The sequence below is a fragment of the Cajanus cajan genome, chromosome 9 (assembly GCF_000230855.2).
Source record: "Cajanus cajan strain Asha chromosome 9, NIPB_CcT2T_4, whole genome shotgun sequence".
NCBI lineage: Eukaryota > Viridiplantae > Streptophyta > Magnoliopsida > Fabales > Fabaceae > Cajanus > Cajanus cajan.
Window position 1 is genome coordinate 4873347 of NC_138525.1, and position 60675 is coordinate 4934021.

The 60675-nt window shown below is 29.5% G+C and overlaps 5 protein-coding genes and 1 long non-coding RNA gene across 9 annotated transcripts; all 6 read right to left on the reverse strand.

The window, feature by feature from the left end:
• Positions 1-4829: 4829 nt before the first annotated feature.
• LOC109795678 (hyperosmolality-gated Ca2+ permeable channel 1.5) lies at positions 4830-14300 on the reverse strand. Of its 2 annotated transcripts, XM_020355168.3 has the most exons (12): positions 13918-14300; positions 12950-13298; positions 11637-11783; positions 11291-11426; positions 10655-10756; positions 10010-10129; positions 9774-9854; positions 8166-8506; positions 7644-7889; positions 6733-7057; positions 5822-6055; positions 4830-5321 (listed from the first exon to the last, which is right to left on the reverse strand). In XM_020355168.3, exons 2-12 carry the CDS (start codon positions 13267-13269, stop codon positions 5091-5093), a joined length of 2283 nt encoding a protein of 760 aa, XP_020210757.1. In that variant the 5' UTR covers positions 13270-13298; positions 13918-14300; the 3' UTR covers positions 4830-5090. The 2 variants fall into 2 exon arrangements, with proteins under 2 accessions (XP_020210757.1, XP_082919560.1); XM_083063434.1 differs by lacking the exon at positions 13918-14300 and having other exon boundaries at positions 11637-11788; positions 12950-13084.
• Positions 14301-23843: 9543 nt separating this feature from the next.
• Positions 23844-27347, reverse strand: LOC109796405 (receptor-like protein 7). Of its 2 annotated transcripts, XM_029271223.2 has the most exons (2): positions 26527-27340; positions 23845-25335 (listed from the first exon to the last, which is right to left on the reverse strand). In XM_029271223.2, exons 1-2 carry the CDS (start codon positions 26816-26818, stop codon positions 23981-23983), a joined length of 1647 nt encoding a protein of 548 aa, XP_029127056.1. In that variant the 5' UTR covers positions 26819-27340; the 3' UTR covers positions 23845-23980. The 2 variants fall into 2 exon arrangements, with proteins under 2 accessions (XP_020211667.1, XP_029127056.1); XM_020356078.3 differs by having other exon boundaries at positions 23844-27347.
• Positions 27348-32245: 4898 nt separating this feature from the next.
• On the reverse strand, positions 32246-36474 carry LOC109797505 (Ubiquitin fusion degradation UFD1 family protein). Its single transcript, XM_020357560.3, has 3 exons — positions 36150-36474; positions 33668-34969; positions 32246-32709 (listed from the first exon to the last, which is right to left on the reverse strand). The coding sequence occupies exons 1-3, from the start codon at positions 36330-36332 to the stop codon at positions 32482-32484; spliced, it is 1713 nt and encodes a 570-aa protein (XP_020213149.1). The 5' UTR covers positions 36333-36474; the 3' UTR covers positions 32246-32481.
• Positions 36475-37129: 655 nt separating this feature from the next.
• On the reverse strand, positions 37130-38756 carry LOC109796402 (UPF0481 protein At3g47200). Its single transcript, XM_020356076.3, has 2 exons — positions 38112-38756; positions 37130-37936 (listed from the first exon to the last, which is right to left on the reverse strand). Exons 1-2 carry the CDS (start codon positions 38694-38696, stop codon positions 37139-37141), a joined length of 1383 nt encoding a protein of 460 aa, XP_020211665.3. The 5' UTR covers positions 38697-38756; the 3' UTR covers positions 37130-37138.
• A 271-nt stretch (positions 38757-39027) lies between these two features.
• On the reverse strand, positions 39028-44614 carry LOC109797937 (lysM domain receptor-like kinase 3). 2 transcript variants are annotated; one of them, XM_083063958.1, is made up of 11 exons: positions 43430-44614; positions 43096-43145; positions 42744-42888; positions 42140-42342; positions 41647-41736; positions 41165-41258; positions 40925-41076; positions 40737-40828; positions 40147-40285; positions 39907-40005; positions 39028-39802 (listed from the first exon to the last, which is right to left on the reverse strand). In XM_083063958.1, exons 1-11 carry the CDS (start codon positions 44070-44072, stop codon positions 39638-39640), a joined length of 1872 nt encoding a protein of 623 aa, XP_082920084.1. In that variant the 5' UTR covers positions 44073-44614; the 3' UTR covers positions 39028-39637. The 2 variants fall into 2 exon arrangements, with proteins under 2 accessions (XP_082920084.1, XP_020213700.3); XM_020358111.3 differs by lacking the exons at positions 43096-43145; positions 43430-44614 and having other exon boundaries at positions 39029-39802; positions 42738-42948.
• A 2097-nt stretch (positions 44615-46711) lies between these two features.
• On the reverse strand, positions 46712-49772 carry LOC109798111 (uncharacterized). Its single transcript, XR_002239766.3, has 3 exons — positions 48257-49772; positions 47553-47717; positions 46712-47206 (listed from the first exon to the last, which is right to left on the reverse strand). It is a non-coding gene; the product is annotated as an uncharacterized LOC109798111 (long non-coding RNA).
• Between the last annotated feature and the right edge of the window lie 10903 nt (positions 49773-60675).

Genomic DNA, 60675 nt, shown 5'->3' on the forward strand with positions numbered 1-60675 from the left:
AAGGAGAAGTTAGGTCAAACGTTCAAATATATTCAGAGAAAAATTCTTTTAAAAAATTAAGAAACATATTTTTTATAAAAGAAAAGGAGGGAAAAGTAGTTCTTAAAAAAGATACTAATTGGAGTAGTTTTTAGAAATAAGTTGCATACCTTTGTCAATGCGGAACAAAGCTCTTAATTTTAAATTCCAAATAACTTGTATTTTGTTTTTAAAGTACTTGTTTTAGTTTTAGTCTTTCAAAATTTTTAGGAGTTTAATATACATTTACTATTATTGTAAATCTTTTTTATATTATCAATCAACCAGATAATATCATCAATATAATTTATATAGTAATTATTATAAAAATAAATAAATTCATTATATATTATATTTTGTTATTAGATGACAATAAAAAAAAAATAAAGCTTTACACTATGAGTACACGTATAGTGCTCATACTGTTGCAAAAATTATTCTTATCACAACATATTGATGAAATGATTGCATTTACTTATTTTTAATTAATCATTTTAAGTTGACATGTATTTAGACTGTGGCTATATTTTGATAAATTTTTCTAAAAGAACTTTAGGGGAAAAATATGAAGAAAAATAAAATAAATTTTTTATTAGCTTAAATTAATTTATACAAAAATTAATTTATAAAAGTTTTTTCACATTAGTTTTTCAAAAAATCATTTTTAATTTATACATAAATTATTTTATTTTATTTTCTCTTAAAAGTGTTTATGAGAAAGTTTATTTAAATAATTTTTATATTTTATTTTGTAAAAATAGTTGAAAAACTAGTTGGTAGTAGAAAGTTGAGGTTATAGGTTTGGAGTACTCTTTTCAACCCCATGCTCTTGGGTTCAGCACTGCACATGTGGAGTGAATATGGGTCTTAGAATTTAAGCTCGAGTTTAATTCAACTCCAAAGCTCTTATTAGGCATTATAAAAAGAATGGTAAAATCATAATTTTTTATTATTGGTTAAAATTTATGGAAACTTACAAAATCATGAGATAGATTCATTAATAAAATCATGAGATAGATTCATTAAATAAAATGAGTCATACAAAATTTTGTGATTTTTTGTTGTTGATAAATTTCATTCAATAATAGAATGAGTTCAAAATAATACGGTTGTTGACATTATTTTATAATCAATGTGCTGCTTGAGATTTTGTTTCCTAATTATTAAGCAGTGACAAGTACTAAAATTGTTGAGCAATCGTGTTTGTTGCTCCAACCATAAACCAAGTTGAGCATGGTTCCTTAACCTTTTATTTTATTTATTCATTTATTTTATTTTTAAATTTCATGATTCCTTAACTTTAAGAAACCTAGACAAGGAATGATGTTGGAGTCTTGGAGATACTCTTAAATAAGGTAATTACGGTTTAGATAAGTTTAATTATTTACAAGTTGAAAATGAAGAGAAAGAGTATCAGACATAAGATACCATCTTTTTTGTTTTTGGTTTTTTTTTGGAATAGTAATAGAAGAGAAAGAGACTCGAGTACTATGTAAAGAAAATATATAATAATGAGATACATACAAGATGAGAACCACTCATATGATCCAACCACTCATATGGACACTGATAATTTTCAAATTGAAAGGATCTGCTATCCTAAAATGCTTACTCACTATTTTATAGTCCTAGAGCAGCAAATTCCCACAAATCAATGCTACGGATGGTTTTAAAGAAATTTTAATTTAATTAAAATAGTTTAATTTTTTCCAACTTTTAAAAATTAAATAATTAATTTGAAGTTATTATTATTATTTGACAATGACGTGTACTAAAAACCATTTATTGAGTTTGATTATTTTCGTATCAAATTAGGAGGGATGCTAAGTATGATGAATAAGTTTTAATTATTTGAAAATGACACTTACTAAAAACCATTCATTGAATTTGGTTATTTGGGAAAGGCTGATTATTTTAAACAAAATACTAATTCATTCTTATTTTTTATGTGTTAATTGAAATATTTATTTCATTTTATATACATATTTTTACTTTTTATATTTTACAAAATCAAATAAGAAGAAAAATAATTTAATTTCATTTTTTTTCCTAATAAACTTGCTTCAAAATTATCTCACCGTCTATTCATTCTTTTCTCCTTTTTTCTTTTCTTTTTTCCTTCTTAAACAGAACATATCTAGACTATTATTATATACTTTCATTCTAATTTTGAGATTGTGCATCGGTTACTTTATTTTTATTTTTATTCTCTGTTTTCTCGGTTACTTTAATTATTGACTTTACAAAATTCATACTTTAATTCTTGACTTTACAAACAAGTGATTTATTTGTCTTTACTTTATTTTTTTTTACTATCGATTTACACATACTTTGTCTTTACTTTATTTTTTTACTATTGATTTACACATACCAAAGTGAATGTCATTTTGTAAAAGAGGAGTGCTATATCCTTCCAAAACTATACCAAACAACGGCCGAAAATTTAAAATATTAATTCTTTTCAATAATTTTATTATTAAATAATTATTTAATTTAATATTTTATAATTTAAATTAATTTTTTAATCATTCGGAATATATTCGAAGGTTGTAGAATTTTTCTTTGTAAAATTATATATTAAAATGAAAATATTATGAAATCAAGGATTAAAGTGAATCCCAAGCGTGTGGTTCAGCAGTAGGAGTTGATCTATGCTTAAGTAAGGTCAGGGATTCGAATCCTGCCTTGTGTATGCAGTCGCGTTAAATCTTGGGACCAACTATCCCACCCTTTGAGATACCTCCAACGTAGCGAGGAGATTAGTCACTGCTATCTGCGATCATTCAGAACTATATAGAGGATCCCATTTCCCAAATAATGTGAGAAACGTATCCATTTAGGAAATTTAGGGGGGTGTATTGGATTAGGATTTTAAAGGACTTTTTTAGTTAAAAAAAATCCTGCGGATTTTAAAAGACTTTGCAGGATTTTCATGACTTTTAAGATTTTGCAAGATTCTACAAGACTTAAAATCAGGATTTTAATGGATTCTGCAAGACTTTTAAATTAGGATTTTAATGGATTCTGTGGGATTTTGTGGAATTTTGACATTTGATAAGATTTAAAAAAAATTATACATTCAAATTTAAAAAGAGTCAAAGATAAAAATAATAAATAAAAAAAATAATGTCTAGATAAATAATAATAATAATTCTCTATAATATTCTATCCTCTTTTTATAGCATCCACTATCAATTGTAACAATTCATCGGAATCATCCTTAATCCAAGCTTCATAGTTTTCTTCCTCTTTTCATTTTTCTTTATTATTTCCTTGTGAATCTCCCATTTGAATTACTAAAACAATATATGTTAAAAAATAGTTATATAAATAATTACGGATAATAGACAAAATCAATAAAATTATATTATTATTTTTAGAAGCACACCATCATACAGGATCGAATATATTTTTGCTATCCAAATGGATCAAATACCTCAGTTATTATAAAAAAAATGTAAAAACGAAAATATAGAAACATAAAATAATTTTTTATATAAAAAAATTAGTATATTCGATACTGAAAAAATATTTAGATATATAATTTTTTTTATATAAACAGAAGTATTTAGATATAGAGAATATATATATATATATATATATATATATATATATGATAATTTTTAACAATATTTATAAATATAAATTATTCTAACAAATATTTTAACAATATTTTCTTTTTTAAAAAATAAGTTAATGAAGACATAAATCCTAAACCCTAAAAAATTAGATATTGCAATGTCTTATGTTAATTTTCTTTTTTTAAAATATAAAAAATCTTAATTTCATAATATAAAAATAAAAAAGAAAAATTCATAGTAAAAAAAATAAAATAATTGTTGAGTCATAAAAGGAGGAAGGATAAGAGTAACAAATTCAAGGGAAAGAGAGAATTCGCAATTTTTATGCTAAGAGGGTTCTTCCCCCTACTAAGATCCATTTTTATCTCATTCTACTCACAAAAACCCTAACAAATTCATCTTTTATATATATATATATATATGTATATATATATATATATACATATATATATATATATATTGTTGAGATTATGATATCAATTTCATCTTTCACCTTTTTCTTTTCTTAACGTGTGTCATAAAAAAAATTACCACTTAAAAGTTAAAATTTCAAGTATTTTTTTGTGTTATATAAAGGAACAAATTCAACTACATAGAATAAAATAAAGTAAGTCAATTAAAGAGAACGAACAGAAAAATAAAACAAGTCAATGACACTATCATTTACATATTAGAGTTTCACAAAATAGGAGAATGGTATGAGAATAGTATTATATATGAGTAATGAACAATAGTGTAGTATTATTAGTAGAGAAAAAATGGAGAAGACAGGAGCATAGAAAAAAAAGATGAAAAACTCACTTGAAAATTCTTAAAACACTTGAAAAATCATTTCAAACAATCCTTCAAAATCCGATGGGTTTGGATGGGATTGTTTTATGAATCTGGTATTTATAAATAACACTAGAAAGTCTTTCAAAATCCCTCTCACACAACAATCCTTTAAAATCCTTAAATTTTTGAATACCAATGGATTGTTTTTAAGTTGTAAAAAATCTCAAATGAATACCAGTGGATTTTAATGGACTCTTTAAAAAATCCTGAAAATCCAGATTGAATACTACTGGATTGTTTTTAAGTGACATAAAATCCTGATTGAATACTAATGGACTTTTTTACTCAAAAAAAGTCTTTTAAAATCCTACGAAATCCTAAACCAATACACCCCCCTTAATCTTTTAGGCCATTTGTCCCATCTATCTAGGAGATATCACCACCATCAACAGCAAGAAGAAAAAAAACGCTAGTAAATTTAACAGAATAGACTGTTAAATTTTGACCTCAACATTTCTGTTATATACTTCATTGCAAAATTCTCTTGCTTTTGATTTATATACAGGAAAAAAGTAGAGTTGGAATATCATACAGCAATGCCACCAATTGTGAACTTCAAACTACCTAACTCTAGTATTATGATCATTGATCACTTACTTGGTTATTTACCTCAAAAATCCAACTCTGGTGGCCATTAATGCTCATGACAAGTGCCACTCAGGATGATAATGAACCGCTATGTTTGCTGGGCAATGGTGTGTTTTTCCGGGACTGGCGTTTTGTTTGTACAAGTACAGGCTCTTGCTCCTCCCACTTTTCACTCATTACTTCACTGTCACTGTCTTCATCACCCTTGAACACTGGATGGATATATGCATTCTGAAGGAACTCTTTCAAATTGTACTTTGGCTCCCTTGCACGCTCCAACGTGTCCTTCATCATTGCTTCCTGAAGTTCAACACAACGGAAAAGATTAACACGTATTAAGACGTCATTTGGGCTGTTCATGCTTTGAATTTTCAAAAAACTAAACTGAGCCATCTATTTTACAAAAACGATTTAATTAATCAAACTACTTTTATAAAGTGGATCAGTTTGTTTGTTTTTTTAAACAGATAGGATTTTTTGAAAAATGGATTGATTTGGTGCATATTGATTATCTGCTTTTTATTCATACATGGATCCATTTTTTTTATAAAAAAAACTGAATTTCTTTATAAAGGTGATTCAATTATTTGAGCCGGTTTTACAATAGTGGTCCAATTCAATTTTTTTTCCTCTCAAAACGAATTAGCTTTTATAATTTGATTTGGTTCGATTTTGGATCAGGTTAGTTCATTTCAGTTCTTTTTGCACCTCTCTATATGTCAAGAGAAGGGGTGTCCTAAAACAGTGTTTTTTTGAATGCTCAAAGTAAAAAGACTGTCAATTGCAATATCAAGACTAACCTGCAATGGATGCTTAACAAAAGCAGGTTCATATCGTCCCTTGCAATACAGATGGAACCATATTGTCAAAACTGGGAGAGTGATGAGCAATGGAGTTGAGTTAGCAGCTTCTTTTGTACTCAATAATCCCATTAACAACAGCTGTGAGATCACTAACGCAAATATAATCCGTCCATGGACATCAGGCCAGAATGCAGCTGCACTCTCATACTCTTGGTTGTAGACATTTATTATCTGCGCCATTCAGATTTCAGGCATTAAAGTGAGATAAAAATTAAGAGCATAAACTCCATTCACATGATAAATAAATAAATAAATAATTACTTAAGTTCTATGCAACAGTTGAAATTTTAATAACCACTCACCAAAAGTTTATTCATACACAAACTATGATAAGCTTGCAATATAGCTATTGGCTAAATCATTTACCCTCTTTTGCCGTTTCAAAGCCAATGCGTGCATTAGTAAAAGCAGTGACTACAAAACTAACAGTGAGCAAAAACTTACACAAACTATGATAAGATTGCATTGTAACTAAATATCAATTACATATTTCTTATCTTTTAAAAGCTAATGTGTGCGTTTGTGCATTACGATCTATTGATGTCAGTATAAAGCCATACACAAATATACAAATACACTATTCAAGAATATTTTATAGAATCAATTTGTATCAATTCAATTATTTATGTTAAACAGCAAATAACTATCTGTACTACATATAAAATTTGAGAAAGCTTGTATGTCAGCCAATAGTAATCAAACAGTTGTTTTCATATAATTGAAAATATATTGGAAGTTAGTTTTAAGATATTCTTATGGTGTAAAAATTATCATTGAATTAAATAAACTAGGAAATGTTGGTATATACTACATCGAACCAGAAGACATTTTCATGATTCAACTCTTACCTGATGACGGTAGACGACATATGCCAAGGCAAAGAACACTAGGATGAATGGAAGTAGAAATGGTGTGACCACAGCATACACAAGGCCAAGTAAGAAATAAAGTTGTATTTGAGGTTCCCCTGTGTTGAAACCAAAAGTCCCTGGATCCATTGCTTCTTCCCGATCCTTTTCGGTCTTCACTAAGAAGAAATTTTTCAAGTGATAAAATATCAATGGCTTCAACCTTAAAATCTCACCAGCACATCCAGCCCACCCATCCACCATTATGTAAGTTATGAAGAAAGTTGCCTTCATTGGAATTGAGACACCAATTGTTTTTGGAATTCTGCATACATGGCATATGTTAACTTTATGTTATGGAAAGCTATTTGTGACATCTATATGGGCAAATCGAGACTTTTTTTACTTTAGGTTATTAAAACTTTAGGGTCAGAAGAGGTTTCCAAAAGCTAGCGAAGAGATCACCATAAGTCAACACTTTTGTGTTAATAATCCAACTAGTTGAGTCAACACTTGTTGACTCTATCCTCAAGACATTTTAGACATAAATAGCCTTGCATGTGACTTAATTTACACTAAAAAAAATGGAAAACCAGAGGAATGTCAATCAAGTTCATACGATATAGTCATAGTAAATGATAATTCAGTTTAAATCACAACTGCCTAATGAAAATATAATGTGCGAGTTATATTAATGATTCAAATAAAAAGAGATTTTCTATGATTTTTTTACAACTACCTAACTAACTGTATTGATCAGTATGAGCAAACGTTAAAGATATAATTTCTTCTAACTTAATCGCAAACATGGGTGAAACTTAAATGCAAAATCATTTTTTTTAAAAATTTATGTCTTATGGTTGAAGATGCTTAATAATTGTAATAGTAGTGAATATACTAGGAAGACTTACTCATTTGCTGATTGATGGATAAATTTATCTAGCTGTTGGAATGCAGTCCCAGTAATTATGCTTCCAAGAAATACATTAATGAACTGGAAGATGTAATATCTTGTGGCTGCTCTCCTTTCTAGAGCAGACACGCTTATAAACCCTTCAAACTTGGACATTATCATCAATATTGTTGGCAGAAATATGAGAAATATCTTCAAAGCAATCCCAGGAAGGAAACCTTGTATAAAGGATTTTATGAAGCTCCTGCAGCAAGAGAGAAGGATATGATTAGTTTCTATATTGGAACCTTTAAGGTATCAAAGAGCTACACAGGGTTATCTATAACATTTTATTTTTTCATCATACTTATGCAAGACATAAAACCTGCAACATATTCTGGGTTGGTTGCAACCATCAAAGTAGTAAAAGGTTTTCATGTTATTCAATAAATTTTGTTTACAGAGTCTACCAGCAAACAGAAATATATATTAATGCAAAAAATGAAAAGAAAATGACATTGAAAAGATAAATAACACTTACATTTCAATAAAAGATTTCAGGAACGGTGCTGCTTTCTCAATGCCTTCAATGTTAGCTAGTGATTGTACAAATGCTATGGGAATCATGAAAAAGAATGTCAGAAAGAAGAAAGCTACAGCAATTATAAGCCTTCTTATTGTGAGTGAAACATATGGTATTGCCATATTATCCCAATACACATCACGAGGTTCTGGTGCCCACTCAGTCAACCATATGGTTGGATTCCTAGATTGTTGAGTTTGTGCACAAACAGCTGCACCCCAACGAGTTCGGAAGGAAACAAAAGCAGCTGGCATTATATATTTAGAATTCTTCATCACCTTTTGTTCCTCCAATTCTATCTGAAAGTGTAGAAGGACATCTAATTCAATCAATTTCAAAAAAAATAAAATTTAATGAACAATTAAATAATCTCCTACTAGTAAAATCATGTGAGAAACATATATAACAAAACTAATTTGGAGAAGTGTGAGTAATGATGATCATAAGCAAAGATTTGAATATCAAACATGAGGACACAAATTCTGTCACACTGATTGAAAACACCACTTATTATTGTTATCGCTGCAAGAAAATCATTTTCAACAAGTATGTAAACACTACTGAAATGCAAGATCTTTTATTCTGGTTTAGGTGTATTAAAATCATGTTGGATATGTATGTAATGTTACCGAACCATAAATATAGCTTACCTCTTTCATTTATTTTTTTTCCTTTCACAATTGAGAGTAGAATAAAATTGCTTTTATTTATCAAGATTGCATTTACAATTTTCTCTTTTAGTCTTGACAGCAAGAAACAAAATGTTAATGAAAGGAAAAGTTCAGGAACTAAAAATGAAAATCGACAAAAGTTTAGAAACTAAAACTAATAAGAAAAGATTGTTCAAGGACTAAAAATGAAAAGCTACAAAAGTTCAAGGACTAAAAATATATTTAATCCTATAATATATTTAAACAATTCTAATATATTTAATCCTCTCTTTTGTTTCCCTTTCATTTTTGAGTTTTAACTCGGTAGAATCTATGTATCCTCTTTTACCCACATGCGAGCAACATGAATCTGCCTTTCTTTTCCTTTTTGTTTTCACGTTTCACTCAATATGATGCATAGATTCTTGTTGTGCAACTTCTATTTAGGATTTCCATATTAGGGGTTGTGTTAAACTATCATAATCAATAAATTGAAGTTTAATCTTTCCAAATCCTTAAATAGTAGAAACTAAAAAGTTATAGAAGACTTAAGGTGAGCCTTGGAGTAATAGTGAGGCTTGTGGCTTTTTGACCTGGAGGTCATGGGTTCAAATCATGGAAACATTCACTTCCCTTGTGGGGAGCAAGGCTGCATACCTTCTCCACAATCTCTAGGTTGGAGCCTCATGCAATGGGTTGCTCCTTTTTGGCAAATTTAATCTAAACAGAGGCCTACAGCAAGTGGTTTATATTCTCTCCAACAGAAGTTACAGTGTATGTTACATACAGCTTTAACTTTAAATATCTTAATCTCCTAAGAAAAGGTCATCCACCAAGTACTTGTATGTAATGTAAAGGAAGCACATTCAATTCTAGTGGTTATTGTTAAATAAGATAGAAAGTACTGCTTACTTACTTCTTCTGATAGTCTCTTGATTTCATCAGTATAAAAATCAATTGCATCAACACTACTACCCCAAAGACCTAGAAAACCAGTCTGCAAGCACAATGGAAGATAATGGAATTACATAGTGCAGGAGAAAAAATATATGGAATACCTATAGAAAAATGGCAAGAGCATATGCTGAAGATTAAAACAAATGGAAGATAATTCATAACTCAATGGAAACAGGTAATTGAAAAATAGAATACCTTTTTAGTTGGCCTTGTGGATTGATTTCTAGAATATTTAAGTTCATAGTAGTCAAGCCAATTCTGCCTTTTCTTCTTCTTAGAAACTAGACTAGAAAGATTCTTTGCATTGTAAACAACCTGCAGAAATATCTTTAAAAGTAAGGAGAAAAAAACAGAAGTACTTGGTAGGATAAAACACAATAAACAGCCTATTAGAATTTATCCTATGTGATTGAAGGGTTAAAACCGGTTGAACTTGATATCCTAGTATCATCATATGAACAAAATCAAATGAAGCTAATTGGCATGGTGTTCTATTTAATAATGAGAGACCATCCTATTGAGTTCAAGGTATTTCCTAGCTAAATTAATTTCAACAGTGTACTTTAACATGATAAATCTGCGCCATTGACTTGATCTTGAAGTAAGCTTCACCTGAAACTTTATGCCCAATATATAATCTAACTTATTGGAAAACAACACATCGCCAGTAGTATCAGATCTATGTTCTCTCAGGAATATCTTTTTGTTTGCTGCTCAGATTAGGTAATAACTATCCATTCAAAACGAATATGAAGTTATAACTGGTAAATGTTATTATTTTGGTAGACTCAAATTACAACATAATTAGGTATGTTTGATAATAACAAAAAAGGATCAGACCTGATGAGTGAGATAGTGATCTGGATGGTTGACCAAAAAGAAATGTTCCACTAGCTCATCGACTGATTCATCAGGATCTGGTGGCACATTCCTAACAAGTACCTGCACAAATGAAAATTACATTAATAGCATGTATGAGGGAACAAAATGTAAAGGCAAGGACATTTAAGAGCACTGCAACTTTGGTATAACAGACAGTTGCCTATCCATAGAGGAAAAAATATTAGGAAGCACTAATGCTTGAAAGTTTAAAATGAAATTAAGACTAATGAATATTTATATTCTCAAATCATGAACCAAGATATTTCATGAGGAGGAGGGGAGGGGGGTATCACAGTTCACCACCTTTAATGTTTGAAAGTTTAAAATGAAATTAAGACTAATGAATATTTATATTCTCAAATCATGAACCAAGATATTTCATGAGGAGGAGGGGAGGGGGGTATCACAGTTCACCACCTTTAATGTTTGTGATAGGCAAGAAAGCGCCAACTGTTCAGGACCAAGTTTATTGTCATAAAGCTTTTCCTCTCTAAGAGGACTTTACCAATCGTAAGATATAAATTCTTATCACAGAAGCAGGGGTAATATGATTATGAACATATCGTATTTCTTAGGGATAAAACTTGATCTTACCGTAAATTGGTCAGGGCGGCGTCGTTCTGATGCAAGAAAATGCAATCTCATTGTTGCAACTATCTGATACTCCCTTTTCAAGATATAGCATGTCCAGAAGGTAAAAGCGTAAGCCATTACCAAATGAGTCCAGAATCTGCAATACATGAACAAGTATTGGAAGATAAACATGCTTGTATGAAAATTTGGAAGTTACTTCAGGAAGGGAATAATAAGGTTCTGTGAAACCAATGAAAGAAACTCATACATCATTAGAAAGTTCATATTAGATCAAAGAATATTTAAACAGCCAAAGAAAGGTAAAAAAATTAAACAAACAGTCCTGCGGGTTGAAAAGTTTGAATACCTATTTGATCCCGTTGGAATATTTGAAATAGAAAGCTTATCAATGCTACTATAAGTCAAATTGGAACGCTCCAAGGTGCTATTTGTCCAATTGACAGGAACCATAACAGAAAATGCTAGGATTGCAATTGGGAAAAATATTTTCAGCCTGCACTTCAATTGGGTCAAGAGGATGCAGTTAGTCAAAAATAAAAATAAAAAAAAATAAGTAACTTTGGAGCTCAAAATTGGGACAATTCTGAAAAACTAACTCATGTCGGAACATAAGCCCTGGGGACAGTATGTACTAGTAAATAAACTAAGCTGCTCAAAAACCAATGCAGATTTCAGGCAAGTTCTTCACAAATTGTTATTGCTTACAAAAGTTGGGACTAAAAAGTAGGGCAAATTGACCATTATTGGTAATTATATTTATGAACTCAATTACTATCTTACAATGAAACAGAGATAATTTACAAAGAAAATGGTATGGAGGCGAGTATGTTGAACAGAATGCATAGGTTTTTGATTATAATATGTGAATTTATGCAGGTAATGTTGATATGACCCCCTGCAAAGATCCACGTATAATCTAATAGTATGGAGACAAGCGTGTAATATTGTGTGCTAAATTAGTTGAGGATTTCCCATTATCAATTGACAGAGCAAGGAAAATTCAAATTATAGTCGAAAGTTGCATAGACTAATAGTTAAACAACATATCCCTGTGATTAAAGTCCTACAACTTATCACCTATGACCATGTCTAGGAATGGAAAAATTACCCATACCCATGATACTCATACCTATGTGTAAAATAAATGGATATATTATCTACTTGGTGTTAATGGACAGGGGTGGGTATTCAGATACTTGCACCTGCATATGCCAATTATCTTAAATTACATAATTGCCCCTACTTATATATTAGCAAATTATCCCAATTTACTTGTTAGCTCTACCTCTAATATAAGTTGATCTAAATTTTTTATTTTTTATTTTTTTATTTTTAAATCAAATAGATATCTATGTATACTCATCATCAATTAAACCTGTTGGATACCTAGACAATGGATACTCATGAAGGTATAGGGAGGTTTTTCATTCATGGGGTGGGTGCCCCATCTTGTGTTTCATAATCATAACAGCACCATCATGTCATGTGCTTCAAAGCCAATAATAGTGATTTCTTAATGCAAAAATAGTATTCATGGACATCAATATCTTTCCAAATTAATGTTTTATGTAATTATGGTGCTAAATGATTCGAAACATATAAACTTAATATTAGATAGACATCCACAGATGCTGCAAAGAATGATTGATCAGAGCATACCCAAGTAAGTAGATCCTTAAGTAAACAGCAGAGTCCAAGCCAGCATGGTCAATTAGTTCAGGTTCTGGCATCTGCAATGCTGCAGGCATCCAGCTCAAGAACTTTATATATGACTTGAAGTCCAAATTGACAAACTTGCTCACAAATACCCCTGCTTGCAATGGACTGCTCCTTAAACCCTTCAAATACCATTTTGGAAAATACACCCTATCATTTATAGGCTGAATTCGAAGTATCGCAAAAGCCAGTAAGAAAGCAAATGCACTAAGGATGTTTATTGCTGCTGCAAGTCCTATATCACCAAGAGAAGCCATATGCATAAGCCAACTTAGAAAGAATAAGCTACTCCCTGCAAAATATACAAATAAGCACGATGTCAAAGTCAATATTATTGTTTATAAGCTTCGAATTTAAAAGCAAAACCTGAATAAACAGATAATAACAAAAAGGTTTAACATCTGTTTGAAATTAAGAACTGAACTGACGTAAAATTACTTTTCCTGTGGTGATGCTATACACAAAAACAGAACCCATAATAGTTAAAAAAAGTTGGGAAGGGGATGGGAGAGGAAAATCATAGTCAAACTGAGTTGTTCTCTTCCCCAAAATTTCACCCAAAGTCACAATCAAGTAAGGAACCAAGTACTAATCAGCACTTCCACCACTATTATCTCTCAGTGGTCAAGCCATAATTTGCTTCTGAAATGCATAACTAACATACAAAGGACATATCTTTCTGTTGGGCATGATGATAATGAATCTGAATTCTCATTTTCACAACAAAACCAAAAAATAAAAGCCAGACTGCATGACATGTTTTGTTCTTCCAATCACCTTAGCTACCAATCAACAGAAAACACAGACAATTCAACACCCAACAAAATTCAGCATTTGGAACCACACCAACTAAAAAAAAATATCCGCGATTATTATCATATCATAGATCCACTCCATTGGGGGTACATTACCTTGTCTACCACAACAATTCTCAGCACAGAAAGAGACACAAGGGAGAGAAAACGAGCTGAAACACAAGGAAAAAACAACGCAACCAGTAGTTCTTCAACCCAAATGAAATGATGACAGTGCCACTGTTAGTTCAACCGACCACAGGGAGAAAACCCAGAAGCCAGAAAGTCAGCAATAACCAAAAGTTACAAACTTTATGGCATTTGTTTTCAAAGGGGGGGCGTTATGAATTTATAATTTGTAGCCGCACGTCTTAATCATGTGAGGTAAGTTTATGCCTACTCATACACACCAAGTCGACCATTCCCTGTTTATAAATCCTTCATGCAAATGAATGAAAGTGACAGAAAACGAAATATTAATGGCAAAAAGAAAACTGGAGTGTCTTTGAATAGCAAATTTGGATGATTTCATGGAAATATTGCTACAAATTACCATTACTTTTTGTAATTCGATGAATATTACGGATGGTCAAAATATATAAAGAATAAAAAAATAGATTTTAAAATTAATAAGTTTCTGACATTGAATTGTTTGGTTGGCAGCACATGCCACGAGGTGGTGGGGTTGGAAAGTGAATAGATCGGAGATACTGTCTTTGACGTTTCCTTTCATTTCCTAACGGCTACAATTTTTATTTATTTTTTTGTCGTTATTCTTAATTAAGGTAGTGTTTGTTTCCGGGAGAGTACTGTATACGAGCAAAGAAAGGTGTGGAAAGTATCCGTTTGTTTTTCCTGATTTGGAACGAAAGAAAGACGAAGAAAGGAGAAGGAAAGTACTGTTGCTCTCCTCGCACAAAAGGGAAGAAAGGAGGTGAAAGACACGTAGGATTTGTGAAAATCTAAAAATACCCCTCTCATGCATGTGCCATGCAGCAGAAGAACGAAGCATAATCAATTATACTGTATATATATACACAACATAAGCGATTATACTGTGTATATATATACAGCATAATCGATTATGTTGTATATATATACAGAGCATAATCGATTATGCTTTGTATATATACACAGCATAATCGATTATGTTGTATATATATACACAGCAAATCATAATCGATTATGCTATATGTTATACATATAACATAATCGATTATGTTATATGTATAACATATAACATAATCGACACATATAACATAATCGTATATATATATATATATATAAAATATTAATATTTAATATATAATATTTTAAATTAATATAATTATTTAATATTAATATTTAATTTATATATATTTTTTAAATATTTAATACATATATATATATATTTAATATTTAATTTATATATATTTTTTAAATATTTAATATATATATTTAATATTTAATATTTAATTTATATATATAAATTAAATATTAATATTTTTATTTTTTCACTTTTATATATATTAAAATTTGTTTATTTATATTATACACTTTTTTTATATTAAAAAATCCTATTATTTAAATATTAATATCAAAAAGTGAAAATATAAAAAAAAATAATACCTGTTTATAAAATTAAAATAATAATATTTTTTATTTTTATTAATATTAATATTATTTATTATAATTAGTATTATTATTATTTATTATGATTTTTATTATTTTTTTAATATTTATTTTTATTCTTATCATTATTTATTATTTTTTTTTAAATTATACTTATTAATATAATTTTATTGTAATTATTATTATTTATAATAAATAATGTTATACTCATTTTTAATTTAAGGGTAAAAGTATATATCATATATTTATTTATTAAATTTTTAATTTTTATCTATCATTAAATTTAAAGTAAATATTTAAATTAAATTATTTTTAATATTTTATAATTTTTTAATTAAAATTTATATATTTATTTTTTAATTATAATAATTATAAATTTTTTTAACTTAAGGGTAAAATAGTAATATTACAAAATTATCAATTAAAAAATTTATTTTTATCTATCACATCAATCAATTCACTCACAAACTTTCTCTACACTTTCTACTCACTTTCCCTTAATCTAAACAACCTCACTTTCCACACTTTCTCTTCAAATCTTTCCTTTTCCACTCCCCCTTTTCCATCTTCAAATCCAAACAAAACCTAAGGGTAGGAGTTTGAAAAGCCATAGCCAGCCAAATGGACTAAGCTCCATTTTATTTGAGACATGTTATAAACACTTCTCCTTACATATTATAACTCAAAATTTACACTATTTGTTAAGTTTTAATTTATTCACATGTTTATTTGTTTCTTTAACACTTTTTACCCACATTTCTTTATTATTATATATATTTTTATAAGTTTTGCATCTTACTTAACAAATTCTCTTTCTAATCTAGTGACGAAACTAAACAAAATATGTGATTTTTAATTAATTTTAACAAATAATAAAGATAATATGTTTTTATTTTGAACTCAAAAAATAAAAAATAAAAATATTATTTATTAAAAATAATAAGAATAAATGAAGTCAAGTCATTATAAAGTTTTAAAATCTATAATAATTATCTTTTAAATATATAATAACTACCTTAAAAGTTATTGATTGACCAAATAAATACTTACATGAATAATGTATAGCTATTAAACTCAAATATTATATGCTTATTAATGTTAAACAATACGCATAAAAAATTATACTTAAACTTCATCCGTGAACGCGTGTTTTAATGCAAGTTGTTAAAGTAACTTTATGTTTAATATATATATATATAGATTTGATTAATTTAAGTTGTGAGATATGTTAATTTATGCATGTATTTTTCCGTTGAGTATAAAGAAGATTATTTGGAAGTTTAAATTGATGAGACTTAACGCAATAAAAGATTGTGCAGTGACATATCCCTTTAGAGTAGGGGCCCACGCAGTATAACGCTCCAAAGCAGTTATTCATATAAGTTAATGAATATGTTTATTGTTTCCATCGTCAAGTGCCTATTAAACAATCGACGTTACATGAACATCAAGATTTTATCTTTTTAATAATTTATGGACACACAATTCAGCAATTAATAATGTAAATGTATATCTGTATCAACTTGGAAAAAATAACAAACAAAGAAGTTATATATTTCTATCCGTAAATTTTTTTTTTTATATATATATATGAAGGTGATGTATTTTTTGAGTTTAATTTTCATTGATTCTCAATGTAAAAATTGAGTTTAATTTTAATATAATAATAGTGGATTTTTTATATATATTTTTAATCAATTAAAAATCATCTTATATATGAATTTTAAAATATTATTATAAAAATAATAATTTTACCATAAACCACGATCCATGATTAGAAGATAGAGTAAAAAATTTGGCATCTTCAACGTGTTTTAATTAAATTCAAAATATTTAAATATATATTTTTTTGTCTTTGCAAGTATGATGTTTTTCAATTTTAGTTTGTGAGAGGAATTTTTTTCCATCTTTGAACTTTTAACCTTTTCGTTTTTTGTCTATATTTTTTTTTTTTTGACAATTTGTTTTAGTCTGTGTTGTTCAACTTTGTGACAAAAAATAGTTGATAATGTCATCAAGTATCATATCATAAAAGAAAAATATATCATGTTATTAATGTCACATTATCAAAAGTGTCACCAAAACTTTAAAGCTTTCACAAATTTTAATAGTTTTTGTCATTATTAAAATTTTGTGAGGCTAAACACGTCATTCGCTTTGGATTTCAACAAGAAAAAAGAAAGGTGAAAATAAACTAAACCAAACCAAAGTTAACTAACTTATGAACTTCATCAATTTAAAAATGACTTCAACATCCACCGCTCAAATCAACAATTTTGTAATTAAATAATAAATAGTCAAAAAATAAAGAGGTTTAGAACTTATAAGTTATAACGATGAAAAAATTACAAAGATTAAAAAATGAAAAATATCATATTTATAAGGATGTAAATCATAAATAAGTCAATTCAAAATGTTTTATAGTTAGAGCATCTTTAATGGGGTTGCTTATAAGCAATCTCACTTGTCACATCAGCCTGAAAAGGAACAAGTGAGTTGCTTAAAATTTACTAAAGTTACTTATATAAGCACTAGTTCTTAAAAAAAAAAGGAAAAAGTGAGGCTGATGTGGTATCCTGTGGCACAATGGTTGCTTATAAGCAACCCCACTGCAGATGTTCTTAGTCGATATGAAATCTATATACAAGTCACGTATATATATTTGACCAGATGACATGTACAAGATTCCCACCTTATTATTGCATTTAAATTAAAATTTGTTTATAGTTTGTGGAAAAAAAATTAGTTTTTATTTTTACAAAAAAATTTATTAAAATTTGACTTGACATTACAATTTAATGTTATGTTTAAAAATATAATACATAAATATCTTAAATAATAATATTTAATAATATATTAATTAATTATTATGAATTTATTAGTTTTATATATTCTACCACTAAAAAAAAGTGATTAGTTAAAATTTAAATGATAATTAATTGTTTTTATTGATATAAGAAATAATTTGTTCCAAAATAGTTCTATTTATCAAGGCACCAAAGTAATTCCTTCCATTTCGATTCTCAACCTTTTTCCCCTATTAACGATATTGATGTGAAATTTAGTAGGTACTTGATAGTGTATTTGGATGACAAATTTTACAAATTCAAGGAATTTTAAATTCTTGATATTTGAATTATTTTGATTTCAATTTTTATCATTTTTAAAATATTTTTGTTTGGATAAGTCAATTCAAATTTCTTAATAGTGTGTTTGGATGGGGAATTTAAATGGAGTAATTCATTTATTTGATGAATTTCAAATTCTTTGAGGTGAAATACCTTGTTTGGATGAAGAATTTACAAGGAATTTGAAATTCAAGCATTTGTGAAATTCTTTGAAATAATATAATTTCAAATTCTTCCAAAAAAGTAAGAATTTGAAATTCCTCGTATTTTTTTCTTCTTATTTCACTTAGATATTTTATCTTATCTTTTATCTCTTCATGTTTTTAATTATTAAATATTCAAAAATATTTTTAAAATTATTAAATATTATCTAATCTTAATTTTTTAAATTATTAAATATTTAAAAATTAGCTAATATTTATTTTTATAAAATTTAATTTAAAAGTCTCAACATATAAATATGTTTTTAAAAATAATTTTACCAAGGTGGAATCAAATTATTATATCGAACTCAACAATTTAAAATTTGAAAATTTTGAATTGACTTATCCAAACAAAATATTTTAAGAATGATATAAATTGCAATCAAAATAATTCAAATACCAAGGATTTAAAATTATTTGAATTTGTAAAATTCCTCATCCAAACACACCAATTTTAAATTATTAGGTTGAATATGATAATTTGATTTCACCATAGTAAAGTTGATTTTAAAAATATATTTATATGTTGAAATTTTTAAATTAAATTTTATAAAAATAAATATTAATTAGTTTTAAATATTTTAAAAATTAATATTAGATAATATTTAATAATTTTAAAAATATTTTTAAATATTCAATAATTAAAAGAATGAAGAGATAAGATAAAATATATAAGTGAAATAAGAAAAACAAATATGAAAAATTTTAAATTTTTACTTTTTTGAGAGAATTTGAAATTCTACTATTTTAAAGAATTTCACAAATGCTTGAATTTCAAATTCTTTGTAAATTTTTCATCTAAACAAAACATTTCTCCTCAATAAATTTGAAACTCTTCAAATAAATAAATTATCCAATTTAAATTTTTCATCTAAACACACCATAAAGCTGTGTTTAACCACCAATGCTCTGGATCATTTTAAAAGATGTCAACATTTAATACCATTAACTAAGTAAATACTAAGGTTTAGATTTTTTTTTTGTTTATCCATCATAATTATTAATAATTTAGAATTTAAATATTAATTTTACACTAATTAGGAGACAGGCTTATACGTAGTTGGGTCTTGAGTAGGCCGAATTTAGTGACAAATGGCCCAAATTGTGGAAGAAATGATTGAATTTAGAAAGGGAAATGAGGAAAGAGAGGCGCAACAAAGAGACAAGAAAAGTGAATGGATGACATAATCAAAACAGTGTTTGTAACCTTTATGATGGAAATGTTGGACCTCCTTTCTCTTTAATTGTTCGTTGTTTGTTACCGATTGAGCCGCGAAAGTGGACCGGCACATGGACTAACCTGGCTCACCTTAAAAACAGTTCGGGCCGGGTAAAAAAAATTAAAATTTTATAATAGGTAGGTATATTTTAACTCGGTCCACTTTGACCTAGTCCACCCGAGTTGGTGGGCTGGGTAGCCTACCAATCCACCAATTTTTTTTTACAATAAAAATTTAAGTATAATTTGTAGTTAATTTTGTATGATGAGATATTAAAAATTTTTATTTTGAACTTTTATCATGATTTGTATTTAATTTTGTATGATGAGTTATGACTTATGACTATTAATGATGCTAATTTTATGACTATTATGTTAATTTATAATTAATTTAAAATTTTGAATTTTGTTAATTTTTTTTTAATTTTTGGTGGGTTGGTGGGTTAGCCCGTATAATTCACCAACTCGTGGTGGGCCGGGCCAGGTCAATTTTTTTTTGAGAAAATAAAAAATAAGTTAAGTTAGGTTAACTCGTTTTTAAAATAGATTAAGGTAGGCCGGTCCACATGGACCAGACTGACCCGTTTTAACAACTCTATTTACCAAGAAGAGGGTAGCATTGAGTCACAAGACACAACTATAGCACATATAGCAACATCACAACCACAAACCAAACTCACATCATTTGCATTTGCATCCATGGATATGAGACACCAAAATGGAGACCGAAAACTCTTCGGTAGTTGTGAAATGCTACCAAGTACTTTTGAGTTTCATAATCTTTATTCATGGAGTCAATTTTATGAGAATTCCATCACTCAAATTTTTTGGTAGAATTCGCATCAAATTTATCCGATGATAAAAACATTGATAAACTAGAGTATATTTTCTAGTGCGTTTTTTATTTGTTGCATCTTTTAACTTTTTAATAGGATCTGGGTTATTTTTCAATTTTTGCACATTGTAAGGGTATATAAATTTCAGAACTGTCTTTTTAAACTACAACGGAGCCACACACATTTGTACCCTATTGACAAGTCTAAAATACAATTATAAATTTGTAAATTTAATTATGTTTGCCTAAATTCTTCCAGAGAACTCAATACTTGAAGGAAGATCGATAAGTTTAACCCCATTGTTAATTTCGTCTACAAATTTAGATGTTTTAGTTTTTTTTATAATTATCTTTACTTAAAAAAAAATCTAATAAATCTAAATTTGAGATTATAATTATTGTTGAATGACATAACATCTCATGAGTTTTTGTGGATAGGACAATCCAAATAGTCACTTTCATGACTAATGATTTGATATCAAATTTTATATATTAAATATGAAGTATTTTTAAGAATTTTTATTTCACGAGAAAGTTTTTTTTAATAAAAATTTTAACTTTTAATATAATTTGATTTTTATTTATCATAGTTATTTAAAATTAAATTTGAATATTTTAAAATAAATTATTAATAAATAAAAATATTATGCAATAATATAAATTATTTATTATAAATTTAAAACATAATTTATTTATATAAATTTTAAATATGATTTATATATTCAAATATAATATTTATATTTGTATATATAATTTTTAAATTTTTTTTTTAGTTATATATAATAAATATTTTATCTGGGTATATGCTAAAATACTAGTTTCAATTAAAATGCAAACAATATTGGTGATTCTTTTTATTTTTATTTCAACAAAAATTCTTTGTATTCATAAAATTATATTATTACATTTAATTATAATAATTAAAATTATTGCAATAATATATACTTTGATAGTATTAATCGATATATATTTTAAATAAATAAGATGATTATAAATAATATATCAGAGATTTTTTTTATTATTATTGGGAGTTATTTGTACGTTTGTGTACAAACAAATCAAAATTAAAAGTATCTCACATGTTTATCTTCTCTCATTTCTTTTTGCGATTCGTTTAGATCTCTCATATATTGCCATCCCTAGCGACATCAAAGCTAAACACTAACCCATGATTAATTTTATTGTTCTTTATTTCATTTTTTATTTTTTATTTTATTTTCCACTTTTGAGATAATCTTTTCACTTTTTCTTATTAAATTTTTTAAACAATATCAAATTGAATTACATGATCATTATTATGTATATATTTATATAATTATTACATGTAGATCCGATCCATCGAAGTTTTGCATAGAATCCGTTTTTAAGCCGAACATAGTTGTCTTCAACTATTTCAAATTTTGTAGTGCTTATATATGAATTTTTTACTAAAATAATATTTTTTTAAAAAAAAATTTACTAAAAAAGCACCTGTACAACTTTATTTACCCAAATAAAATCTTTTACTGTTCATGTTCAGAATTCGGTTCCCTTTTAGCTCAGAATTCGGTTCTAGGAGAACCGAATTCTGAGAAGTGTTTAATTTTTTTTTTCTTTTCTGTTTGTAGTTCGGGTTGTGGGTAAACATTGCAACCGGAACGGGCCGTTCTGCTTGCACGAAAAATCTGTTATTTTTGAAACTGGAACGCACTAGCAGAACGGCCCGTTTTGATGCATTCGTCATGTGTGTATTTTTGCATCCAGAACGGCCCGTTTTGAATGGAGAACGGGCCGTTCTCCATTCAGAACGGGCCGTTCCGGTTCTAGTTTTACACCATTCTCAGGTCCAAAAACGCAAAAAAAAAATAAAAATTTAATAGTTCAGAATCCCGGGGAACCGAATTTTGAACGTGAACAGTAAAAGGTTCTATTTTGGTAAATAAAGTGGTACAGATGCTTTTTTGGTAAATTATTTTTAAAAAAAAATTATTTTAGTAAAAAATTCGCTTATATATAGTAAAGAAAATAAATCCACTTTGTTTTGAAGACGAGGAGGAAGAATCAATGAACCTTCATTGGCAGTGAATTCTAAAACTCCTGAATGATTTGCTTTGGTCTAGGGGATGACAAAAATATCTGCACTCGCAAGTATTTGTGGATAAAATCCGCTAGGAATAATAAATGGGTAGGCTAATTGAGTACCCGCAGATAATGAAGATGAATAATTTTTTATCCGTTTATAAGCCGGGCAGGGCGGGTATGATGGTATCCATACCCGCAAGTACCCGTTTAATAACATTTCTTAAATATCCTAATTATCCTTGTACCACATAATCATAAAACTACACTCTCTTATCTTATTTTTTTTCCATAGCCGCACAACCCACACATTATTCATCAAACATTATGAGATTGAATTATTGTAACTTTGTGATATGAGACTTTCACTTGTGAGATTGATGTATTTTAAGTTATTGATTATCTTGCTTTTTTATTATTATTTCAACAGAATTAATGTTAATTACAAGTTTAAAATTAACATTAAATTTTTATTTTTAATATTTCAATGATATTAAATATAGACTTAAAATTATTTGTAATATAATTTTTTTAATTTCTTAAAAAATTTATAAATATTCATAGATATCCACAGATATTCAAGAAATTCATAGATACCCACTTAACGGATACCCGCATGGATATGAGACGGATATGAGACCAATTTTCATCCAGCAAGGTGGGAACGAGTTTATTATTACTTGCCTCGGTAGACCCTATTGCCATCCCTACTTTGGTCCCTTCTTTTCTAAGTAGTTTTGATACCATTAAAAACATTCCTCATGGACTAACTAGTAACTACATCTGAACTGCTTCAGATGAAAGCAATTCCAACACGTTTTGCAAATCTAAAATACAACTATACTATACATTCAAATGTGAAAACCAAAATTCTTCATAAAACTACGTTAATAAGATGTTAATTTTGAGATTGAAGGTTGAAAGCCTGAATTGTCCATGATGCTTTTGCATGTTAGTACCATACACCTTACGGCTAATCACTTGAAGTGAAAACAAAAGTAATTGAACAGTTATTCTTATTTGCACCACAACTAGAAGTAGATGAGTCCATGGTATTAAGAGAGATAATATTACATTACTTTAGAATTACAGAAAACTATTTACTTGAAAACAAAAGCTTATTAAACTAATTCATTCCTCGATTTACATAATTTGTGTTGTTTGTTCTTTTCACTCTTACATATAGCAAACCTTCAACAAGTCTCGCCAGCCATTGGGGTTTCCCGGTCAAGAACATGAAATAGCCCAAGAGCATTCCAAATAGCATCCCAATTGCATATCCCACAACCACAACTTTCCATCCAAATCCAAATTCTTCATTGTGAAATGTAGAATGTGGCTTCCATTCTCCATCCTCATTGCATGATTTTGACAAAGGGAATCCACATAGCATTGGATTTCCAACATACGAATCATTTTCAAATGTATTAAACTGTCCACCTGTAGGTATGATGCCCTCAAACTGGTTTTGTGAAAGGTTCAAGACTGCCAAGAAATTCAAATTTGTCAAATCCATGGGAATCTCTCCTGTCAATTGGTTGCACGAGAGGTCCAACCATTCCAAATTTCTCAAATAACTCAAAGGTTGAGGAATGGTACCACTGATTGCATTGTGCGAAAGATTAAGCCCTTTAAGAGAATGCAATTCTCCAATGAATTTTGGAATTTCCCCTTCAAACATGTTATTTGATAAATCAATAGTTGTGAAAGTAATTAATATCCTGTCGAGCTCAAAGTCTAGACCTTTCATTACAACCATTATAGACTCATTATATAAACTATCGGTTCCCATATATATCGACCCAGTTTGGTTGTCATTCACATGCATCATTCCTTGAAAGTTCTTGATGTAAGATGTTGGCAAGGGCCCGTGAAAACTATTATTTGAGACATCAAAAATTCTCAAGCTGTGAAATGGTTGTCTGCTACCCAAAGAAGCGATGATACCATGGAATTTATTTGACCGCAAACTGAGTACCTGTAACTGTTGTAGAGTTTCTAGCCAATGGGGAAATGTATCCTCTATGTTGTTGTTTCCAAGGTCTAACACTTGGAGATTTGTGCAATGAGCCAAAGATTGTGGTAGTGGTCCCTTCAAGTGGTTTCCATTCAACTTTATAGTCACAAATGCATTTTCCTTAGAAAATTTCCTAGGTATGTTTCCATAAAGGTTGTTCATTTGCAAATCCAACACAGAAAGATAAGGAAATGCTCCTAGGCATTGTGGAATCTTGCCTGTCAAGTTGTTATGAGCCAAGTTGAGCATATTGAGGGTGCTTGCATTGCACATTGTGGAAGGGATGTCCCCAGTCAACTCATTATTCGAGACCAAAAAGTATTCAATGCCATTGGGTGGAATTGGAAGATTTCCTTGCAACTTGTTGAAACTAAGATCAATAAATTCAATGTACTTCCAAGAGTACAAGAGCTTCTCATGAAATGCTTGGGGAATGCTTCCACGAATTTTGTTATTAGAAAGATCTAATACAGTCAGATTTTGAAGTGAGGCTAAGAGTTTAGGAAAGCTATTAACATTAGTGGAAGATAAATATAAGTATTTAAGACTGGGTAAGATGTTGTCAACACTACCATCAAAATTAATATAGAGAAAACTATTATGAGAAAGATCTAGAGTAATTAGATTTTTAAACTTTGAAAATTGGTGGGAGTCCACAAAACCACTCAAGTTATTTGATGACATACTCAACTCAACAAGATTTTCGAGTTCAAATATTGAATTTGGAAAATCACCTTGGAGTTTGTTATCAGAGAGATACAAATATTCCAAAGAATAAGTTGAGAATTCAGCAATTGACCCTCTAAGTTGGTTGCCATAAAGATTCAAATATGACAAGGAAGGAAGAGAGTAAAACCAACGTGGAATTGTTCCATTCAACTTGTTACCAGCCAAAGCAAGAGTATGTAATTTTGAAAGACTAGTGATTTTACTTGGAATCGGGCCAACTAACTCATTATCTGATAAATCTAAAAGAGAAAGTTGAGTTAAATGAAACAATGATGACGGAATCAATCCCTCAAATGTGCATTTCCCAAGATCTAGATGGCTAAGAGACTTCAAATTCCCTATGGAATTAGAAATTTGTCCCGAGAAAGCAGTGTAAGAGAGATCCAAGTAACTTAGAAGATTGCTCAAGTTAGATTTTGGAAGTTCACCCGTGAGCCATTTATTATATGACAAATCTATTCTTTGAAGATTGGGTAAACAAAGGATGTCACTTGAGAAAATCCCTTGCAATTTAGTGCTTCCAAGACTAAGAAACACCAAAGAGGATGATAAATTGACTAGCAATGACAAAGAACTCTCTGTGATAGAAGACATGTCCACACCATCTAAACGAATCTCTCTTAAATTAGTGGCGTTTTGAATGAGCTTATTCCATGTGTAAGGATCAAATCTCGTTATGTAGTTAGGCATGGGATCATCAACTGATCCCCAGTCGCTACTAAGATCAAGTGACACTAATTTTGACAAGTGAGACATTGTGGAGGGAATATCACCATTAATTACAGAGAATGATAAATTTAGATGCATGAGATTCACAAGATCACCAATTCCAGGAAATATTAAGGACCCAGAAAAATCATTGTAAGCAAGATTGAGATTTTGAAGGTGTCTTAGCCTAAAGATAGTGTTATTGGGATGAAATTTACCTTGAATGTGACTGCAACTAAGGTCGAGACTAATCACATGACCTGACTTGGTGTCACACGTGACCCCTTCCCACTGACAGCAATCTGTTCCGTTTCTCCAAGATTCTATCTTGGGAGAAGAAGAGGAACAAACATCAAGCCATGAATAATAATGAGAAGTGTTGACAACAATTGAATGTTTAAATTGTAACAAGGCAGAATTGTCATGGTGATTACACAAAGAGCAAGTGGAGGAAGGAAGATAAAGAAACAACAAATGAAACATAACATATGACAATAGAAAGCACCCCATATAGAAGAAGAAATTTGTAGATTATCTCTCTGTCTCTAAAGAATGTAAGCAACTGACAAACCAATTTATAGACTATACGTGAAAAGTTTTGAATTATTTCTTAACTGGGGGAGCTGGGATACCTAAAGTGGAACCATGAAAGAACATCATATTAGTTAATTTATTTATTTTTACAAATTTTAGCCATTAATAAATTAAACAAATAAATACTTTGCAATAAATAAATAAAAAATGGTCTAATAAAGAAACAATCTTGTGTTCCTGCCAATTTGACGTGGAACAAAAGTCAAAATATGTAAAACATAAGGACAAAATACAAGGATTGATGTTTGATATTAACATTAAGTTACATCAACGTATAAAGACGCGCTACACAACGTTAATCGCTAAAGAACGAATTTGTTTTTTGTGTTAAATATCTTCCAACGGAGAGAAGACAAGTATACAGAACGGAAATAATGAATTAAGAAAGGTTTAAATAATGTATTGTATGGTCCCTGTAGGTAGCTGTCGAAACGCAGTCCTGAACAAAATATTCATAAAATTTTAAATCTCAAATAAAACAACAAAATTATCACGTTAAATTAATTGATATTATATGTGTTTTCAATCTGTAATTATAAATTATATTATTAGTGGTTTAAAAGATTAAAATAATATATTTTAAAATTACAAAGATTAAAAAATAAAATTTAATTTCCATACCAAAATAATATATATTTTTTATATTTTGAGATTAAAAACATAAATTTTAAATTAAAATATAATTAAGCTTATTCATTATTATCATTTTATTAATAATTACGGATGTTTATATAAAGCATAAAACGAATCAAGAAAATTGAAAATAAAAAATTACTATTTTTTAATTAGATTAGATTGATTTTTAGTTCCAATGAGAAAATCAATCTAATCTCCGATTTAAAATCGAAAGTCAAAATTACGGTCAGTAAACAATTGTATCGATTGATTGGTGAAATAATTAAAAAAAATCAAGTAAAAATAGTTACTTGTGGATAATTTGGGGTTAAATATCATTTTTCATGAATACCCATTTTCAACCGACTTATGCATGCTATTATATTGTAAAGTAATATTATATTGTTAAGTTACATGCAAAGTCATTGCCATAGTTTTATTATTTATTTACCAAGTTAAAGTATAAAATATATTGATAAGATGAATATTAAAGTTTGCAATCTTAGATTGAAAGGTGTATTGGTTTATGATTTTATAGGATTTTAAAAGATTTTTTTTTAATAAAAAAGTCCGTTGGTATTCAATCAGGATTTTATGTCACTTAAAAATAATTCAGTGGTATTTAATATGAATTTTCAATATTTTTTAAAGAGTTCATTAAAATCTATTGATATTCATTTGAGATTTTTTATAACTTAAAAACAATCCATTAGTATTCAAAAATATAAGGATTGTTATATTAGAGAGATTTTGAAGGACTTTATAGTATTATCTATAAATACCAAATTTATAAAACAATCTCATCCAAACCCATCAGATTTTGAAGGATTGTTTGAAGTGACTTTTCAAGTGCTTAAGAATTTCCAAGTGAATTTTTCATCTTTTTTTTATGTTTTTGTCTTCTTCATTTTTTCTCTGCTAATAATATTGCACTACTGTTTATTGCTTATATATAATATTGTTGTATTGCTCCCATTCCATTTTCCTATTTTGTGAAGTTCCGGTATGTAAATGATAGTGTCATTGACTTGCTCTATTTTTCTCTTCGTTCTCTTTAATTGACCTGCTCTATTTTATAACACGCGTCAAGAAAAAGAAAAGGTAAAAACTGAAATTGATATCATAATCTCTATAATATATATAAGATGAATTTGAGTTAAAGTTTATGTGACTAGAATGAGATGAAAATGGATCTTAGTTGGGGGAAAAATCCTCTCGCATAAAAACTACGATCTCTCTCATTCTCTTGTGAGTTTTTTACTCTTATTTCTCCTTCTTTTATGGCTCAATAATTTTTTTTTACTATTAATTTTTTTAATTTTTATATTGTGAAATTAAGATTTTTTTTTATATTTTAAAGAAAGAAAATTAACATAAGACATTGCAGTATCTAATTTTTTAGGATTTAGGATTTATGCCTCCATTAACTTATTTTTAAAAAAAGGAAATATTGTTAAAATATTTGTTAGAATAATTTATATTTATAAATATTGTTCAAAAATTATCATATAATATATAACTAAAATACTTATATATATATATATATATATATATATATATATATTTTTTTTCCTCTATATCTAAATACTTATGTTTATATTAAAAATTTTATATATCTAAATATTTTCTTAGTATCGAATATATTGATTTTTTATATAAAAAATTATCTTATGTTTCTATATTTCCATTTTTACATGTTTTTTTATAATGACCAAGGTATTTGATCCTTCATCTTTAACATTATCTGTTAATGAAGATCATACTTTTGAGCTGCTTATTCAAACTCATGAACAAGAGGAGGAGATGTTAATACTTGATGGACTAATATAGCTATGTATATGTGAATGAATGTTACTTTAGAAGATATGATATTATAGAGAATTAGGGATGGCAATGGGGCCCCATGGGGGCGGGCCGCTGTATGAAAATTGGCTCCATATACCCACCCCATATCCACGCGGGTATCCATTAAGCGGATATCCATGAATTTATTGAATACCCCACGGATATCCATGGATATTTATAAATTTTTTAAGAAATTAAAAAAATTATATTACAAATAATTTTAAATTTATATTTAATGTCATTGAAATATTAAAAATAAAAATTCAATGTTAATTTTGAATTTGTATTTAACGTTAATTGTTGAAATAATAATAAAGATGTAAGATAATCAATCACTCAAAATACATCAATCTTACACAAGTATGTGAAAGTCTCATATCACAAAGCTACGATAATTCAATCTCATAATTTCAAACGTAAGTAAACAACTTAAAATACATAAATCTTATTGGTTCAATCAAAGCTATAAAATTAATCAATTTACACCCAACATAATTCTATGGAAAGAAAATAAGATGAGAGTGTAGCTTTAAGGTTATGTGGAATAAGGATAATTAGGATATTTAATAAATATTATTAAACGGGTACCCGCGGGTTTGGATATCATAATACCTGCCCCCGCCCCATTTATAAACGGGTAAAAAATTATTCGTCTCCATTATCTGCGGGTACCCAATTAGCCTATCCATTTATTATCGGTAGCGAATTTTACCCACAAATACCCGCGGGTACTAGTATTTTTGTCATCCCTATAGAGAATAATAATAATAATTATTATTATTATTTATTTAGACATTTTTATTTTTTATTATTTTTGTTTTTGACTCTTTTTAAATTTGAATTTATGATTTTTTTTTTAATTTTATCATATGTCAAAAATTCATGAAAATTCTACAAATTTCACAAAGTCCCGTAAAATCCATTAAAATCATGATTTAAAAGTCTTGCAGAATCTTTCAAAGTCTTAAAAGTCATGAAAATCTTGCAGTCTTTTAAAATCCGCAAGATTTTTTTTAATTAAAAAAGTCCTTCAAAATCCTAATCCAATACACCTTCCTAATATTTTAATTTATGCAATGTATAGATATGTTTATTATATATAATATTAAAATTAATAATAAATTATATATAAAAAATATTATATTTGAATATATAAATTATATTTAAATAAATATACGTAAATATTTTTAAATTTATAATAAATAATTTGTATTATAAAAAATATTTTTTATTTATTGATAAATTTATTTTAAAATATTAAAATTTTAATTAATAAATAATTATGATAACTAAAAACTAAATTAGATAAGAAGTTAAAAAAAATCTTAAAAATCTTCTTTAAAAACACTTTTGCATAAGATAAATGTTCGTAATAATATATATAAGGTTGAAAACAAAGTTGCAACACATCATGAGAGAAAAAGCTTGAGTGAAATGTTTTAATGCTTTTTTTCTAATTTTGAACTCTTGGTTTGTTATTGACACACTCAAATTTATATGTCACAAACTCTTTGCTACCAAGGGAGGGTGACCATCATTGGCAACACTAAAACTCATTGCCACGGTCATTATTGACTACACACAATTGTTAATCTAACATTAATTTTATATTTATCTTCATCTTTATGAACTTATTTCAATCTACCTGTCCGCACTTACATTAAATATAAAACAAATAACAATTAACAATGGTTGATTTTTGGTTGAACATTTTGAACTTGAATTCGACAAAAATCGATCGATGATCACTCTTATATATAACTATTGCCTTATTTATTTTTTTTTTTGATATTCTATATTATGAAAAACAATCTATTAACTATTAAATACTTAAAGATATATTAATTTACTTTTTTTAAGTTAGTGATTTCATCATGTTAATGAATTTTAATAGATTATCTCAATTTATAATTTTATATGTATGAAAGAACATATATACAAGATTTTGATGTTACCAAAACACTGTAAGAAACAAAAAGTCAAGTTAAAACAAGTTGATCAAGAAGCAAAATCTCAAGTAATAACTAGATAAATCTTGATTACTTAGTTTAACATGTAAAATAAACCTTTAAAATAATTGCAAATTTTACTTGACCATTAAAATTAGAATTTCAGGATTTAATCTTCTTGAATATATAAAAGAGTTTTTATATCCTTTTTTAAAAGAAAGTTAAAAGAGTATTCAAAAAGATTTTATAAAAATATTTTTGACTGATAAATATAAAAGTTTCTTATATCAAAAAAGTTTATATAGCAAATGTTTTAATATTTGTCTGGTAAATGGTTACCAATTAAAGTAATCAATTACCAGAACAAGAACACTTCTTGATTCAAATTTAAAATACAAAAATGTGTTATAATAATCGATTACTAAACCTTGTAATAGATTACTAGAAGAGAAAACTTCAAAAATATAAATTTAAAAAATACATTTCAAATTTTTTGAACTTAAAACCATTATAATCAATTACCAAATCTTGTAATCAATTACCAGAGTATCTTTTCTAAAAAATTCTTGAGAGTTACAATTTTTCATGACACAACCTAATAAATACTTATCTATAAATACCTATAATTTTTCAAAAGAAAGTTACGAACTCTATTGTAAAATATTATATACAAAAACATCTTGACCAAATTTATTTGCACTATTCTAAAGAGTTTATTAAGATCAAAAAGGTTTAATTTCTACTCTTAAAAAAAAAAGTTATTCTGTAATTTCTAAATTGATCATTAAATCTATAAAAGGTTTTTCTTACACTCGTCAATCACCACTTCGTTAAATCTTTGCAAAACAAACCCCCTTGCAAGTGGTTTATTTAACCAAAATTATAAATGAATTGTAACTTTTTTTTTTCTTACAATCATAAAATAATTGTGATGTAAAAAATACTGCAAAGCAAATAGTTTCCATAAAGGGATTGAGAGGTATATCGTAATTTCGTACATGATGAATGAATGACAAGAACAGCAAGAGTTTGATATATCCACAGCCGGTTACCCATAGTAGAACATAGAGATGTTTATGCTCTACCATCTAACTGTCTTCCTGTTTCTTTTCCTGTTTCTTTTATAGACGCAATCCTTCACAAGTTGCTTTTATGATGAAAATATCAGAATTAGCCTTTTTGATGAACAGCAATTTGGTGAATGTCCATGTCCTTCAACATCACGGCTCGCCCACAAGAATCACAAGGGGCAGTCCTAGAACCACAAATACTCTCATGCTCACACAATCCTCTTAATCTGTCACGGACATCCATGGCAGAACTCCCAGCTTGAACCATATCGCCACAAAACCGGCATGTGATTAGACGCAGGTGGCAAACTGAAGCTTGATGCTCCACCTACCAAAAAAGTTAAAACAAGTTATTCAGATAGCCTGATTACTGACTTATAATATGAAAATTTGCACATTTATCATATGAATTCAGATTGCCAGATTGTATATCCCCTCGTATTGACTATGAAGTTATTGCCCACTGACTGGAAAATTAAACTAACAACAATAAGCAGACCACACTTCTTATTAAAAGGAAAACTTACATGGTAATTTATTTTTCTAATTGATAACAAAAAACAAACTTTAGGACCCCTGCACTCCTTAGATTAAGAAATAACACAAATTTCAAGAATTTCTATTTGTCCCCTTTAAATGCCTATAATTGTTGAGAGTAGTAATAAATAAGGACGAGGCTGACTGTTCACAGTTTAACATATAGGAAATAGTAAAGAAAAGGGAGAAAAAAAAAATGAGGTGCTTAGCTAGACATAAGGGACACAGGGCTTGAAAAAAATAAAATCATTATTTCGATGAGTCACTCCCAATCCCTATATTTTTAAAGTAAAATTTCAGAAGACTTGAAATGGCTTTAAACGCCACTCCTACCTATTACTAACTTTCAACTTTTAGAAGGATCCAAAATGCCAGTTAGCTAACCTTGGAAAAAACAAGTAAAATTCCACACTTAAAAGTTTGTGTAAATCAAGAAAAAATTATTCTAGTGTAATAATGTAACACTACACTTTCAACTGGAAACAGCATAATTATTCATTGCCTCCTGAACGTTGTTTCAAAATCAAAATTAAATAAGATGAACGCTTTCACCATTGATTCTCCTAATAAAACTCATCTATCACAGCAAACTACAAATTTGGACAGACATAAGGTGATAATGGCATCAACAGAACACGGTAAAATAATGGATCACATATGTAAGGCAGAAAGAAGAATAAGAACAGGCAAAAAGGGAAACACAAGCACGAACAAAACTGGCAAGAAAGGGTAGGAAACATGCAACTCACCATTTGCTCTTTCTCAAGAATTATTCCACAAGGGCAGTGAAGTGGCTCATGAAAAACTTTCATGTGCTTTTCTAATTCTGCCTGCTGGAAAGCCTGACCACATCTGTCACAGTGAATGTGGTTCTTGGACTCTTCAATCCTAAGAACAACTCCACAGCCTGCACGTTGACAGACAACATTGTGCCTGCTACAGTAAGCTTCATGCAGTGCAATAGTCCTAGTGGGTATATAATGCTTGCAGTTCCTACATTGTTGAGTATCCATTTCCATAGATGACACAGAAGATGATGCTTGCTGACCAACTTTTTGGTTGAAATTATCTTGGATCACAACCGATATTTTATACTTTGTTATTCCCTTGAAGCCATATATACCAATACTGTATGTCCCTGCACCCAAGTTTTTATCTTTAGAGCTAAGAATCAAAGTCTTTGAGCCAATATCATGAGAAGACCACTCATGCTGGTGTCGGGTAGGAAATATGAGAGGATGTCTAGAGATGAAAAGATCACTGTCCCCTCCATTTGTCTCTGATTCTAATTTTACTTCAATACAAGAATTCCCAGATGAGAGTTTCTCCCATGTGACATTGTCTATAGAAAATTTGTAATAAACAAACTTTCCTTCTTCTACTGTTCCAATTTGGGACATTCCAAATCCAACTGGCATTAAAACATGCTCATCTGTCTTTTCTGAAGACGTGTCAGGATCAACTATGTCAACTTCAATATCTGTTTCTAAAACAGACACACTTGAAGAAGGTTTTAACTCAAGGACCCTTAATTTATATGCAAGTTCTCCATAGTTTACAGTTAAAATGTCACCTTGAGAAAGAGTAGCTTGCTGCCGAAGACATGTTTCAAGGATAGCCTTATGATTTGGCAAGTCAGAAAATCCAACTCTTTCAGGTTGAAGTTTTGCATATGTACCTTTTGGAAGCCAGACATACCGGACTTCAACTAATGGAGATTTTGAAGTATCTTCAGAAAATAAATTATTCCATACATGAGGAGGAAGACCCACTGAACCTTCATCAGCAGTGAATTCTAAAACTCCTGAATGGGTGGTACCCTGTTTCTCTTTATCAGTATCTTGGATGCTTGAAGAGCTTTCCTTGTCAACTAATGACAACTGAAAGTATATGGGTCCCTTATCAAATGCACCCTGATCAGACAGTTCTGTGAAGCAAGAAGGAGGCATCTTGATCTTATCTCCACCACCTTGATAAGGTACAGCTTCTAGTAATCGATAAAACACTATTCCTCTGCCAGCAAGTAGGTTTTCTTGCATCTGTTGGTCAGCCTGAATTGAGCAAGGTATAAAAAAGGAGATCATTCATTTAGTATTTTCACATAAAAAATGTAGATATAAAAGGAAGTCTTTGCACCCACAAATTTTATGCTGGAAGGTACAATAAACATTTGTAAATGTAGGTTAGCAAGTTTATTCCAACAAGTAATGGGATAAAATATTACAAGACTACGTTTCAATATCATTTAAGGGTTAAAAGACAAAAAAATAAAGTCACACCAACTGGTTGTTACTTGGTAACATTCCAACAGGTTATTGCAGAATAAAAACCATTCATGGACATGTACTTGATAGCTTAATTTTTTTTTGTTTTGAACATGGTATTGAATACTCTTTGACCAACTGATCAAAAGTTCCATGTTTGATATAATTACATTAAAGCACAGGATAAGGTGAAGGTGAGCCTGTGCATTACTTCGACATCAAAGGGTTATTGCTTAAACGATCATGTTAGAGACTAAACTCTTTTTAGACCACCACCTAACAGTTCAAACTTTATGTGCAAAGTGGTTGTTTGGTACCTACCAGATCTTGCTCAGTATACCACTTTCGAAAGTTTGACAATCGCACCACAATACCACATCACAAGCATATTCAGGTGCTTACACTAGTTAGGGGCATACAAGAATCCAGCATGGGCTATTTCGAACAGTCCAGAATTAGAACTTTCCGATGCGCATAATTGTTGAATCACATTTTTATAACCGTTCTAGCAACCATATAATGTTGAGAGTACAAAAAGTGATTCACCATTAAAAAAAAAAAAGTACGAAGTAGGGAACTTAAAATCAATGGTGATGCTATATATACCTCAAAAACATGAAAAAGGGGAAATTTGATTAGTTATTACCCTAGGGCATGATCTGGTCTGATCCTCGCTGAGGGCAGACATGATATACTGAGCAGCAAAAACCAAAAAGAAAATGGGAGGAATTGAAGAGGGCAAAAGGGGTAGAAGTAGAATACATTTCATCAATTTCACGTAACCCTACCTATGTTTTCTTCAAAGTTAATATTTTCAGAGAACAATAGATAATTGTACATCTCATTCATATCCTCAAAAAATTGAATGCAAGAAATTGAATAACGAGATTACCCTTTAGAAAAAAGAAAAAAAGAACACGTGGAAGATGAATGATAGGAAGAAAAAGAGTGAAAAGGGGATGAATACCTTGAGTTGCGCTTCGGCGGCATCAATGCGGCGAGATCTTTGAACAGCTTCGATGGCTTGTTTCTGCTTCAGAGCCTCATCTTTGGCCTTCTTTTCCTTCTGCTGTTTCAATCGTGCTCTTTCCTTCCTCTCCCTCTGCTCCTTCTCTAGCTTCTCTCTCGCTCTTCTCAGTTCAAAATCCATCGGGAAAGGGCTTCAAATTGTGAATCACTGGAACGGAGAAATGAAATTTGAATGCAGAGTTTGTTCTCCCTTTTATTGTTGTTGGTTCGGAGATGTGATTTCTTCTAGAAAAGTCTGGGCCTTTCTTCTGGGATCAACTACCCCAATCCCAATCTGCCTTATTTTATTCTTTAAGAAATAAGAAACATGTCAAAATTCAATTTTGCTTCTTTCCTCTGTTCAACAAAACACGCAACTTCCTTTCCTCTCCTCTACAACCAGCTACGTCAATTCAAATTTAAATCATTAATTTAATTAGCAACATTAAATTTATTCATAATTTATACTATTTTAAAAATTATTAGACTGGCATTTTACTTAATTATGTTTTATCTTATTAATTACATATGAAAAGAGATATTTATTGATAATGAAAACATTATTATTCATATTTTTCTTTTGTAAAACTATTATAAAGTATTTTCTTTTCCTATTAAAAAAATTCTGAATTTACGACCGTCGATGCTACTCGATCCAACGTTTCGTTGATATTCATTATTTATTAACTAAAACTTTAAAAAGAATTAAGAATATTTAGTAAAAACATAATTAATTAAAAAAAAACTGTATAAAGAGGACAAACAAATTCGTCAAAATATATACACTTCCCTATAATATTTTAAATACGTATGATCGAGTAATTTCTTATCTTAATTTATGAAAATTTGTAGGATATACAAACAATAATATTTGTTATTAAATTGAAGATGAATCATGAGAATAGTAATGGTGGAAGTAGGGAGATATAGAGAAGCATAAAAAATGAATCATGGACGATGCCATGGCCTTGGAGAAGGTATGATAAAGGGAGAGGAATGATCAGGAGGCTGATAATACTGCGCAATAGTGAAAAAGGTCTGAAGAATGGTAAGCGCAAAAAGAAAAAGAGCAGCAACGAGAGAAACAAGAGCCCAAGGGTTCCTAAAGTAAGTATGAATAAGATTGGCACGCCAGAGGTTCCAGGGTTGCTTGCAATAGTTACTGACACTCATCCTCACCACATCCAACACGCCTTCTCCATCCACCGCAACGTCCCGAGACAGCGAGTTGAACAGCTGCGCCACCGCCTTCTCGCTCCCCAGAGCATTCACCACGATCCCCGTCCGATGCAGCACCGCCACGTCCATCTCGCTGTCGATCATCGTGTCCATGAAGAACACGTACGCGCTCACCTCGTTCCCCGCGCCGCCGTGGAGCCGCTCGAAGGCCATCATGTTCAGGAACATGTACTCCGTCGTGTCGTCCACCACTAGGGTTGGCAGCCTCAGCACGCCCTTCATGAACGACACGTCGCTCAGGCTTTGGCTCCGGCTCTTCTTGAACTGGATTCCGGCGTCCTGGAGCTCCGTCGCCGACCGGATTATCTCCCCCTCCTGCTCCCATGAGCCCCACCATAGTTTTCTGCGGCTCGCTTTCGACACGCGCGTTCGGTGCGTCGGTCCTTGCTGAATTAGGGTTTTTCTGTATACGTCCAGTACGTGCATGCATTTCACCTCCATCTTTCCTGTTTCGACTGTGCCTGGGCTGAAGAACTTGAGGATTTGTTCCATCAACAACTCGTCTCCCTGTAATCTATAGAGTCATTTCTCTTCTTTGGATACAATTTATAAATGTTTTTTAAGAATTTCTAAGAGTTTTTAAGAATTTTTCTATCGAAAATATCGAATATTCTTGTACCCAAACAAGTTTTATATATCTAACTTTTGTTGATAATATAAAGGGCTAATCTATAACATTTACCTGGGTTGTGTCGGTCTCAACCTGGATCAATATACGAAGAACCATCAAGGGTATCTGATTCTCAAGCATAAGCATGTCACGTTTGATATATGGCACCACGTAGAGTTTCCCGTGTTCGCCAAAGACAGGATCGTTGTCAGCATAGTGATTGGGAGCAGTAGTATCACTGCCTCTTAAAACCTCCAACATGAAACACCCATCAAGAATCATCATTTGCACGAACCTCGGCGTGTCCTGCATCCAAATTGGGTCTAGTGGATTGTACGAGTCTCTCAACTCTTCAACCACTTCATTCATGCAATGGTAGAACACCTCGATGGGCTTTTTGCACCTCTTGAGAAAATGGATCAGAGCCCGATGCTTGTGATCTTCCATTTCCTTCAAATGCTCCTCTCCGTGATGGTAGGGACCAAACGACACCGCTTGGGGTTTGTAGGCCTTTTTGTTCAACGCAGTGACACGTGGGGGTATCTTGTATATGCAATGCCTCTTCCATAATTGTTCCTTCTCATGTTCCCAAGTACCACCATTAATACTCTTGAGCTCCTCATTGATTTGGATCACCCACTTTGTTTCTTGTTCCATGTTTGCCTATTAGCTTTGATGCCTCTAGGATGTTCTCTCTTGAATCATCACATATATACAAATAGTAATTAATGTCATGCACGTCAAAACCAAGCATAAAATATTCACGGTCATAAGCCTCAAAGATAACAATGTCTAATTGGAATCTTCACTTTATCCATATTAGCCAATATATAGTGTACATGTAAAGAAATTGTTATTTATATTCAACATTCATTCCTTCCTTCCAAATTTCTTCTTGGATTCTCTCACCCCCCGTTTTTACTCTTCTCTATGAAGAAAAGAATGTAGAATGTATATAAGACTGTCACCAGCCACTAAAACTCAATTGTAGAGATTGGAATTTTTACACCTATATATTATTACTTTATTAAACCAACATGAAAGGTGTGATAAAGATGATTGAACAAAACTCGCGGAAAACAGAAAACTGCATTTTATAAATCAAGTAAAGGATTAAGAAACACAAATTAAGTTTGAATTATGCTTAAAGATTAGTGGTTGAATGATTGGGAGACACATTGTTTATACCCTGCGGGTAAAAAGTCTCACTATTAATATATGTTTATATATTTATTTTACATTACTTAATTGAAATCTAAAAAAAATTGAAATGATTTTAGAAAATTTTTATTTTGATCAAGATTTTAGAAAATAAATAGTAAGTTAACGAAATTTATTAGTCGTGAAAAAATTTATTTAATTTTTTTTTTACGAATTTAAAAGGAGGTAAACAACATCTAAATAAAATTAAATGAAGTGATGAGAAATACAGTTCTTTACGCAATAACAAGAGAGGACATTAATGAAATATGTTCTATATAACATGCAAAACTCATATACAAAATTCCAAACAACATTCATGTACAAACATGTCAAACATGACACACTGGTGGTTGCAAAAGTTATTAAAATCATGGTGTAATTGTTACAAAGAACCTTCATCTGACAGATAGTAGATTTATGAGAGTTTGATTTTCATAGGAAGCGCCATCCTCGCAATCCTCGGTAGGTGATGAAAGTGTCATGAGAGCAACAACTATAGACCTCATACTTGGGCGCAGTAGTGGATTATCTCTTGTACAAGCTCTTCCTAGTTGGGCAATCTGCAACTCATCAAACAACCAAAATACCTTAAGTTTTGGTTGGGATAAAACTGTATGACATTATATAAACATTCAAATTATTTTCACAGATAAAATGTTTCCACCTTGAGAACTGAATCTATTGGGTAGTTTTCTCCAAGCCTAGGATCCACCAATTTGCGAATACCTTCTCCAGGATTACTCTGATTAAGTGCTTCTTCAAACTGAAATAAAAAGTGGAGGGTAACTTCATTTCCGGTTCAAGTGGATGCATCCAATTGACCGGCTTTGAAATATTCACGTACATTTGTGAATTGAGATTGTTTTGTTAGTATATAGTTCAGAGAAGGAGTATCTAGACTCACCAAAGCTACAAGGCCCTTTGTTTCAGCAACAGATTCACCTGTCCTCAGAATAGCATTCTTTGCAGAAATAAGTTCATAAAGAACAACTCCAAAAGCATATACATCTACTTTTGGAGAAACGTCACCATATTGAGCATATCTGCAAAATAATCAATAAAGAAAAGTTCTGTGCATACTAAATCAAAATTAAGGGGCTCATTTCCACAATTAAGAAGTGTAAGAAAAGATCATTAATCCCTGGACAAACAAACCCAGTAATATCCTTGCAAAAATTACAAGAAATAATTAGTGAACTAACTAACAATCTTATATCACTTAACAGTTAAACTTCAGTTTAAAGATCAAAGAGGCCAGGAGAAGCTCAGGTTCACTATGATATCTTCTGAAAACTGAATTTGATTTTACTACTTAATCATTCAATATTTGATTGTTATGATCTGTTTGTCAATAAGAAAAGCTGATGATTCATTAATAATAAATTAACAAGATGGCTACTAGTAACACAACACAGTGTACACATGTTTATTCCAACAAAACCCAAATTTCATATAAAGAGTATGGTATCATTTAACACAACATAAAAAACATACTCTGGTGGCATGTATCCAAATGTTCCCACAAGACGAGTGTGAAGCGTGGAGCCTCCAACTTCAATAAGTTTGGTCAACCCAAAATCTGCAACCTGTATTTAAAATCTTATATGGTTTAATTAGTCTCAAAATAGAAATGGAATATCAAGACTAGGAATGAGGATCCTGATGAGTGGTAAGATTGCAACCTTTCCACGGAAGTTTTTGTCTATTAGTATATTTGCAGATTTTACATCACGGTGGATATACACAGGCACAGTGTGCTCGTGAATATATTCAAGGCCTCTTGCTGAATCTAGCGCAATTTGCACTCGACTAGACCAAGGCAAAGGATCTTTCCCTGGAATCATGTTATCATCATTATTGATTGTTTGAAAATAAGGTAACATCATATATAGGAAAAGATCATCAATATATGTTGATCTCACCTGTACCATGCAAATATTGGCCTAAGTTTCCATTGTCAATATATTCATATACAAGGAAAAGAGACCCCTCAACGCAATATCCAATCAAACGCACCTGTGTTGTTATTAATAAAAGGTAGTTATATAAATATAGAAGAAGATTTAGAACTTACATGGAACTGTTTATGCTTATGCCAAAAAGTAAACCCCCATTGACACTCAAACAACCACATAAATGAGATAAAGATTTTTCACAAGTTTTTTTCACATAAATAATGCTGATCTCATGTTAATTTGTAGGATTATATGTGGATCTGCTCCAGAAATAGTTTTGCTGGATAATTATAGACTGTTTTGTAATTCTGTTCGTAAAATCACCCTGAAAATTTGTTTCTTAACAACCTTAGTGTTATTCAAACAACAGGGAAAATGATCAACTATTCTTCTTGAATGTTGAATGTAATCATGTATACATGCTTGAAATTATTTGAAGGATGTTGTACCAGATTCAAGTGATGAACGTGAGTTAGGACCTTCAATTCACAAAGAAATTCTGTTGATGCTTGTACATCCATCTTCTTAATTGCTGTTTTCTGCGTAGAAATGAATTATATGAGAGGAATCTAGGAATAGACTATAGAATATAAAAAATAAATGGTTAATCTGAAGCGGCACAAAAAACAGAAACTTGCCTATCCACCCTTAAGAACATTATCCACTAATAAGTAAACAATGTTACATATATCTTTCAGTTCAATGAAACTACTTAGTATCTTGCTTTTCAATGTTACGTATACCCTACACACAAAACAATGAACTTAAAGCCTTACAATTTAGACATACCAAATAAAATACCAATAACATGGGAAAGTTGTATGTATCACTAATGACATCACACGAGTACAAGTAAAAAACTTTTATCCTTCATTTTTGTTTCCCTTCTTTCCATGAATAATATTTTGTCTGATTATGTTATAAAACTGAATATAACTTCACCTCGCCTCTCAGTTCTGCATAATAAACAGCTCCAAATCCACCTTGACCAATTTTATTCTCCAAGCTGAAGTTATTTGTAGCCTTGGCTAGTTCTTGATATGAGAACTCCATTGATTTTGCCACCATAATGCCTGTGAGGCCAGTAGCACTAGCAGTAGTAGGTCCACTGGATCCTGAAGTTTCGTATTCTGAACTTCCAGAGGCTTTAGCCGGAAGAGGAAGATAAATCAGTAAGTGTTATCATGGCCATTAATCCTGTACATATCAATTTCTAGGAATGTGCCAGAGTTGATGGCATGTAAACTTTGAAAATGGTGATAAATAGCAGACACTTGTTTTAGGGATAAAGATTAAGAGGAGAACGTGCTAAAGAAAATAAGGGGGGACTTCTCTACCTCTTAAGCAAGGTAAAGCAGCCTAAAATTGGATCTGATAATTAGTTTATACATGATAAACTGTGAAAGAAAAAAATTCGTATAAATATAGTTTGAACTCATGAAAATTCAGAGTACTAAGTACTAACATTCACCTATTTCTAGGAATGTTATATGATTAGTTTAGAAGGAATATGTTCTATTCTATGAATACAAAAATTTACCAGTACCATCTTGAGTTGAAAACGCCATAGAACTTTCTGTTGGCAATTTAACTTCCTCTCCTTCTTTCTTCTGTAAGTATTTAACATATATGCAAACTACTAATAACAGAAGACCGCATATTCCTGCTATAGATACTCCAACAGCAGCATCCTTGGCACTGATTTTTTTTTTAATTCCGCCTGATCATATTTATGTGAACATCAAGCTGAAAATAATCTTCATATAGCCAACTTTATTAAATTAGAAGCCAAACCTGCTTTTCTGCAAGAAGGAAAAGAAAATGTAAGTTAAAAAAGGTAGAACCAAAATGTAGAAATATTCAATTATATGTGCATAATTCAGAATGAAAGGTGAGACAATTAAAGTTACCCACCTAGGGTACAAGGGAACGTAGTCTCCATTTTGATCTGGCAAGTTAAATAAAATTAAAACGTTAGGCAAATTCATAAAAAAGTTATCCCAAATACTTTGAAGAAAAATAAATGAATTGTTTTAACTTTTAACTCTGATAAATGATTTTGGTGTTGTTCTCTGGTTAGATTTTGAAGTTTTATTTTGGTAATTCATGTTTTAAAGGTTCACATGGCATACCAAAATGAAACTTCAAATTTAACTAGAGAACAATACCAAAATCAGTTAGAGAACTGTATCTAAGTTTTAGCCATGTGATGATAGGTAAAAGAGATCATACCTCTTCCTGGAATGAAAACAATTCCACTGTCTTTGCTGAAATTGACACCAGGATTGTATTTCTCTAGCAACTGTGCATCAAGATGAACCTCGTTGGCAATATCATGCAAATTATTCCCAGGCCTGAGCGGATAGGTAATAAACAACCCATAATCTTTTGAAACCTGGCTGTTCCCACAAGAACACTTGACAGTCACATTAATCTTGGCATTTTGAGGTATATCGTGGCCATAACTGTTGAACCTCGTCAAAAGCTCAACAGTGGTGAGATTTGCATATGTCACTTTGGCAATCGAATCATAGGTGTCACCTGCAGCAGCTGAGTACTCAAACACATGCCCCAGAAATTCTTCATGAATACAGTCACAGGGGAATGGAACATTGATTCTATCAAAGGATGGTAGATTATCCTTGATTATTTTGTCTTTATTGTAGCTTTTTATAACGTCAGAATTTGACAAAACGCTTGATTCCAGCCAGCCCGTTACGTTTTCTACGGTTAAATATCCTGGAAGGATATAGTAGGAAGCTAAAGCTACATCACATTCCTTCACACACATGGATTCCACATCGCAAAAAACACACTCCAACAACAACAAAAACAGTAAACCTTTTTTGAGTTCCATTGGATAAGAGAGGAACATATACAAACTCAAATCAGAAAACTGAATTGCTATGACTTCATATACCGGGTTTGATCATATGAGGAAACAAAATGCAGTTCTTTTTCTCTTGAAAGCAATGTCACATAATATAGAATTTGGTATGAAAAGTTACACAAGTATAAAAGCATAGTGGTGTAAGTGTGTAAACATATACTATAAAATTACTAATTCATATGCGCACGTTTATGCTTTTTTCAGAACAAACACCAAATAGGTTATATCAGTTAACAGTTTCAACGAGAGTGTGCGATGAAAAAGAAGGATTGGCTAGAAAATGATTGGAGTTGACTTGCATGTCATTTATTGGGTAACAACTTGCATGTCATTTATTGAGAGCATATTTGGTGTACATTGAATTTTTATTGATGAGGGAATATAATCTTTGTGATTGTGAATGTTGGGATTGTTTAATCCTTTGCATCCGAAATGCCAACCGTGTCGGCCAATGTGCCAACAAATCATTTCGTATTGTGTCCTCTCATGCTTCTAACAAACGCCATACAAATTTACATTTTATATTTTGAGGCACGCCTCCACTTACTGTATATTCGGTTGACTTCACTCATAACAAACAAAAACGAATCTCTCATAACACGATACCATATTTCCTTCCTCTCTATAATTTGTTCTTGGTTTTACTAGAAATGGCAAAGAGTGGATTCGTGGAGAAATTATTGTGTTGTTGGGGACGCATGTAATGATATTCTTTAATTAATTCATAAAAAAAAAATAGTTAATAACATATAATGTAGTTTGAATGAGACATAGTCTTTTTAAAATAAAAAATATATATTGAGACGTAGTCTTAGACTATACAATAAGTTGTCAAATGATACTTGTAAAAACATATAATTCATTAATTGGAATAAAATTGAATTAGATCCTTTTAACGTTCAGGATTAGAGTTTTGTAAATAAAAAAAAAAGAATGAAATTGGAAGAGAAGGGAGATCTCATCAAGTTGGTTAGCTAAATTTCTTAGTTAAAGATTAATTATTGATAAAGTCAAGAAATATTTTATACCAATAATAAAACTAATAAAAAAATAATTAATGTAAAGGATTTAATTTTCTAAGAACTTTTTTTTATGTTTTTAATACATCAAGTCTTATATTTTTATAAAATAATTATTTTACTTTTTTTTAAAAAAGTAACAATTATTTTTAAGTAGATCCCAGGTATTTTAGTTTTAACGATGATTGTTATGTTTTTTCGTGTGAAAAATTTGTGAGTTAAATTGAATAAATTAGTAAACATTAATAATCAAAAGAATATATGAACCAATATATAGGGTCAGGTGAGGGTTGAAATAAAATACACATGATCTTAAATTTGAACTTTGACGTTGTCATTATAATTTTAATAAATAAAAGAATATATAAATTTATTTAATTAATTATATTATCTCTTGATTCATCATTGCTATTCATTTCACTTAATAAATATATTAAATTATATTGATACAGTTGACTATATGGTTATTATTTTATTAGTTTGATGTAGTGACAATTTTAAAATAAATTAAAATTTCTGGTAGAATTCCTGTCAAAAAGAAAAAATTCTGATAGCATGGATTGGAGTAAATATAAAGTAATTACAAACTAGTATTTTACTTCGGCACCTATATTTCATAGACTAAATATTTATTATATATAATAAATTTATATATATATATATATATATGTGAATATATAAATTATATTTAAAATTTTTATAAATAAATATTTTAAACATATAAATTATATTTTTAATTTAAGATAAATAATTTAAATTATGGTCCATGATATTTTTAATTATTTCACAATAAATATATGTTTTATCCTTTAAAAATATAAATGCTATTACTTTAACCAATAAAATATGTTATTTTATGATTAATTTAGCTTCTCAAATGTTAAAACTATATATCATTATTTATCAACAAAACTTATTTCAATTAATAGATAATTTAGCCTCTTAAATATTATTAGTAGGATTGAGTTCTTAATTATGTATATAAAAAATACTTTATTTAAATATATTATATATAATTTAGTGATTCCTATATCTTGAAAGTTGAAAAGATGACGAACATAAAAAACTCTTTGGTGAGATTGTTATTTTTAAAATAAACATGCAATTATTGCATTTTAAAAAAAAATTAATGCTCATAAAATATTGATGATGGTTTGTTTCTTATTATTATTTTGAAATTTTTGCAATTAGAATAACAAATTCAATGAATTTATTGAAGCTTGTAGTTAATTTTTCATTTTCTACATATAAGTGTACTAATAATTTAACATATATTAATATATTTTGATTGTACTAATACATGTGTACAAAGATGCTTCTTTTCATCTCATCCAACGCAAAAACAAGGAATCCTAACTTTAAATTAAACAGTCGTTTTAAAATAAAATGATGTTTACTCTCAACAAAAAAATATATAAGTTGTCAAACATTCCAATACCCCAAATGAAATTTGAACATTCGTTTGAGAGTTCAAATGCAAAGACCAAACACATTCTAAGAAAATTATTTGTCAAGAAAAAGGCTAATCTCTTAAATAAATTACTATATCTCAAGAAATTAATATTTCACTTAGTTACACAAAAAACAAAATGAAACGTAGGTAATAAAATATTCACCGTTTTTTACCCTGATTGTTGGGCGGTCGTATTACTACAAAGGTGTAGCAAATGCAAAATAAAATAACATTAAAGAAAAAACACTAATCTAGTTTGTTTGAAAGTGCAACAGAGAAAGTTGTTACAAGGCAAAAACATGATTTTCCATGCAATTTTTCCCAAAGCAAGAAATAATCAGTGAGAAAACAGAGTTTGTTCACTGATACAAACAATCACTTAATTGCAAATTGAGTTTGATGGGAAATGCATTGGAATTATTACAAATTTGTTTAGCAACAAAAGAATCAAACGGTGACATTTGTATTCTACATTCCTTCTTCTATTTCCCAGACATTAGATTTACAAGAGTTGGATTTTCAATGATGGAAGCAATATCCCAATCCTCAGTAGTTGAAGTAAGGGCTGTAAGATTAATCACAACAGAACTCATACTTGGACGTTGATGTGGATCATTCCCTGTGCATGCTCACGCAAGATGTGCCATCTGCATTGAGGAAAATAGCCTAAGCTGTTGAAATCAGAAATTCTGAAATTGGATGGGATAACATCTTTATGAAATTTTAATTTGGTAAGCAAAAGAATCAAACTGTAAACTTTGTTCTTTGGGATTATTTTGCAGAGATGAGGAAAGTGAGACCTATAACTAAGTTATAAGATTATTTGAATATGATACTATGTGGTAGTACCTGTTGAAGAGTTTTCAAATCAGACAAAGATTCAATTCAAAACACTTTGCAATTTAACCAACTTTTAAGGGAAAAGGTGGAGGGAGGGACTGAGGGAGGGAAAGAAGGAAGAATTAGATGAAATATAAGTAGAAATCCATATACCATCCTTAACTCTAGCAGAGTTCATCCTGGATTCTTCTGAGAGAAATTTCTTCCCCCATAACATTTTTCTTCGGTAATATATAACATACACGTAAAATGCCAATAGCAGAAGAAGTCCAGTTACTACTCCAACAGATATTCCAGCAATTACCCCACCTGCAAGACCTGCTTTTGCAGAAGCAATATATGAGCTGAAAGTAGGTTTACATTGTACTTTTAGGATATCCTTACTTCGTGTCTAGTATGAATATAAAACTCAAATGAAAACAATCATCAACAAAACAACTTTCTGAGAAGTGAGAAGGTCAAACCTCCAGTGCTGAAAAGGAAAATGAGAAGACATCCATTAAGATTATCAGGTTATTAGAGAATGAAAACTTAGCCAACTTCATGAGTACATAGCATGTACAGTAAGGTAAAAGAAATCAGCTTAGAGTAAGGGGCGATAGCTATCATTTTGGTCGACAAGAAAATGTGAGACCTTTCGAAGTTTACAGTTCCTAGGAAATAAGTTGAAAGATACAACCGTACAACTATAAGCATGATGCTCATATACAATCTAAGCCTACCCTTGAATGCATTTCTTACCATGTAAACATTTTGAAGATGATCACAAATTATTAGCATTTCTTCACGTGTTAAATAAATAAAAATAACGAGCTTATATCAGAGGATCTAAGCATGACAGCAAGATAAGAATGTACCTTTTCCTGGAATATAAAACAGACCACTCAGTTGGCTAAAATTGACTCCTGGGTTGTACTCAAGCAACAACTCGCTCTTAACCCCAGTCTTGTTGGCAATTGACTAGAAAGAATCCTCAGGTCTAAGCAGTTATGTGATGAACAATCCATAATCCTTGGAAACATCACTGTTCCCAGAGGAACAGTTAATAGTGACATTAAGAGTCCCACTGTCAGGAATATTAGTTGGCGGATCGCTGTTGAAACTCTGCATTTATACAATCACAAGGGAATGGTACGTTCGCTCTGGTAAAGGCTAGGACGTTGTCTTTGCTTTTTATGTCTTTGTTGCAGCTCACAATATCTTCAGCTTCTGAGAGAAGCTGAGATTTCATAAGGTCTGTTATGTATGTCAAGTTACCTTCTACACTTGGATTCTGCACTAGACGATGTTGTGGCCGTTGAAAACAGAACATAAAAATAGAGGAATATATAGAGATTCAAAAATTTGCAACATCAGTTATACAAAAAGAAGGAACAAAAATTTATTTTAACGTATTTGAATTATAAACTCAATTTTACATATTTTGAAAGTATTTATAAATATTTAAATACTAAAATTGACTAATTTAAATAAATTAAGTTAACATGTAAATATCATTTATTTACGTAATTTTATTTTTTTTAACATAAATAACCCTTAATCAAACTAAAAAAATAGAAAAACTATAAAGATTTTAAAATATATAATTATTTTGATTTGTTTTTAAAATATATAAATATATATATATATGATAAAAATTAATATACATTCGTAGGATATGATTTTTATTAATAAATATTATTTTAACTGTATGAAAATCGATTTTAGAAGAATTAGATTAACTTATACTTCAAGACAAGCCTTATAATTATTGAGTGAAAAGATTTGGATATTAATTTTTTATTTTTGTAGTTTAAACTGGCTGCTAAAAAGACAAAGGAGGCAAATTAAAATAAATAAATAAATTATTAAAAAAATAATAAAAGCAAGATTTTAGAAATGAAGAGTTAACTCAGCTAACTAGAAGACTGAAAAAATATTAATAAATAATTTTGTGTTTTATGTTAAATGATATTATAAGTACGTTGTCCGTAAATATTATCATAAAAAATTATTGAAAATCATGGTATACTTTCAGCTTATAATAAGAAAATCTATCATTGTCTTGCGTTCTGTAACATTGAAAGTACAACTTATACATAATCCAAACGAATTGAAGGCCAAACCCAAATAAATTTGTTTTGCTTTTTTAAGGTTTCATCTAATGGGTGGGTCCACCGAAGTATCTCTCACCAAATAGTGTTTTTTTCTCATAATGCTCTTTACTTGTGTTGCTGGGATAGATGTGGGCCAACCCAAAATTGAAAGCCCAAAAAGTAGGTAACTCTATGCGTCTGTTCTGTTTGTATCACCATCCCACCACCACTCGCAAAGGGAAATAATGATGTACCCAATTTAAGAGAATCCAACTAAGTCTTTTAACTTCTCTTTCAGTTTTTTTTATTTATTATTATTTTATAATTATTTTATTTTGATTTTTCTAATTTAAAAATACATCATTTCTTGTCCTCAATGTATTTAAATAGTACTTTATGTCTTGCGAGTTAATACAGTTAGTTAAACTTTTTTGCTTCTATTAAATAGAATATGTTATCGAATTTTACTTTTTTTTATTTATATCTTTTTATACGAACTTGCAATCTGAATGAGATAGTAATTTTTAATCTTGTTGAAAATTCTTAAAAATATTAATAGTTAATATTATCCTTTTATGAGTTGCATTTTGTCCTAATCTACTCTTTACAAAAAATTGATAATTAACTTTATCCTTTTATGAATTGTATCTTGTCCTAATCTACACCACTTTATATATATATATATATATATATATATATATATAAGTAAATAAAAACAGTTTGTAAGCATTATCTAAACCACTCTAAATATTAAAATTGGTGCCTTTTCAAATTAAGAGATTAAAATAGGACAATTTTTTTTTAGAAGAACTGAAACTCAATTTCAAAAATTTTTGAAGGACTAAAAACATTTTTCTCCATTTTTAATATCCATCAAATAGATTTGTTTTTGAAGAAAAAAACTTTTTATAAAAAAAATGGTATCACAAACTTTAACACCACATGACATATTTAGACTTTATCTTTATCTATATCAAATACAGAAATAATCCAAAATTATTTAATTGTTAAATATCATCATGTGTCCATCATATAACATATTTACACTTTATATTTATCTCTTAGGTATAAATACAAAATTGATTTAAAATTATTTCATCATTAAATATCATCATGTATCTATACATCTCGACCCTTTTTTAATGAAACTAAATTAAATATATTTATATATACAAAATATAAGGTATTAAAGTATAATTATAACTACTTTTTATTGTCTTAAAATATTTATGTTGTCTTAAAATAAACTACCTCATCTTATTATTTGATATAGTATATTTCTCAATTCCAATTAATATAGAGATGAGAATAGTATTAAAAAAATATTTGATCTACATAAATAAAATAAATAAATAAAAAGTCCTATTCAAATTTTTCTCAAAAAAAATTTCCATTGTATTCCTTATATCATCATGTAATATGAAAGATAATGTTTATCATCCTAAATCACACATTTTATTATTTGATTATTCTTTCATTTATTTTTCTTAAAATTAAGTTAAGGATCTTCAATGATAGAGATAGAATAATCTTGAAACTCACAATAAAGTTTTACTTAGCACATTTATAAAAGCGTGAAGTATCTCACAAAATTGTCCATTCTAGCGAAGATTAAACCACCTTAACTATTTGAGTAAATTATATAAACATTCATTGATATTTAGTGAAATTGCACTAATATCTCCTACTTTTTTTTTATCTTTGCAATAACCTCCATTAATTATTTGAAAAATATCATAATAACACCCCTTAGACATTATATAAATCTCTTGATTATTCAAACAATAATGTTAGTGAAACAACAATCTTTCTAACATTCTCTTTATTATTGTTTGAAATTTGTTGTGAATCACAAATTTTGTGAGTCTTGTATCTCATTTAATGATTCTCTCCTAATTTTGTGATAGGTTTCCCTAAAATTTGTGATTTTTAACTAATAGTAAAGAAATTGTTAGAGCTTAACGTTTTTCATATTTAAAACTTTATATTATGAACCCTAAAATAATTTTTTTAATATAAATGTTAACTTATGATAAACAACCAAGTCATTAGCTCAAGTAAAATTAAGCTCAAATAATTTAAATAAGGTCTTGAATTTGAAACTTAAGGATGAAAAAAGTATTTAAGAAAAGAGATCTCACTCATATTTGAATCTTGTTAATGAAAAAATGTGATTAAAATAAGATATTTTATTAAAAATGGTGGATTAGATAGAATTTAATTACCGAAAAAAAATCATTAAATATTTCATGTAACTTAAAAAAAATGATTAACACACCCCACCACGCAAAACTCATGTTTGTGGTCGTGTAAAAGGCTACCATTTAGGTAGAAATAGTGAAGATCGGGGACATGAGGTGGGGTGTTGGGGTGAAAGTGCATTGTAGCCATAGACTAGTGGCAATTCTTTTAAAGCCAAACCAACAACCCGCAACTTCAATATATGAATAGCACTTCAATCCCTGTAGGTTGACTTATCTATGTTAGGGCATAAAAAAGATTAAAGACAAGTACTGAGTGGAAACTTTGTTCTACAACTACTCAAAGATTTCTAAGACAAATAACCACACATAGTAAAAGATGCCTTTCAGATCTAGTGGACTTGGTGCCACACCCAAGTCCAAACATTTCTACACCAACAATACACATTTTTCACCAATATTATTCAACTCTTATACATTTATGACACTAGATTACCAGAGTCTCATTCTCTAACAAGAATCACTAGAAACATTTTTTAAATATTACTAAAAACATGTACCTGTTGTTAAAGTGATATTTTTTGCATAACTTTTATTTCTTTTTTACACCAAAAATATTTTTCCATCAGTAATTGGTGACTAATTTCTTTTGATAGAAACATGAAGATTATCGATTCGACATTGCTAAAGAATTGATCTTTGATTAATATACTTGGCGAATTCGGCTATGAAGTAATTATATTGATTTTTTTATAACTTAGCCTTGCATGTGAGAATAAAATCTCCACATGCTCATTAATTATAAAATTGAGATAGGTTTAGACTTGCAAATCAGAAATATTCTATACTTGACCGGAGAGATTAATTAACAATTTGTTCTATAATTCCATAATTGCAATTTTACTTGGTTTTGACGGTAGGTGAAGCCCAAGCTAGAGGAGACATAAGTTTAATTATAAATTCTAATAGTCAACGATACATTTGAGGGCAATTATTAATATATGAATTTATTATATTGAAATCTTCTCTGTGTGACAGCTATGAAAATAAAAACTTTGAATTGCCATGAAACCACTCATTAGTTGTCATACATTACTCATAAATAGCCCTTACACAGTAGAATAATAGGTATATATTTATGAATAAAAATTGTTGATGAACTGGAAATTCTAAAAGAGGGTAAGATGAGGTATGGATTAACTCCTTGTGTGGGGTCACTCCAGTTGGAAGCTCACCTCATTTTTGTTTTCCGTGCTACGTAGCCAATAGAAAGTTAGTTTCACTCTTTATATATATATATATATACACCTTCCTGAACTCTAATAGGTCGAATTGGTCAATGAATGACTCTTTACGTCACTAACACTCGAGTCAGAAGGAATGTGTACCCTCCGGATCTCCAATTGGTTGAATTGATCGATCAATGGCTCTTCACGTTGTTAGCACTCGAGTTAGGAGGATTGTGCACCCTCCTGATCTCCGATCAGACTAGCAAACCAAATAACACATGGTCTCCATTCGACCAAGCAACCCAAACTTTAGGATTAGTCATTGACGTATTAGCGAGTGAATTTCGATAAAATTAATTAAGGTTGTGATTCTCGTGATTCTTGCGCAGGTTTGATTACAATTATAAATATAATTTATAAGCTCATTACGGGGAGAGATCCACACACATTTCAAGGGATTAGGATCAAAGATTTGTATCATGGATATGAGACTCATATAAATAAGGAGAAAGGAGACTGGTGAAAAGACAAGTTTTTCTCACTCTTGAATGTTATAGATCAGGACAACTACGCTCTCTTAGAATTCACATTACTAAAAATTCTCCGGTTAATATCTCCTTATTGAAACAATATATATATATATATATATATATATATATATATATATATTATTTTGATTTTTATACAGATATTATTCTGTAAACATATACTTGTTTGCTTTAATTGTAACTACTATCAATTTAATGAGTTTTCGCACATAATTGAGATCAAAATATATATTATTTTGGTTTCTATATGGATATCCTCCAATCCTGCCCTAATCTACTAAATTAGAAATTCATAATCTGATGAATTTTTATACACGATTGAGATCAAACATGAATTTTTTACTGAAATGATTATTCCTATAATGTATGCATACAATACATCAACCCATTAAATTATTATTATTAATATACAACGATATTAACATGTTAATTTGAATGAAATTGGATTCGATCATTTTAAATAAGGTTTCAATTTAAATATTGTGAATAGAAAAACATGTTTGAAATAAAATATTTCATTAAAGATAATGAGTCAAATCTTTCAATAAAAAAAAATTATAGATAAAAACGATAAATATTTGACATAAAAACAATGGTTAGAAAAATATTATAGTAAAATTGATAATAAAGTGTAACTAGGCCCGCCCCTTCAATAGTCGGTTAAAAAAAATGATACATGTGTCATGAACACATTTTTGAAAGTTAATCTGCATTTGTGGGCGGACCACAGAATTTGAGTGCCAACAACACATTCTCAATTTCTTACTTGGTTGGATGAGAAAACGATAGGTTTGAACCGTACAAGCCTTAAAAGTGCATTTATTGACCTCTTATTTTTTTCCCTTTGAACTTTATGAACAGAATATATGACTTGTGTTTCTCTCCCACTTCACATTGGAGTTGCCATGATAATTCACTAAACGTAATAAAGAAGGATCACCAATTTGTTTGTTAGTTGATAGATAATCTAAACAACTTTCCGCCAAGGAGTTTGCATTTCTTCAAATCAGTATCCCTTTCTCTAAACTACTAATTGTCTATCATCACTTTATTCACCCTTTTAGAATTCTTGACCATTGACTTGTCTAAAACATTTAAACTTCAATTAACGCCCAACCTAACCGCCTCAACTATAATTAAGGTACACACATACCCTTTGAGTGTAAAACAGCTATGTCACAACACAAAACATTAAAAAACACAGAATGCTTCTTCTCATTATAGATGGTTTCATCTTTTGTTACACCAAAAGCTAAAAAGCCACATAAAACGAGTTTTCACAAAGACGCTTCACGATGAAGCCTTTTGGCCTTTCCTTTCCCAATTTCTCTCACCCGTGCAACAAGATGCATCCTCCACTAGATTTGCCATTTGACATTTGGTGCTCTTCTCTTTATTGACATGCTTTTTCTTTAAATCATACTTTTTTGGGTCTAGTCTAAATACTTGATACTAATTACATGTGTTATACATGGCACAATGATTCAATACAAGACTATTCGCATTAGCAGACCCATAATCTATTGTATCTTGAATCATTTAGAAAAAGGAAGGGGTTTTGATTGGTGCTTAGCTAAATAAGTCTTGAAACAAACTTTTAAAATTCTTCCTAAAAAGATTACGGTATCATTACAAATATTTTTATCATTAAATTAGTTAGCAAAAATTTAAAACACCTCACATTCATTTTCGTGAAAGACAAAAGTAGTTACACGAAATGATAAACTCAATAATCACTATTTTATTTATCTGAAGGACTAAATAATTTTTTTGGAAGTATTAAGTTAAGAAATTATAATTCTTACATAAGCTTGCATTGGATGGAGGAAGAACAATAATAATAATATATAGTCCTGAAAATCTACCAATCTTCAAAACCCACATCTTGACTTAGACCCAGCAAATTCGGATCTACTTAACCAGCCTTATGGAGGTGTGTAATGTGTGTGTGCATAACCTTAATTAATATTAGTATGGTCCCTTTCAACATGTTTATTATTTTAATTATATTTGACTAATTAAATGTCACCATTCCAATGCCACATGGCTCTCGCTGTTTGCTGTTTGCTGTTTCTACAAGGCCAAATGAGTGCGTCGGCGATGTTTGACTTTTTATGACGAGAATACCCCTAGCATAATGCGCGTGCTTTGACTCTCTATGAGCGAAAGAGTAGGGTATTTTGGTCCAACCAAGTCGTTAAAAGTCATAGCATTGCAAAATCAAAGACCCTTCCCTTCGTTTTCAAGCTTTCACACAAATACATACACATATATGAACCTCTTATGAGTTTTCTTTGTCACTATCTCCCATTGAATTTTGCCACCCTACAACCGTCATTTTAGGGCCCCCGATCCCATGCCAAGCCCTACACACACAGCGTTGATGCATCCACCCATCATTCACCATTGGATCACAATCAGACGACAATTAGGCCATGCCCCACCACACAAGTGTTTCATAAATATCACCAGATTTAGTATGCACATGTTGGACCTAACCGTGCCCATATAAATATACACAACATAACAAGGCTAGCCTACACCACCAACTTTTGCATTTTCATCACTTTGTGTGTTTCTTTTGTTTCTCTCAAACCTTGTCAAAAAAACAAAAAAAAACAAAAGCTATGAACATGAAGAACTTCCATTACTTCCTCCTCTTCCTCACTCTTCTGTTCCTTACACCAAGAATTCAAGCCATTAGGATCAAATTCTCAGGCCCTTCAACTTCAAGCCACCAAGAGTTTCATCCGTGGCCAAATTCTCCAATCAGCAGCAGAGGTAGAGAGTTTTTTAAGTCTGAGAAGCGCAGAGTGCCAACAGGATCCAACCCTCTGCACAACAGGAGATAGCTTGATCTCAGGTTTTGGGTGGCACAACCCATTGTTTAGATATATATAGTATAATCAGATATGGTTTTTCTTTTATTTATTCACTACCTTATTTGTCTGTCATATACAGGGAATACAAATATAATATATGTTATATGCTAGCAGAATTGAAGTTGCATTTTTAAGTAATGCTTAGTGATAGTTATTGTTAGCTAGATTAGTAGAGAGTCCTTGTACAGAAGGTAAAGAGGATTTTGATTTTTGAGTTTTTAGAAGTATGGAATAATAAATCATCAATTAGAATTTGTGTATGCAGTTTCATACATTTTTCTTGCCTTAACCAAAGTTTCCTGTTTTATTGCAATTGAAGCCAAACATTTTAAGATCTCGATTATATGCTTTATTTATATGCCACCAGTTTGCTTCTTCCATGGTTCAAAAGTCAAAACCAAACAAGGGTCTCCATAATTTACAACTGGTTGCATGTGTCAAATGAGTTTCCTTCAATTTCTAGCTCTGATTTGAGGTTGCGTTTGTTATTGTTGTGAAACCTTGGGATCAGAAAACTAACTGTAAACATTTCCCACTTTCTTGTTACTCCTCTGCATATGTCTTCCCTTGAAAACAACTGTTGAGAAGAAAAATATAGAAAACATGATTGGTTGACCAACAGGTTTTGACAGATTTCGGGTTTCGTATCAAGTTCTAAAGGTACGTTTAAATAAATTTTTTCAAAAACACTTACAGAAGAGAAAAAGAGAAGAAGAAAAAAATTAAAATAAATTTCTTTGACATGAATTAAAATTGTTTTAGGTGAACTAATTGGAGAAAGTTTTTACAAATTAGTCTATGAATAAACTTATTTTTTTTATATACTACAAGTGATTTCGGTGAAGTTTATCTTAACATATCCTAATTATATCAGATTAAACTTAGTTTCCGGAAGGAAGGGGGGTTGGGGGACCCTGAGTTAGTTTGGAGTTCAAAATTAATATACGAAAATGAAATGGGATGAACTGACTCATTAATCATCAAACAGTTCAGTCATTATACCTCCACTGGTGTCATAGGCCCCCAAACCTTGAATGCAGTGTGTTAAATAGCCATTACTTCACACACCAACCATGCAAATAATTAATAAAAGAATAAAACTCCACCACCTTGTGCACACACACACAAGAATATTTGTTGGCAGAAGATGATAGCCTCCACATGCTCTTAGTCTCACCCTACCTACATAACACTGAGGTCCCAGACCCTCTTGTACAGTTTTTTTGGCCATTTGAGTCCGATTTAGTGAAAAGATTTTTCTCCAATATGGTAGGGTAGTTACGAAATAAAGGGTGGTAGTACAAGTATAGTGTAGAGTGTATTAAATTTGTGATTTGCATAGTTGCATGCACCCGAAAATGTTAGGGAAGAGGGAGTTATTTGGTTATGGTGTGAAATTAAGGTGGGGTTTGTGGTCCACAGAGGGTGGAATAAGTGCACATACTAATTCTGGTTACAGGACGCCCACCACCACCTCCAGCTATAGCCTTTTTGTGTGCGCGTGTTGATTTTTGAACACAAATAATTGTGTATTGGAAAATAAACATAATATGTTGGATATGTATGCACACTCAGATTCAGAGCTAGTGCCACACTGCCACTTGCCATTACCCTTTAGCCAAGCCAGCATCACAATTTTTAAAGAGGTATTTAATTAACAAAACTGTGTGATGAAACTGTTAGATCTAATTTAATCGCCTTGTCAAAATGTAATTATGTTAATATTTAAAGAAAAAAAATATGGTCAACCATAATCTTACTCAACTCCTTATTAATTGTGGAGCTTAAAAAAACATAATACTAATATTGATTATTACTTTAGCGACCATCCACGCGCTAGCTACGGTAATAGGAATAGATGTCTTCATTTGCTGCTACTTTATTTCTATTGATTTTCATAATTTTTATGAACACCCATTAGGCTTACACTATGTGCTGCCTATATTAAGATATTGGTCTATACAATTAAATTTAGTAGTAGAGTAAAAAAATAATAGTCAAACTAGTTAAAATTTCCTTTTAAAATATTGCCTAAAATCGGTGTAATTTTAACTTATTTATAAAAAGAAATTTTAGTTTTCATTTTTCAATTTTGTTATTTTAAAATGCTTTAAAAAAAATAATCATATATATATATATTATTTAATTTTTTTTGTAAGACATATAGTACCCTCACCTAATTAATGTAAATTTATAAAAAAAACTGATTTTTCTTATAACTTTTTATTAGTTTATTTCTTAATATATTACATAAACTGTCAACTACCTAAAAATGTAGTATTTTCTTATTACCTAATTAGTTAGTATATATAAGAAATTATATATATATATATATATATATATATATATATATATATTCACACTATTAAATAATTAAAAAATATTTTACATGTAACTTTAAATTAATTATAAAAAAAATTGACATACATTCAATTCACGATTTAGACAATAGTATAAACAGCAGTTATCAAAATGTTTACCATAACTTACTATATTCAATCAATAAAATGGAACTCTTAGTTTTAAAAATATTGATAAGTTGTGGTTTACAGTGGATATATTTGTACGAAGGTTAGATAATATTAGAAGGGAAAAAAATGGAGATATGCTTCCTAAAATAAGGATGAAGGTATCATAATTGTTTAATTTGTCACACAAATCATTCAACAATCTAGTGATAATTAATAGACTTTTTGTTTAATGATTTGTAAATGTGATCATTAAGAGCACATGCTGGGTACGGAATCTTGAATAGTCGTTACTTTTGAATTTTTGACATTAAATAAAATGGAAATTATTTAATGATTTGATCAAACTTTTTATGGTCGATAGATTTTATCATAATTTTTTTTATATGTAGATTATGAAACTGACGCTGATGACTTATCTGTAATGATCACATGATTAACAGAAAATGTTAAGTAGATTAATAATGAAATGACCTATCACCTATTGTGATTATTTTCTCCAAGACTCGTGCCTACAACATAATTCATCTTAATTAATTGTTAGAGATCTTAATTAATCAGTAAAATATGTAGACAAAGATTTGTAGAGAGCAAATAGGTGCTTACACGTAGATTTTATAATATATTTTGACATGCTAAAGAGTCATTTGGTTTACGAAAATTTTTCATATAAATCCTTATAATTATAACTTTTAAAAATTATGAAAATGTATTTAGTTGGTTCTAAATGTTTCAGAAATATTTATAAATGTTATCTAGAAATCAAATATTTTTACTACTGTAAATAAGTAAATAAAAGTAATATAAGTGTTTATTACATTAAAAAAAATTACACGAGGAAAGTTAATTTTTCACATTTTCATTAAATAATTTCGTGAAAAAATTATGCCAAAATCATTTTTAAGAAACAATATTTTATAGGAATGTTATTTTTTAAATAACAAATCAAAGGACAAAGGCGGAAAATTAAGGAGACTTTTGATGGGAAATAAATTTTTTCATACCCAAGAATCATGATTCAAAGAATTATAAATTATGAAAATTATGATTCCTATGAATAACTAAAGTTTATTTTCTTATTCATAAATGTTTATGAAAAATATTTATATAAGATTCTTGAAAGTTAATGATTTTCATGTTTTTTTTATAATAGTATATATGTATTTTTGGGTATATGAATATTTTTTTTACCAAAATATGATTTATTAAAATAATTTTATTAGATATATTTATTTACTCAAATTTTATTATAAATATGACATCAAACTATTTTAAAAAGTTGAGAACTCATAATTAAAATTATTTGAATACACAATTTAATAAAATAAATAAATAAATAAATGTTACCTTATAATTAAGAATGATAAAAAAATAATATTTTATTTTATTCAATATTTTTTACAAATACTATTAAATCATAAAATTAAATTAAATTTTAATAATATTATTAAAATTAACAATGTTAAAAAATAATGAGATATAAGAGACAGAAAAAAAAATAGAGATATGAGTGAGAGAAAAAAAATGGATAAAGAGAAATAAAAATATAAAGAGAGAAAAATAAAGGGCGAGAGATATTTTAAAAAGATGAATCTTAACTCTATCTATCTCTATCTCTATCTCTCTCTCAATATATATATATAACTTTATTCCTAATTTAAAAAGGTTGGATTCCAATCCCATGAAAAAAAAAATATATTTTTTGTGAAAAAGTGAGATATAAATGATTTCCCATGATTTATATCTCATTTGAATTGTTTTTTTGTTAATAGCTACTACCTCTACTTTTTTATTATAAGAAAAAAGAATGACACATTTCTTGTTCTTAGATATAAGTAAATTTATCTATTTTTACATCATTTAATAATTTTTT

Bases quoted from the DNA above. Each gene is read 5' to 3' on its own strand.
- LOC109796402 (XM_020356076.3), bottom strand. From the start codon at position 38,696: ATGGAACAAGAAACAAAGTGGGTGATCCAAATCAATGAGGAGCTCAAG. The intron at 37,937-38,111 runs GTAAATGTTATA...TATAGATTACAG, and splicing joins TTGAGACCGACACAACCCAG to GGAGACGAGTTGTTGATGGA.
- LOC109797505 (XM_020357560.3), bottom strand. From the start codon at position 36,332: ATGGATTTTGAACTGAGAAGAGCGAGAGAGAAGCTAGAGAAGGAGCAG. The intron at 34,970-36,149 runs GTATTCATCCCC...TGCTCAATTCAG, and splicing joins CCGCCGAAGCGCAACTCAAG to GCTGACCAACAGATGCAAGA. The intron at 32,710-33,667 runs GTGAGTTGCATG...CTTTTTTGGTAG, and splicing joins TTCTTGAGAAAGAGCAAATG to GTGGAGCATCAAGCTTCAGT.
- LOC109795678 (XM_020355168.3), bottom strand. From the start codon at position 13,269: ATGCATATGGCTTCTCTTGGTGATATAGGACTTGCAGCAGCAATAAAC. The intron at 7,058-7,643 runs GTAAGTCTTCCT...CCATGTATGCAG, and splicing joins ATCCATCAATCAGCAAATGA to AATTCCAAAAACAATTGGTG. The intron at 6,056-6,732 runs GTAAGAGTTGAA...TGAATGGCGCAG, and splicing joins ATGTCGTCTACCGTCATCAG to ATAATAAATGTCTACAACCA.
- LOC109796405 (XM_020356078.3), bottom strand. From the start codon at position 26,818: ATGGGGTGCTTTCTATTGTCATATGTTATGTTTCATTTGTTGTTTCTT.
- LOC109797937 (XM_083063958.1), bottom strand. From the start codon at position 44,072: ATGTTCCTCTCTTATCCAATGGAACTCAAAAAAGGTTTACTGTTTTTG. The intron at 42,343-42,743 runs GTACTGGTAAAT...TTCCGGCTAAAG, and splicing joins GGCGTTTTCAACTCAAGATG to CCTCTGGAAGTTCAGAATAC. The intron at 39,803-39,906 runs GTGGAAACATTT...GATGAGTTGCAG, and splicing joins CAATAGATTCAGTTCTCAAG to ATTGCCCAACTAGGAAGAGC.